At 31.4% G+C, this 51,229-nt stretch overlaps 6 protein-coding genes across 12 annotated transcripts; 4 read left to right on the top strand and 2 right to left on the bottom strand.

Moving 5' to 3' along the window:
- The first annotated feature begins 5,209 nt into the window (after nucleotides 1-5,209).
- LOC110272679 (uncharacterized) lies at nucleotides 5,210-9,997 on the top strand. Its single transcript, XM_052262674.1, has 3 exons — nucleotides 5,210-5,309; nucleotides 9,116-9,393; nucleotides 9,455-9,997. The coding sequence occupies exons 1-3, from the start codon at nucleotides 5,210-5,212 to the stop codon at nucleotides 9,995-9,997; spliced, it is 921 nt and encodes a 306-aa protein (XP_052118634.1).
- Nucleotides 9,998-13,064: 3,067 nt separating this feature from the next.
- Nucleotides 13,065-22,114, top strand: LOC107491648 (uncharacterized). Of its 6 annotated transcripts, none has more exons than XM_021126091.2 (19): nucleotides 13,065-13,210; nucleotides 13,476-14,370; nucleotides 15,064-15,252; nucleotides 15,786-15,869; nucleotides 16,335-16,394; nucleotides 16,808-16,852; nucleotides 16,945-17,141; nucleotides 17,228-17,767; nucleotides 17,964-18,057; nucleotides 18,229-18,405; nucleotides 18,484-18,573; nucleotides 18,987-19,049; nucleotides 19,144-19,218; nucleotides 19,308-19,358; nucleotides 20,096-20,173; nucleotides 20,446-20,580; nucleotides 20,834-20,941; nucleotides 21,142-21,207; nucleotides 21,652-22,114. In XM_021126091.2, the coding sequence occupies exons 2-19, from the start codon at nucleotides 13,912-13,914 to the stop codon at nucleotides 21,724-21,726; spliced, it is 2,586 nt and encodes an 861-aa protein (XP_020981750.1). In that variant the 5' UTR covers nucleotides 13,065-13,210; nucleotides 13,476-13,911; the 3' UTR covers nucleotides 21,727-22,114. The 6 variants fall into 6 exon arrangements, 5 of the variants coding, with proteins under 5 accessions (XP_020981750.1, XP_020981749.1, XP_020981751.1 ...); XM_021126090.2 differs by having other exon boundaries at nucleotides 17,961-18,057; XM_021126092.2 differs by having other exon boundaries at nucleotides 17,961-18,057; nucleotides 20,834-20,946.
- A 756-nt stretch (nucleotides 22,115-22,870) lies between these two features.
- Nucleotides 22,871-25,977, bottom strand: LOC107491708 (alcohol dehydrogenase class-3). The gene is made up of 9 exons (XM_016112613.3): nucleotides 25,822-25,977; nucleotides 25,599-25,735; nucleotides 25,434-25,480; nucleotides 24,813-25,138; nucleotides 24,149-24,231; nucleotides 23,982-24,057; nucleotides 23,683-23,840; nucleotides 23,422-23,583; nucleotides 22,871-23,161 (listed from the first exon to the last, which is right to left on the bottom strand). Exons 1-9 carry the CDS (start codon nucleotides 25,853-25,855, stop codon nucleotides 23,045-23,047), a joined length of 1,140 nt encoding a protein of 379 aa, XP_015968099.1. The 5' UTR covers nucleotides 25,856-25,977; the 3' UTR covers nucleotides 22,871-23,044.
- A 4,701-nt stretch (nucleotides 25,978-30,678) lies between these two features.
- On the top strand, nucleotides 30,679-33,635 carry LOC107491706 (protein RTF1 homolog). Its single transcript, XM_016112609.3, has 2 exons — nucleotides 30,679-30,880; nucleotides 31,325-33,635. The coding sequence occupies exon 2, from the start codon at nucleotides 31,359-31,361 to the stop codon at nucleotides 33,294-33,296; it is 1,938 nt and encodes a 645-aa protein (XP_015968095.1). The 5' UTR covers nucleotides 30,679-30,880; nucleotides 31,325-31,358; the 3' UTR covers nucleotides 33,297-33,635.
- A 1,051-nt stretch (nucleotides 33,636-34,686) lies between these two features.
- LOC107491707 (uncharacterized) lies at nucleotides 34,687-35,399 on the top strand. The gene is made up of 2 exons (XM_016112611.3): nucleotides 34,687-34,919; nucleotides 35,001-35,399. The coding sequence occupies exons 1-2, from the start codon at nucleotides 34,816-34,818 to the stop codon at nucleotides 35,230-35,232; spliced, it is 336 nt and encodes a 111-aa protein (XP_015968097.1). The 5' UTR covers nucleotides 34,687-34,815; the 3' UTR covers nucleotides 35,233-35,399.
- A 4,067-nt stretch (nucleotides 35,400-39,466) lies between these two features.
- On the bottom strand, nucleotides 39,467-42,989 carry LOC107491705 (peptidyl-prolyl cis-trans isomerase FKBP42). 2 transcript variants are annotated; one of them, XM_016112608.3, is made up of 8 exons: nucleotides 42,856-42,989; nucleotides 42,693-42,740; nucleotides 42,446-42,577; nucleotides 41,965-42,054; nucleotides 41,356-41,540; nucleotides 41,164-41,286; nucleotides 40,877-41,029; nucleotides 39,467-40,222 (listed from the first exon to the last, which is right to left on the bottom strand). In XM_016112608.3, the coding sequence occupies exons 2-8, from the start codon at nucleotides 42,727-42,729 to the stop codon at nucleotides 39,878-39,880; spliced, it is 1,065 nt and encodes a 354-aa protein (XP_015968094.1). In that variant the 5' UTR covers nucleotides 42,730-42,740; nucleotides 42,856-42,989; the 3' UTR covers nucleotides 39,467-39,877. The 2 variants fall into 2 exon arrangements, with proteins under 2 accessions (XP_015968094.1, XP_015968093.1); XM_016112607.3 differs by lacking the exon at nucleotides 42,693-42,740 and having other exon boundaries at nucleotides 42,446-42,660; nucleotides 42,802-42,973.
- Nucleotides 42,990-51,229: the final 8,240 nt, after the last annotated feature.

Genomic DNA, 51,229 nt, shown 5'->3' with positions numbered 1-51,229 from the left:
ACCGAAACCCTGAAGGCACTATTTATATTTTAGTATGACACACATTAAACCTTAAAGTCCAAATAAAAATAGTATCTAAAGTCTAAAAGATAATATATCTAAAATTCAAAAGATAATTATCTAGAGCACAAAAGATAATATCTTATTTTATTCTCATTTAATTCAAAATCAAAAGTAATTGATTTATTTAATTTAGCATTTATAACAATAAGTGAGATCACCACTATATAAATCATTTAATTTGAAATAGCATAATTTGTGATTATGAAAATGATTAATCTCTACATACAAGTGTCTGCGCTTACAAGCTTTACAAGTCTGAAGAAAACAAAACTCACTAAACGCGTTGCTTATGTTGCGTGCCTCTTTAACAGACTTTTTAATCAATTCAAATCAATTAATGCGCAAATATATAACTTCCATTTTTCAAAAGATTTCGTTTCTTTTTTCAAATTTTTTGCCAAATTTGTTGGATCTGCTTCGTTTTTTTTTTTCGATTTTCATTGTTTCTGAAATCAAGCTTTGAAATTATTTTGAAGATAATAGAATTTCAGAAATACACCCAAACGATTACAAAAAAAATTACAGAAATACACCCAAATGGTTACAGAAATACACCCAAAGGATTTAAGAAATACACCCAAAACATGGGAGAGACAGTATATTTCTTCTTGAAATCTTTTAATGTTTTGCTGGTTAAGGATGAGGCATATGACAGAGACAATCTAGAAAAAAACTTAAAAGAACAGTAAAACAGTACCTTGAATAATGTTTCTTCGTTTTTTCTGGTCATTTTTTATGGAGATTTGTATCTTTTCTTCTTAATTTTTTCTACTCTTCGCGAGGAGTTGGAACGTGTCTTTTGTTTCGAATGTTGCTTGAATCTTGACGGTTTGTGTTTTGATTGAGGAAGAATAGGAAGAGTGCGAATCTTGACGATTTGCGTTTTGATTGAGGAAGAAGAGGAAGAGTGCAGCATAATTGGACGCTCGATTTTAAAGGAGTGGTGCGCGTGTTTTTTTTTTTTTTTACTTAGACCAACTTGTATAGCTTGTAAGCTAAAAAGGCTTGTATGTGTAACAGGCCTCTTATGATTAATATATGTATTACCCACAAATAAACTAGAAAATTAAATAATTTCCTAACACTTGTTTCAAATTCATGAATACATTCTTCTTCTTTCGAATTCACGCACAGTGGCGGAGCTTAGTTCAAACAAGGGGTGGCCATAACTCCCCCAAACTTTTATTAAAAAAATTAGTAATACTATTTTAAAAATAAAAAATAATTCAGTTGGCTCAAATATTTTATTATGACTTAAAATACCAAAGTTTAATATTCATCTCTTGTTTTTATTGCATAATAATTTTTAGTTTTAAACATTCAAAACATATTGGATTTGGATTGAATTGAGTGTATTCGCAGCTCTCTATTCAATAAGCAACACTCCCTTTACTTTTGAGTTCAAATATAAAAAATTAGGTATTTTTTATTTATGTAATTTAATATTATTTTATATTTTACTGTTTATTTAATTTAATTTTTTATATGATAAAAAATATTAGAATATTCAATAAGTATTGATATTATTGTATGTGTATAAATTGATAAAAAAATTTAATAAATATTATAAATTTTAATATTTGTCCTTCTAATTTTCTTTTACATATTTTACTGGATATATATTCAAATTTTTATATAAAATAGTCATAAAAAATCAAAGAGTTGATGATGTATTTTTTAAGAGAAAGGCTAATATTTAAGAAGGAAAACATATAACTTTTACAATATCAACACCTATAGATAGTTCTTCTACTTTAATGAATCACGAAAAAAGTAAAATACAACCTTTAAAAGTTTAAAGAGTTACATCTGATGAGTTTGACCTTAATTCTTTAGAACGATACCCTAAAAAATGGCTTTAAATTTGACAATATTATCCAAATCAGAAATATGAGGTTAGACAAGTTTATCTTAAATGAGATTCATATCAAAAACATCTTGACAATTATCTTCTATCTGGCCCCCCAAAATTTCGTTTCAAACTCCGCCACTGTTCACGCATACGTTCTTCTTTTTCTTCTCCTCTTATTTCGTTGTCGACCAACAACACTAACATTTTGCAAACATCTTTATTGGTTTTGATTTTCTCTAATGTCATCATTAAATAATTTTAGTTCATTTTTTAGTTTATTTTAGTTCATTTGTGAATTAATTTTAGTTCATTTGTGTGTTCATTTCAGTTCACTTGTGAATAAAAAAGTGAACCGAAATTAACACACACATGAATCAAAATAAATTAAGAAACGAACCGAATTTATTTAGTGATGAAAATCAGAACTAATAAAGACGTTTCCAAAATATTGGTGTTAATAGTGATGACGATAAACAAAAAGAAGGAGGAGAAGGAGAAGTAAGAAGAGGAGAAGAATAAGGAAAGAAAAAAAAATTTACGTGTGCAAATTTGGAAGAAGAAGAAGAAGAAGAAGGATGAGAAGAAGAAGGGAAGAAGAAAAACCTGCACAAATTTAAAAGAAGAAGAAGAAATGCGAGAAAAAGAAGAAGGAGAAGGAAAAGAAGAAAGAAAAGAAGCACATAATTTAAAAAGTTGTTATAACAATTTAGATAAGTATTTTACTTAGATATAAAGATTTATTCTAATCGAAATTACAATAATTTCAATTAAATTTGGTTAAAAATTAAATTTCATATTGATACAATATAAATCACAATTTTTTGAATAAAATTGTATTAGATAAAAAAATAAAAAACAAATTAATAACATCTAACGAATTATATCGATTTTTTTTTAATTGATCCAAATCGTAATGCTATCGACATATTTAATAAAATAAAAAATATAAATTTCTAATACATGACTATGTTGAGCCACGATGAGTGAAGAGGTGTAGACCCCTTTAATTATTAATGGCAATATCGAAAATGACAAGGAGTTATTTTTTATGAGTTGTTGCGTTTCTTTATTTTGACTTTTGTTTCTGTTTGACTGCTCCACTATATTGTGTTGAGCCTTTTATTTAAAAAAAAAAACTAATAACATAAAATATGTTTTTCTTATTATCACCAACTATATATTGTAATAATCATATTGCATGCTTATTAATAGCCAATTTTATTTTTCATATTTATCGTAAACATTTTACAATAATATTCTGTATATAAGTGATTTTACTATCGAAATTCAATTAAATGATTTAGAGTTACACGTTGCATTACTTATAAAAGACTTTTAACATAAATATCTCCTTCTTCCTTCCTCTTTAACATAAACCTTTTCCTTTTCTCTTTGATTTTTCTGTATTTTTGTTTGATTATTGAATCTGACATCTCTAAATCTTTATTGTACACATTGTACAAATATTTCATTAGCTCTCTATACTTTCTCTTTTTCGAAATACAATTTTTTTTGTAATTAAGGCAAATTCGCTGCACCTCCAACGAACTCTAGAATGAGTTTGACACTATATATAAAGCTGATGAGACCATTTTCATTTGTCTCTTTCTTTTCCAATCTCTCCTTTAAATTTACTTTGTTTCTCCTTTCCGTCTTTTTGACGTCTGTGAAGTTCGTTATTGACATTCTCGATTTCAGGTCAGTAAATAATATGTTAGTTAGAGTTACTTTTTTCAGCTTAGTTAGAATTACTATTTACATGTTAGATAAAGTTACTAGTTAGAGGTTGCATGTTAGTTACAGTTATAGATTTATTGTTTACATGTTAATTAGAATTTTTATGTTATCGTTTCCAAGTACAGTTACTGTTTATTATTTATAACATGTTAATTAGTATAAGTTGTGAGTTAATTGTTAGTTAATTTAGTCAGAATAATTAGTTTAAGTTGTGAATTACAAGATAATTAGTAGAATAATTAATTAGATTAAATTATATTAGAAAAAAATATGAGTAGTAACATTTAGGGTTCAGTTAGTTATTAATTAGAGTTGTTTAGGGTGTTAGTTGACGGCGTCATGTAATTTGGTTAAATTTAAATTAGTAAGTTTATAAACTGATTAAGAACTAAGATAGACAATTATAGAGTTAAATATGTTTTTTAATAATTTAGTTAATGTAAAAGGAACTGAATTCAGTATATGTGATTTTATTTTACTAGAGTGTGGTTAGATGGAGCAGCAGTTATTGAGTTACGAGGATACGATGTACAGATTTTATCTTCACCATCCCTTTTTTTTAATTTTTTGTTTTTCTTTGGTAGGCGCCTCTGATCTTGCACCTCAATTGGTCACTCTCTACTATTTTATACTCCACAACCTTCCTGATGCTGTACCACTTAACTGCCAACATAACTTCTTCCTTGTACTTAAATTATTGTCCAACCTCAAACTCGTTGCTTGGATCCTCTTTGGGGCCTCCCTGGGTAAACGACCAATCTGAAGTCATTGCATCGATATTCAACCTCGTGAAATGATCCGGTCGATCATATGGTCGAAAAATGGCAGGCTGTGTCAGAGTGATTTGTGTATCATCGTAGTAGTTCATCTCTTCTTCCTCGTCACCATCATAAGGAATTTCGGGTGGTTCTTCATCAGTATCATCTCCGTCATCGGGGTTAACTTTATACTGATCCATCGTTGGATCCCTGATAGCAGAACCCTCATGACTTTCAACACTGTAATACATCAAGTCAACATTACGAACTTTAACATTAGACCCCTCTTGACTATCTTCAGGTGGCATATTTAGATCCACCATCGTCCTTCTGGTAGTTCGTCTAACAGCTCCACTCAATGGACTATCGTCGATAGTATTTGCAGATGATCCTCGGCACCCAACTCAACGAGAATCATGAATAATTCCAACAGATGAATATTTATCCATCAGTTGTGCCACGACCTTATAAGCTGTACGTCTTCGTCGTGACGTAAACGATACCTAATTCAAAACAATAGAAATATTTCTCACAACCGTGGTCTAATAAATATACTAGCAACGGAGACAAGACAACTGTAATATACCTTTTATAAAACAAACTGCCATCTACTTCAGTCGGATATCTGTAGTAAATTTTTTTCACCTTTTTTGTCTCTTGCTATCCGACAGAATGCAATATCAGATTTTTCAATGCTGTTAGACTGTTGACTCCTTGTGTCATATAGGTAATTATCGGTTGCCTCGATCTAAAAACGATAGAACCTTCTTCATCATACACTATTTCACCATTGTAATGAATGGATGACAATAGATTCCTTGACATTGTAGAAAAAAATGTCAATAATGAGAACGAAAGTAGACAATCAAATTGTGATTCTTTGATCTACTCTCCAACAGGTATATTTTTATTGTGGAAACGTAAGATAGAATTCATCGAAAGTGTAGTAAACTTGTCTTAATTACAAAAAAAAATCGTATTTCAAAAAATAAAGTTTAAAAATCTTATTCAATAATTAATTAATTTTTTTTTATATTAGAAAAAAATCTTTCATATTTGGGTTGTAGAATTTGAACTTACATCAATATGTGAACAATAATTGTTCAAAAGTTATAGCATATAAATTAATATCATTTAAATATTTAAGACATCTAATAATAGGTACATACCGTGATGAAGAGAAAAAAAAAATATTTTTTAGTGGATTCTTGGATAGTTATTAATTGCTGTTATTTAAAATCGAGTTGCTGATTAGTTGAGTTGTGAATTTTTTATTTTTGTTTATTCTACTGTTATTTGTTAATATAATTGGGTTTAGTGATTTACTGAATGTCTGAATAGTGAGTTGCTGAATGATTCTGTCAAATTTATTTGCTGAATTAATTTGTTCATGATTTTTTATTATATGTTAAAGATGGAACAATCACAAAGTAATTAACAACCATAAGACAATGTTGTCAATGCTGTCCAAGAATCCCCAAAGATTAATTAGAACCAGTTATATATAATTAAAAAATGGTTGAATTTATATATTTAAAATTATATATAAATTTTTTAATAATTTTATTTAATATTTAATTAAACCAGTTGAACCCTAGTCAAACCAGTGAATCATTGAACTAATAACTTTATTGGTTTATTGGCCGGTCCGATTCTCGCAACTTTGGAGAACAACATTTATACTCCTAAAGTTATGGCCTACCTGAAATTTTTTACTGCTATCCGTGTTATAATATTCCCTATTGTCAAGGTTGAAAGGATTATCTAATTGCATAGTGTCCAAGTTAAGAGTGTGATAATGACTTGAAAATCTGATACTTGTGAAATTGTCAAAGGCGGAGGAAGAAGAAACCGACTCCTAGCAGCTAGAGTCTTTGACACATACTCCTAAGAGGAATCACTCTTATTAGATTATCCAATTTTAGTACGTAATCCAAATTAGTATCTTGTCTTCTTTGACACGACCACAAGGTTTAGCATAGTGAATCGGTGTCATCGCTACCGGAACTATCTATGGAATTGAAAAGGACGACCCACAACCACCACCTACATCATGAATCGCAACATATCATTCCATCATATGTTACGCATTAGCAGAACATGTATGTCGAATATTAATGTTTATCGGCTTGGATACAAAATGTCCTATTAAGAAATCCTCCACTTAGTGGCGCTGATAGAAATCTACAGACAATTCTTCTCACCTTCTTGGAACCTATTATCCCTATGTTGTTCAAGATGATATTTTTCAATTTAACTAGAGAATCAAGATGACAAGTGTGCAACATCACGAGTGAGATACACTCAAATATTACTCCCCCTCATCGTTTATGATCTCATTGGGATAAATTCCAAAAAAAAACTTAATTACTAGCCATATCTATGAAAAAAAGGAGAAAGAGAATAAAGAGTAGTGATATAAATGAAGTTCGAGTAGTTTTGAAGTTTTGAAACTCCTTATATAATTTTTTTATGTAATTATCTAATATATAGAAACCCTACATAATTATACACGTATATTTTATGTACACTGGTCAAAATTATTTTCTAATCTTATTTCGAGTACTCAGCACTTTAGATATGTACAACTACGTAATTATATCATATCTCGAGTGCAATCAATTTTTTTTTTAATATTGTAACATATCTCAAATATCCGAACTGAATATTTTGAAATGTGTAATATGTATGTAAAATTGTATTTTACTGTACATCACATATTTTAGTAAATATTATATTTTAATAATTTAAATAAAAAATCCTTCTCCAACCTAAAAAAGTGCATTTTGATAAATAAAAGTAGTTTACTTTAGTTTAGAAAATAATTAATTAATTTATTTCATTTCAAAAAAATTTCGGACAAAATAGTCAAGTCCTCCGTCCATGTGACTGAAATGAAAGGAAGTTTACACTTTACAGTTTTCAGGTGCCTTTGACTTTGACTTTGGGGTTGCATGAACATGAGCGACATTACCCACATGGTTTTATCCGTCTAGTACTCTAATCTGTAATCGTTATCGCTTCTCAATGCAAAAGTAAATTGAACGGTTCAGATTTCAGAATATTTCATGTTGCGTGGTATAACGCACGTTAAAATGCCATTGTTGTTTCTTCATTGATTGTGTGCGATTGTGCAATATTTTTATTTTATTTAAAGTTTTTAGTGTTCTAAGTTCTAAATTCAAAGAGTTTAAATCTGTTAAAAAAAAAAAACCTTCAGACAGATTAAAACAGTCTAAGGGCCTAACGCCCAGAATTTAAAAAAAATAGTAAATAGTAATAATTAATAATATTAAATTTATTTTTATATATAATATTGAAAAAAATATAAGTTACAAAATTTTATAAATTAAAATAATTAAAAACTGCACTATGTATTAGATATTTGAATTATTGTTGCTCTTGTTAACAAATAGCCCATTCTAATAATTAATAAAAATGGTTCTATTATACTAGCCCAAACCCATACTATTAATTAAAGTAACCCTAGTACATTTTTCAAATATTTGTTTCAAACTATCATAGGCATAGCGCCACTTTTCTCTCTCTTTTAGTGATTCCCAAACTTTTGGTCTTCTACTCTTCTCATTCTAATTTTCTTTCCATACCAAAACAAGACATATGAAGAAAAACCATTGAAGAGAAGTGAACAACAAAATATTAACCATTGAATGCACAACAAAGATTCAAAGAGGTATATTTCAATTTTTTTTAAGTTAATGACAATGTCAAGTATTATTTACATTATTTATTTAAAATAATTAATTTATTTTTTTTATAATGGACAGTGTTCAAAGATTGAAGTGAGGACAAAACTCAATAGAATTATTTTTTTGTGAGACTTGGAACAAAAAATAATCAGGTAAATCAATAACTTTATTTTTGGTTATTATATATTTGTGTTTCTAAAATTATTTGTTATTGCTCAATAGGTTTAATATTTTTTTAAAGAAAATAATATATATGCAATTTTTTTATTTTTTTATTTTTTTGTTAGATAGTTCAAGTTAAGTTAAAAATGTCAAAGATGAAAACAATTCACTCATTTTTCAAGAGAAAAGAGAGAATATATGATGAACAAAATTCAACTTCAGATTCTTTGAGTAATGTTCAAAATATTATTGAGCAACCTGTGACACAACTTGTTGAGCAAGATATTCAACCCCCTGCTTCCAAAATAACAAGGACTGAAATAGATCAAGTTAATATTGATACATTGATGCGTGATCTCGGAAAGCGTCCGCAAATTTGGAATTATCCTATCAATCAACAAGATAAAATCTGTAGAGCATACATAAAGTTTGGACCATATCAATTTATTATGAATGAGTACCCTCTTTCTGGTCTAGAAAGTCATCCTCGTCGTTTCAAAGCTCATTGGTTTAAGAGTTTTTCTTGGCTAGAATATTCGCTAGAAGTGAATGCTGCATTTTGTCTTCCATGCTATTTATTTTTTAGAAAATCAAGTCCATTCACATCAGGAGGATTTCGCAATTGGAAAAAAGTGAATAATGGAAAGGATTGTGCATTTTTATCTCATGTGGGTAAATCTCTTAATTCTCCTCGTAATATTGATGGAAAAAAGTGAATAATGGAAAGGATTGTGCATTTTTATCTCATGTGGGTAAATCTCTTAATTCTCCTCGTAATATTGATGTTAAGTCTTGTAAAGATTTGCTTAATCATTTATGTCACATTGACAAAGTATTGGCTAAGCAAAGCTCACAACAAGTTTTAAGCAATAGATTGCGTCTTAAAGCCTCTATTGATACTGTCAGATGGTTAATGTTTCAAGCTTGTTCTTTTAGGGGACATGACGAGAGTCATGAGTCTCAGAATCGAGGAAATTTTCTTGAAATGTTAAAATTATTAGCTTCTTACAATAAAAAAGTGGATGCAGTTGTTTTGGATAATACTCCTCAAAATGCAATATACACATCACCTTCTATTCAAAAGGAAATTCTACATGTTTTTGCTAGAAAGGTGCAAAATAAAATTCACAATGAGATTGGTAATGCAAATTTTTGTTTGATTGTTGATGAAGCTAGAGATGAATCTAGAAGAGAACAAATGGCACTTGTTGTCAGATTTATCTAGAAGAGAACAAATGGCACTTGTTGTTAGATTTGTTGATAAGCATGGATTTGTCAAAGAAAGGCTAATAGATGTTGTTCATGTCAAAGATACTACTTCTGCTACTCTAAAACAAGAGATTTGTTCTGCATTATCTCATCACAATCTCAACATTCAAAATGTTCGAGGTCAAGGGTATGACGGAGCTAGTAATATGCGTGGAGAGTGGAAAGGGTTACAAGCTTTAATTATTCAAGAATGTCCTTATGCATATTATGTTCATCTCTTTGCTCATCAATTACAACTAGCTTTTGTTGCTGCGGCTAGAGAAGTTGTTGATGTTCATACTTTTTTCCAAAGTTTGAGTAATATTATCAATGTTGTGTGCTCTTCTTGCAAATGCAATGATGAATTACGATCTGCTTATGCAACTGAAATTTTCCATTTAGTTGCAACTAATCAAATTGAAATAGGAAGGGGAGCAAATCAAATTGGCACATTAAAAAGATCATGAGATACTAGGTGGAGCTCTCACTTCAACTCAATTTGTAGCCTTTTACGTATGTTTGGAGCAACAACTTCAGTTCTGGAAGATTTGGCTACTAATGGATCTACATATTCTCAACGTGGTGATGCTACTTATGCTCTTAAATCTTTATTATCATTTGATTTTGTTTTCATTTTGCATATGATGAAAGAAATCATGGGAATCACTGATAAATTTTGTCAAGTATTGCAACAAAAATCTCAAGACATTTTGAATGTTATGCATCTGGTTTCTAGTACAAAGTCATTGATTCAACAGTTAAGAGATAGTAGTTGGGGAGCACTTTTGAAGAAATTTAGTTCTTTCTGCAATGATCATGCTATTCAGATACCTTATATGGGTGCTTCTTTTAGTGACATAATTCGGTCTCGTCGTAAAAATGATGTTGTCACTGTTAAACACCACTATTGTGTTGACATTTTTACTAGCGTGATAGATTTTCAATTGAAAGAGCTAAATAGTAGATTTAGTGAGTAAGCAACTGAGCTCCTCATATTGAGTACATCTTTAGATCCTAAAGATGCTTTCAAGTTATTCAGTGTTTGCAACATATGCAATATTGCAAAGAATTTCTATTCTTTAGATTTTTCTGAGCAAGAAAATATTCAATTGGATTATGAGTTGCAACATTATGAACTTGATGTGGTTAAAGCTCCAGATTTTCAGAATTTGTCTACTCTTGCTAAATTGTGTCAAAAATTGACAGAGACAGGAAAATTAAATATATATCCTTTAATTGATAGATTAATTCGTCTTGTTTTGACTCTTCCTGTGACAACAGCAACAACTGAACGAGCCTTTTTAACTATGAAGATTATTAAAACAAGGCTTCGAAACAAGATGGAAGATGAATTTTTAGCAAATTGTATGATTGTATATATTGAAAAGGAAATTGCTTCAAAATTCACTTCAGAGATGATAATTGATGAATTTAGTTCCGTGAAGCATCGTCGAGCAAGTTTAAAAATATTAAAATCTTAAAGTATGTAGTTGAACATTGACTTTTATATAATATAATTACTTTTTTGATATATGCTACAAATCATATTTTGTTAATTTTTTGTTATATTTTATATTTAATTGGCCCTCCTCTTATAAAATTTTTGGTTTTGCCACTGGATTAAAACTTAAAAAATGTCATAAATATCTATTACTTTTGTGTGGAATTTGTTCTTTTACATTTATTATTTATAAATTAAAGTAATTGATAAAAAGTACAAAATTTAAAATATTGTTTTTTTAACTATTAAAAGATATACTTAAAAATAGTAAAATTATTACTTCTCTAAATTAATATACTTTTAGATAAAATTTTACATATTTTAAGTTTTGATATATTTACATGATTAACAAAAATATTTTTATATCAAATTTTAAATTTTAATAATAAAAAAAATATTAATCTAAAATAATAAATAATATTGATAAAAGTACTAATCCAAATATTTTTTATAGTGAATAGTTTAACGAAAATTTCTTCACATAAAAATTGTATTATAAATTATTAAATAACTTAATATAATTGAATAAATCATTTAATAATTTATAATGTTATTTTTATGTAAAGATATTTTTATTGAAGTATTTATTATTATTATTATTATTATTATTATTATACTACAGATGTTTGAATGGACAAACGATGAGATTCATTCATGTACTATATTTTATTTATTTATTATTGGACCATCGAAGAGATTCATTTAGTGGGTCCCACTATGCGTATCAGTTTATGTATTTTGGAATGAAATTGAATGCATGGCGAGTTGGCGACATACATCAATGTCAAAATATTGTCTCATCCATTGAGCCTCAATAGCGGTTTCATAATTGCAATTATTCCCGCAAAGTTTCCAATATTGCATGTGCCTACTAATATGCTTTCTTCAATTTACAATATTGATAATGCTTTTTTGTTAATCTTCGTTGCTTCAATTTGATATCTATTATCAATTGAGATTAATCTTAATACATTAATAACGTAAAACATTTTATACTATCATACAATTATATTTATTTTTTAAATAATTATTTATATAATCAATATAAAATATAATTATTTTTATTAATATAACATTATATAATTAAATGTATATATAAAATTATTTTATACAGACAAAACATTAAAATTAAATTCTTATCAATTATCAATTTTAAATATATATATTTAAGTTGAAACAACAATATTTTATTAAGAGAATAAATTTTATATATATTTATATTTAAGTTGAAACAACAATATTTTATTAAGAGAATAAATTTAACATCTTAACCAATGTTATATTTATAGTAGAAACTCAGGTGCAGTCGGCTTCACGTGAAGTTGATATATGAAAACCGTTAAATGACTGATTTGACTAAATTTTCATCTAATGGCACTAATTATCAACTTCACGTGAAGTCGACTGTATTTGAGTTTTCACCTATATTTATTAATCTTAAATAAGAGAAATATTTTGGTATGTTTGGCTAAAAACATTTGTCAAGATGTTTAATATAAAAAAATAATGATTTAAGATTTTAAATTTTTTTAATAAATACAAAACAAATATATCAAAAATTTAAATTTTTGTGTTTTCAATAAAAAAATTTTCAATTTATAATCTTAATACGTGTTTTTAGAGTACAAAATGGATAAATCCAAAAATTAAAACTTTTAATATTTTGTTAATATATTTAGATTTAGTTAATTTATATTTAAAAATATTTTTTAGTGACAAAACATCTTTTTTGTATGATTAATAAGAATACTTTTTTAATAACTTTTAATAAAAAATTATGATACTTTGAGAATAAACTGTAAACACTCTAAATTCTAAAGAGTAAAAAGTGGGAGATGAATTGAATGTTGCAAGCTTGGGAAGTCTCCGACAGAAAAGGAAAAACGCCCGAAAAAAGATGGAACAGTGTCAGATGAGCAATTAATGAAAGTTGGAGGGGCATGGCATGCAATATCAGAAAAGTAGTACCAAAGTTTGAACATGAGTTGTCTTTTCCCTTCCCCTTCCCATTTGTATTGTTCATCAATTCCTCTCACTTTCTCACTATAATAGTAATAACCATTGCCAATTTATTATCACCTTCCTCCTCTTTCTTCCTTCTTCCATATTTAGCATGCAACTCTCTTCTCTCTCTCTCTCTCTCTGGTCAACCCCCAAATCTTTGGCAACAACAACAAAGGTAGTAACATTCCTTTTTTCTCATTTTGTTTCCTACTACAACGCCCCGCGTGTTCTTTGGGTCCTTCTTCTTCTTCTTTTACGATTTGCCTTTTGAATTCCCTGCATTTACTTAGTTTTTGTTTCCGTTACAAACTTGTTTACGTTGGACGTACATTTGGAGCGTTATTCATTGATTATCACCATTGTTCTGCCATTAATAAGAAAATTTTGGCAAATTTGGGCATCATTGTCATTGTTGTTTATGATTCTCTTCTTCGTTTCAGAATCAGATTGGTATCCATTATTACTAGGGAGGAAAAGTTTGAAAATTTGAAAGAGGAAAAGGTTGCACTCTAAAATCTAACTGCCCCAGAGAATAATCACAAGATTTCTTGATCGTTAGGGACTTATTATTAGAGGATATCATATTTTCCTTGGGATTCGGTGTTGAATGAGGAATGAGGATCATTAATGATCTAAGGATACAAAAGATTGGATTTTTGGTGATAAATTCTATCTGGGAATCGCCTTCTCATTGAAGCCAGTATCTTGGTAGAATCATCAAATTGAAATGAAATGATCCATAGGCGTGCTTATTGTGTTGGCCTTGGAATTTATCTCAGCAATGAATTTAAAGCTGCAATATAATTTATTGGTGAAAAGTGGAACTCTAGAGCATGATCTGTTTTGTAAATATTATTATATATAGAGAAAGGTTAGATGGATACAAAAGAAGAGGCTGAACCTCTTGAAGATAAGGCCTCATCCCCAATTTTGCAGAAGATATCTGAGGGGTCATTCAAAGTTGCAGGTGAAGCATCAAAGAGTATGTACTCTGGTGATGCTGCCGGTGGCAGAGGCGGTGGTGATGGTAATGGTAATGGTAACGGTGGTGGTGGCAGTGGCAGTGGTGGTATTGGTGGGGTCGGTGTTGGATCAAGAGTGCCACAAAAGAGGCCTAGTTTATTACATAGAAGAGCTCAAACTGAACTTTTTACCCAAGGGATTCAACGTGTTGACAGCTTTCAGAAGTTGAAGGCTCATGTTAACAAGGCTTTTCGATGGGGAAACAGATTCCGCGAACCAGATTCCCCATCATCAGACTCCCCGTCGCATTTGAGCCTCGAGGTCATGGCGAACCAGAAACGGCAGTGGTATCAGCTTCATCCCAAATCTATGGTATCCAATTTTTTAGAATCCCTTCATGTACTGCATTTGTGTATAGAACATTGTCAATGCTTGACTGATCTGCAAATAGCATCAGAATGTATTTCATATTTTGAAATGTGTACTTGTATTTCATATGGTACTAACATGTTGACAAAATTAACTCGTGTACTTCTTTATGTTGATCATGTTTCATCTCTAGTAAATTTATATATCAACTGAATTCTTGAGTTTAGTTTTCAAAATATTATCCTCCTGCATGTGGTATTTTAAGGTCAGATATGCACCATTAGCATTTGTCCATTAAGTATTATGGCAACTGAAAGAACTAAGAGCATGAATTTCGAGGAATCTTTCCAAAAATATGTTTATATATATCCAAAGAAACAAAATAATATAAGTGAAGAGGATTTTGATTTCTTAAGTGGTTCTTGTTTGTTTCTATTCTTTACCATGCCATGTTGGTACCTTGGGTAATGAATATATTGTTGATGCTAAAAGTTATTTGGAGGTGCTTCTCATAAACTTGGTTCTTGGAGCTCTTGATTGGTTTTGTTCTGAAATATATTTTTTAATCAAGGAGAAACATTAAGATTGATGCTTTATTCCAGTATCTTTTAGGAAGTAACTTCCTGTTGCTTATACATGTTTGTCACAAATGTAATATTGTCGATTTTGTTTGAGTCACCGGGAACATTTCTGTAGGATTGTGTAAACTATAAGGAGCCAACCACGCTTTTTGAACATTTTGTGATTGTGGGGCTGCATCCTGATACTAACTTGGATGCTGTGGAGCATGCATTTGCTAGAAGGAAACGATGGCAAATAGAGAAAGAAAAATCTGAATATGTAGATTACAAAATGCCAAAGCCCGACACAACTTTGGAACCACAGGTTTGTCATGTGTCAACTTTAATATATATATTTAATAGAAATGGAAATTTTGTTTTAGAGAAAAGGAAGAAAGTACAGTTAAGGGTTAGATGAGATATCCCCCAAAACAGAGAAAGTGATGATAAACAAAGAATAAAGAAATTAACTGGCCTATCTCAGCATATCATAAATACAAAGGATCATTTAAAAGTTGTTTGTAGTTATCTATTGATAAATATTTAATGTTAATTTCAGTAGCTTTGTAAAAGATGGGTTTTATAGGCATGGTTAGTGTCAGGTGTCTGGTTTTCTTAGGAGTTTTATTAATTTCACGAGTTTTGAAAGATATTTGGGATATTAGTAGTATGTCTGCACTTTGATGATGGATGGAATTTTCGAATGTATAATATGCTGCTACGTTTCAAGTGAGGTCACAAGCAACTAATTTGATAGTACAAACTTAAACATGTCCTCCCTCTTTACCATTTCAACTTAGCCTATTCCTATGGATCAATAGGGTTCATTGTTGATAATATCTTTTAATGAAAATGCAGATACTTTTCAAATATCCTCTTGGAAAGAAGCTAACAGTACCACGGAAGGAGTTATGCTCCTTTTGCTTTCCTGAAGGTGTAAAGGTCTGCTTGAAAGCTATTTGTATTTACTTAGATATATCAAATGGTACCTTTTCTCATTGTCTTCTAACAAAAATGCTACCTTTCAAATTGTTTACTATAGTTTTCCATTGTTTGCACTTGGTGCCACTAAATTGATCCTACTATCACCATGTGTTTACTCTTGCTCCTTTGATAAATCTGCTTCACAAAGTTACTCTTTTTTTAATTTTCTATCAATAAATGATTGAATATTTGAATATTTTATTTGTTTTGAATTTTGAAATTATATTATCAGTTTCAATGTTACTTTTCAGCATGCAAACACAATTTGAGTGTTTATCTCATGTCAAGAACAGCAATAGAAGTCTATGGAATATAGCGAATTCTTGAGTTGGCTGTTCTTAATTGTTAATGATAAATTGGCCATCTTTATTTTTCCTGGGGTAGAATCTTATTCTGTTTCATTTATTAAATGTTGATATACAGGCATCAATGTTGGAGAGGACTCCATCTCTAAGTGAATTAAATGAACTTGTCTATGGACAGGTACGCCACATCAATCTCTGATTTTCTTTGGCAAAGTAGATGTTTTTGCTTTTGACAAGCTCAGCAATACAGATAATCAATTCATTCTATATGAGCATAATGTAGTATTTGAGCACATGTAAGAAACTGAGAATCATAGAGGAGCTCTACATTTCATGATCTTTCATTTTTTTGTCTTTGTGCATTATTTTTCTGCACAAAAAGCTCTTATTCAAGAGACATAAGAAATTATTAATGATAGTAACAAAGTATCAGCATATCTCTTAATTTGTTCTTCGTTTTGTAGTTTTAGTTTTTCCAGTTGAAAAGTGGTAATGAATCGGTCAGTGTCTTACTGTGTAATTAACCTTCTATTGAGCACTCATCACCTTCAAGACCAAAGATATAATACTTCTCTTGTTTATTATCTGCAGGAACATTTAGGCAGAGATGATCTATCATTTATCTTTACACTCAAGGTAAAAATTGTGCTGACATCATAATTTTGTATAGAAATTTGAAGATGAGTGATTACTGAAACTCATCTTGTAAACTTCAATTCCTTGATTAGGCAGCAGACAGTGCAACACTTTATGGAGTTTGTTTACATGTGCCTGAAATTGTTCAGAGGCCCCCTGGTATCCTAGACATGTATTGTCCTCCATCGCCCCGTCCATTCAGCAGCCGGTTTCTGGTTTCTGCACCACGCTGTTACTGTTTGCTGACTAAAGTTCCTTTCTTTGAGTTACACTTTGAAATGTTATACAGGTTAGCACATTGGTTAAAGACATGCCTAATGTCCTTTGGGTTCGCTAGATGCAAAATGAAATTCATTATGTCTTACTTGGCTGCAGTCTCATTGCACAGGAGCGTCTGAACCGGATAACTCAGTTTGTAAATGAGTTGAATCTTACTGGAGGCATTCCCACGTCGAAGCCAGATGATCAAGTGAGCTTACATGTTGAGTGCCCAGAGACAGAATCATTTAGTGACTGGATGTCTTTTGCAATACCTGTTGAAGGAGCAGCAGTAATTACTGCTGCTGCTGCTGGGATTTTATCAGATGACGAAGTGATACAATTATCACCAAAAATATGGGAATCTCCGAAAATATGGGAATCTCCGAAAAGATGGGATTCTTGCTCTCAATCTCCTGCAAGTATGACTGCAAGTGATGCTTCAGAGTTTTTCCTGGCTAGAGATATCGAAAAGGATGGCAGGAAGAATATCCAAGGTCATGATAATTGTGCTGTTGAGACAACAGAAATTCATGATTCTACAGAAAGAACACAGGGGAATGGTGAAAGTGATCAACTTTCTCCCAAGTTTGGAACACCTTTTAGTGCTAGGAGTTGTGAATTAGAGCGGCTTGAAAGTTTGGACTCACTAGCCAGGTGGTAGATTTACAAATACAGCATTCTAGGTTTCAGTTCTCTTTTCAATAGACTATCTTGCTGATTCAACCCCCGTCCCTTCTTTTTTTTTTCCCTCGAATTTATTGTGCTGAGCTGTGTTTATGGTAATAATTTGTCTTCTATAATCGAATCCTATGGTTGCTACTTACTGCTTCTGTATTGTTTCCATCAGCAGTACAGCTAAAAGTGTGGTTTGGGAAGATGATGATGATCTTTTTGCAAACAATGAAAGAGACTATGGGGATGGCTTCTTAATCGAATTTCCTACGGTAAGTGACTGAAGTGAAGCCGACCCCACCTAGTGGGACAAGGCTTTGTTGTTGTTGTTGTTGTTGTAAGTGACTAAAGTGTAAACCAGTTTACCATTTGTTTTGCTTTGGTTAGTAAGGTGACTCTTGATTAGCATTAACATGCTGCGTTGTTGCGAATGGTTTTGATAGGAGAAGAAGAATGATTTGCTACAGATAGTGCATCGATATCATTCACATTGTATTCCACCTCGAGGAACCGAATTTATCTTCCATCCACTTGAACATCTACAAGCTATTCAATATATAAGACATTCAGTTGAGGTCCTTGGCTTTAGCAATAGTTTAAATTCCTCTGAACCTGCTCAGGTAATTCTCTAGTGTTTCTTTTTAACACAACGCTTCTCTGCAATTAAGTTCACTCATTAGAGCTGTACTTGTTAAAAGGCCAAGGCAAAGTTGGCTGCTGCCGAGGAAGCCTTTGCATTATCAATTTGGACGACTGCAACTACTTGTCGAGTTCTGTCCCTTGAATCTGTAAGCAGATATTCTACCCGAAGTTCAACAATGTTTATCTGTCAGAATTTATTTGCAGAAACAGTTCCTGGAAACCATTCCACACATGCAGAAATTCTTATCAAACTATTGTTATTTTTAATAAATTCAATGTAGAAAGCTATTTTCATGTTGATTTTGTTCCTCGCTGATGCTTTATTTTTTGGTTGATGTTTTTTGAAGTATATTTAATGCTAGTTCTGATACTAAAAGGGAAATCTTATAAAGTCATGATAATTTTCCACCAGAATATCAATATAAAAGTGTGGCATTAATGGAAGATTGTGAGCCATGCATAAAATGAAATTACTAAATAATTATATGTGCTGCAAATATCTTGTCAGTTTCTTGATGAAATTGATATTTTAATCCTTTTTTTAACATGTTACTAGCAGATGCTGTCATTATTTACTGGAGTGTTATTGGAAAAACAGGTGGTAGTAGTGTGCCCCAATCTGGTAAGAATTTGAAACAATAATCGTAGTAGTTATTGTTAGCCTGACAATATTTTGTGCTAAATAATTCATTTTGGTCATTCTTGACACAATGCAGGGTGTTCTATCTGCCATAGTGCTATGTCTTATTCCAATGATTCGTCCATTTCAATGGCAGAGTTTATTTCTACCTGTGAGTTCAGTGGCTTCCAACATGTTCAATTATATTTTCCATGTGAATTTTACCTACATATCTAATAATATGTTAGCCTTGCTTTTCAGGTTTTACCTGGATCAATGCTTGATTTTCTTGATGCACCTGTTCCATATATTGTGAGTTTCTTTTTACTTTATTTTCAAATTGGCATGTCATGTTTGTTTTGTTGACTATTGTTATGGTATCTGTTATTGCTCGTGCTATTGGTTTTGCTAATGATTACATGAGAATTCATAATTCTTTCAATTATAGTCTCCTTTATATATGTTTTTTTTATCTAGTTATGGAATGAAATTTAAGATTTAGCATTTTCTATTTGTGTTTGTGAAATTTCAAATTTGACCAGCAGCATTTTTTTTAAAAAAGAAAAAAGAAAAAGAAAAAATTCTATCCTACATCTACAAGATAAAACTAGATCCTTTTACTTTCACTGCTCATAAGATAAAATTATTCTGTCCTGTTTCTTTTCAAGATATTCATGTATTTCCGATTTCATCTTGAATTGGTTATGCTTTGGCTCTTCTTTATGATCCATTGTTCTTTTCTTTTCCTTTTCCGCTTATATATGCCTTGCATTGAGAATTATCGTGTTCATGTTCATGTTAATAATGGTGTTTTTCTTTCATTGGGTGAACTTTTTCAGCCACGAACTGGTTGTGTGAGAGTAAAGTTTACTTGTTAGATTAGAAAAATGTCTCTGTAAAAGTAAATCTTCTATGTCAAAAATGTTCATGCATGCATTATGACTTGAACTGAATTACCCCTGATTTCCGTGTGATGTTCGTATTTAGAACCTTTTTGTGGACACCGCATTGTCTAAATTATTTGATCCAACTTTCTAATGATTCTGCAGGTTGGCATACAGCGTATGCCGGATGATTCGCATATGAAAACTAATAACCTTGTTCTTGTTAATGCAACGAAGAATCAGGTTTGTAATGATATTTTAAAGAGAACTAATTGCATGGTATTCAATCAGCTTGTTTAGCAATATATTTAGGATGTTGTAACATTATTTATATACCTATCTATCTTTACATTCCAAAGTATTGGCTAATATGCATCTTTTAGACCCCATTGTTGAACATCTATTCTGATAAGACAAATGGCAGATGCTATAATATCATTTGATTTTGCTCTCTTAATTTTCTCTTCTGTTTTCTTTTTTTATTTCCTGCTAAATATTGTTTTCTAATTTTGTAGGTTAAAATGTGTCAATTGCCAAAACTTCCACAGTATAGAGAACTTTACTCGCAGTTGAGTCCAATTCATGCCAAACTTAAAAACGAAAGTTCGCATGCTAAAAGACATCCTATACATAGGTGCAATGAAGCTCAGGTTTTTTCTCACTTCTCTCCATCAACTAAGAACACTTCGGGTCTTGTTACAATAAAAACAATCAAATCATAGTTTCTATTTTCGTTTCGTATTTTTACTTTTTATTTACAAAATCTTGAAACAAGAACATTAAAGATGAAAACATAAACCAGAGAGGCCTTGAATTTTGATGTTTTACTATATATGCAAGATTTTCAAGTTGTAGTCATGCTTTTTCCACCTGTGGCAACTACTGATTGTACTTTGTTCACAGGCTAAAGCTGCAACTCAGTTTTTGAATGTAGTTTGGCACTATTTGGAGTCACTGTGTTCAGATCTAAAATCTCATACAATAACTAGTGTACAATCGAATAACGACCGGGTAAGGTAGCCAACTTACTTTAATGTAAATTTGATAGAAGGAAAGAAATACATATAAGAATTCTCTGTGTTCTATAATATCACATTTTATATTCCTAAATTTTATGTTTTTTTAAAAGGAATAGTAATAAATAATGAAGAATAAGTAACTTGCCAACTTGTTTTTTTTTTTCATGCCTCACCCTTGATTAAATTTTTCAGGTTTCTTTACTTCTTAAGGAGACATTCATTGATTCATTTCCTAATAGGGACCAGCTATTCATGAAGGTAACAACCTTTTTCTTATTATATTTTTAAAGAAAAATTGTAGGACATTTTGATCATGCACAGTTTTGTCATCCTTTGTCTTGTTTAGAATAAAAATTAATTGTCCTCTTAATATGTGGAGAAATGTTCAGCATTTTTAACATTATGGAGTGTTACATCAGATATTCAGGACCACAGGGGTGAAAAGTTAGGACCCCCCTTCAATGGTTCAAATGTGTAACTATTTTGAATGAAGATTAAAGATTGTAACTAATTTTTTAAGAACAGTGTGCACTGCACATATTGTCTTTATTATTTTTTTTTTCTATTATAAAAAGAATGATCATTTTTTATTGGAAAACACTCTTTACCATAGCATAATCCTAGAATTTACAGCCATGTTATTATTATTATTATTATTTTGGTTTTTAGGGTATTGATTATGAGTCGTTGTTGGGCTTGCAGCTATTTGTAGATACACAACTGTTCAGTGTTTTATCAGATTCTCGTATATCAAGTTTTGAGAGAGGTCAGTTATAGCCACATTAATTTATATAGGAACACAAAGGTGGAGTGGAACATATGCTTCTTAACCCTTACTGGTGAAGGTGAACTAACTTAAGTGCACATGAAATTTTGCTAATCAAAGAATCCAATGTATTTTTTTTTCTTTGGGAATGACAAAACATTGATATGGGGTGTTCATGGTTAATGAGATTTGTATTATGCTCGATACAAAAGGGATGCAATGAAGCCCTGTATGCCTACACCGCTGATTATGCTGACCCTAGAGGAGAGAATCAGAATCAAGGTCCCTATTTTTTTTTTTTTTGTTGAGGGATATATGGATATTGTTAAATCAAGGTTCTCCAGTGCATGTGTACAGTACTACAGTATAAGATATCATGCATATAAATATTATTTTTATAACGTCACATGCTTTCAATAAAAAGATATTTTACTAATGTATCTTATCCATGAATATTATTTCATATTTTTTATCATCACTTTTACAATGATCAATATTTAGATGAAATGAGGATTAAATCTTCACCGACTCAATTTAGAAGTAAAAACAGAAACAAGTGCAAGTTGGTTATTTTTCTCAAAGCAAAAAATAACTCTGATTAAAGGTTCCGAATAGAGATGGCAATGAGAGAGTAGAATAGAGTTTGGATTCTACCTTAATTTCGAGTTGAAAACTTTTTTAAAATTTTATCCTACCTGCCTGCAAGTTGAAAATTTCTCAATTTTAACCCTACCCGTATTTTAAAATTCCAAACCCTATCTTACCTGCAGAAAAATAAAAAATTTTTAGACAAATATAAAATTCAACCGTTCTAAATTTCATTCATATTAATAAAATAAAAAATTAAGTTTCAAATAAAAATTAAAAACAATAAAATTTTACAAAATCCAACATAAAATTATAAATAATATGATCATCAACTAAGTAACTTAGTGATTATTTCAAATTTTTATAAGAGAAAGATTGTGAATTCAACACTTACTTTTTTCACTAAATACATAATTTTCACATATATATTATATAATATATTAGGGGTGCAGGCAGGCAAACTCACACCGCACCCTACCCTATCCATGGGTCGGTCTGGGTTGAGTACCCACAGATAAGGTATATATTTTATTAATTGGATGCATGGCAAACGGAAAAACACTTGGGTGGTAAAATGGAAGAGTTAATAGACCCATGGCATTACATGTTTTGCAAAAGAAAGGTAACCATTCATATTATAAGCCATCGTTACAAATTAAGATACTAAAAAAGAAGATTCATTTAACCGGACAACCACCACATGAAGGAAGAACAACTGGGCACCTAGAATCTTGGATCATCTCATGCATCTGTTGAAAGAACACAACGGAGACATCCTCCTTCATGCATAAGATCGAAAGCCTTGTTGATCTCGCCGAGCGTCAGATTGTGGGTAATGTACTCATCAACCTTGATTTCCTGCAAAAACCAGCAAAATATAAAGTCAAGCCTCCTCAAAAATAAAATTATAAAAAAAAAGAAACACTTCCCAACAATACTGGAGTTTGATACACTTGAGAAAAACTGTAGGAAGCATCAAATTGAACTTGGTGCATCGTAAGCAAAGGTAATCCAATGGTTAGAATTGAATTGTGAGAGTGGCATCCATTATGATTCAACCTTAGTGCATGATGCACCGGATTCAACCCAATGCATAATAGCATTCTCCAAACATTTACCTTCTTCAAGTACTTCTCCACAAGCCAAGGCACTTGTGACCTGCTCTTGAAGCCACCAAAAGCTGTTCCTTTCCAGACACGCCCCGTCACCAATTGGAAAGGGCGGGTAGATATCTCTTGGCCCGATGCTGCAACACCCACGATAACTGATGTTCCCCAGCCCTGGAATTTTTCAGCAAAACATATATTTTCATGGTTATGTCCATCTAGAGTAATATTTGAACAATTGAGTCAACGTGGCACTGCTGCGGCAGTGTTCACCTTGTGGCAGCATTCCAGAGCAGCTCTCATGACGGAGACATTCCCAATGCACTCAAAGCTATAATCAACTCCGCCATCTGTAAGATCAACTATGACCTGCTGAATTGGTTTATCGTGTTCTTTAGGATTAATAAACTCGGTGACTCCAAAATTCTTCGCTGCAAGGTAAAATAGCAAGAGAAGTAAACAGAAGAACATGTATTTAAAGTTGCACAGTAAGACAACACTCTTGCTTAGAAATAAGAAACCTTGGAGCATATCACTTCACAACATCAAGGGCATATGTTTCAGACATTTACCTGTATCAAATTTCTTGCTATCGATATCAATGCCAATAATACGAGATGCACCGGCACTTTTTGCACCCTCTGCAACCTGTAAGTATAAAATAATCAATTGCAGTGGTAGTTTGATACCAAGCAAAAAATACATCTACTACTACACTAACTACAGGAAAGAAACTTACAGCAAGACCAACAGTTCCAAGGCCAAAAACAGCAACAATTGACCCTGGTTCAACTTTTGCAGTGTTCCATACAGCTCCAAGCCCTAAAAAATAAAAAATAACAGTTTTCTTAAATGCATAACAATAAAAGAACAAGGCACAGGAAGGCGTGACTCAACTGTAGTCTTTTAAATATAGCACTAAAACCAGAACAAAGGGAAGAAAAAAAGGAAAATAAAATGAACATCCAACAACAAACATTACTCTTTAGGGGGATTAATTATATTAATTGATAAACTATCATGTTAAGAAGCTTAAGAGTGCTATTAGGCTACTTTCTTATCGAATTTAAACAATGACAGGTGATAATGATGAATCCATGAGAGATCAACAAAAACTAAGCCTTGTCCTATTATAGGCTACATGAACCAGAAGATGCAAAAGTCAATTAGACATCATTACATCAAACTCAAACTCTGAATTATTCAAGCTGACGACTTATATTGTATGAAATCCATCTCGATGGGCAAACCTAACATCAATGTCCAAGCACATTTCAACAATCCATTGAGCATGGAGCATTTAATAATCAAATAACCAACACGTGGGCTTGCTCACCAAGTGGCCTTGGCAACATAATTTCAATACACTTTTTAATTGCGAAAAGGAGAAAGACAACACTTACCGGTTGGAACACCGCAACCAAGAAGACAAACTTTATCCAAAGGAGCAGCTGGATCAATCTTAGCCACACTTACATCATGAACAACAGTGTACTGGCTGAAGGTGGAAGTTCCCATGAAATGATAAATGGTCTTCCCATTGATAGAGAAACGACTTTTGCGGTCGCTAAGCATCACTCCAACTCCAGTGGCAGAACGAACCTTCCCACAGAGGTTCGTTTTTCCAGATTTGCAGAACTTGCACTCACCACATTCAGCCTGGTAACATGGAATAACATGATCTCCAGGCTGCACATTAGTAACACCTTCTCCAACACTCTCCACAATTCTGCACCCATAAATAAATAAACTAAATAAACAAAATCCCCTCAATCAACAATCACACAACCCAATGTTACAATGTTATGATGCAGTGAGAAGGAAAAAAAAAAATAAAAATAAAGTTGGTGCACCCTAGATCAAGATAATCTAATGATATAGATTTTATCATCACTTTATAACAATAACTTCTACAAAACCTATACCATCAGATTTTAGCGCAGCAAAAACCAAGTTCAACCTGGACCATTCAAATCATACCATGTAACAAAACATGCTCTTCATTTAAAAAAAAAATTACTCACCCAGCAGCTTCATGGCCAAGGATACAAGGGAAGAGACCTTCAGGATCCTGCAAAGCATGATTTGGATAAATGAGCATTTAATATTTAACAGGAAAAAAAAAACTTAAAATTTGGAAAACGAGAATGGGAAATAGAAAAGGGATGGGGTAGGGTAAAAGAAAACACCTTTCCGCTCCAGGTGTAAGCATCGGTGTGACAGAGAGCAGTGTAGAGGATCTTGACTCGAACCTCGCCGGCTTGCGGTGGAGCCACCTGAACGTCTTCGATGGACAAAGGCTTGTTGGGTTCCCAGGCCACCGCAGCTTCATCATCAAAACGACAAAAGTCAAATCGCCGTTTAATGAAGAAGAATAAGATGAAAATAGAGAGAGAGAGTGAATTGTAGTACCTTTGCAAGTAATGACTTGACCTTGAGTTGCCATGGAGACTGAGACTGCACAGTCAGAGAGAACGTTGATGATGATGATGAAAATGAAGGGGAAAATGAGTGGAAATAAAATGGGTTACTACTGTTTTTTGTTTTGGTATAAAGGGTTACTACTGTTACTATACAAGGTAGCTACCAACTAACGTCTAACTACTCAATTGGGTTTAATCAATTTGTTTTCCACTCTTTTTGGGTCTAGATCATTGGGCTATGGTGAATGGTCAACCAATCGTTTTTTTTTTGGAGTAATTACCAAAAAGTCTTTAACGATTTTTGAAGCGGATATTTTAGTTTTTAAAAAAAATTAATATACAGGTCAATTTTAAAATTTTACTCCAATCGATAAATTAATCTCTAGTTTATAATTATCCAAATCAGTCCTCAAGAATTTTAAAAAAGGATATTTTAGTTCTCAAAAAAAATTTACATAGATCAATCTTTAACATTTTTTTCTGTCAGATATAACAGTACTATATGTCAACCTTTATTATTATTAACTTAGCTTTGTGTATATTTGGATCGATTTTGAGTCAAAACGCATCCAATTCGAACACTAATTTACTTGCGGTGCGGTTTGGATTGGATGGTGTTTTAAAAAAAATCTGATCTGATTCGATCCAATTTCAAGCGGTTTGGATTGGATTGGATTTGCGGTTTTGTAAATTAAAAAAATAATACATATAACAAGTCTCAACATCAAATTTTAAATAATTAACAATAATGTAACAAGTCTCAACAATATCTTAAAAATTCAACGATAACAGAACAATAGAAATAAAATTATAGGTTAGTTAAAATAAACAAATAAATAATATTTTGAACATAAAATATTTATTAAATAATAATAATACATGAATAATATAAAAATATATAACAAATTGAACATGTTATAAGCATAATTGTAAATATAATAACAAAATAATAATATTATAGCACATTGTGCGGTTTGGATTGGATTGGATCGGTTGTGAAAAGTAAATCCGAAATCCGATCCGATCCAGCGGATTGCAAAAAATAAAATCCAATCAAATTCGAATTATTGCGGTTTTAATCGGTTTCGGTTTGGATTGGATTGGATGAGTGGTTTAATTTGGATCGGTTTGGATTTAAACACCCCTATTTGTGTATGTGGACGATGACAATAGCATATTAATATACTCTTTTCATTACAAACAAGTAAGGTGAATAATGATGTTTTAAAATTTAAATTAAAATATTTTCTTTTAATACACCATATTTTTTTAAAATAGGACATCTTTTGATTATATTAAATACAAAAATATCAAATAATTTCAACTTTAAATTTTTTGTAGAATAATCTCTAATAATTTTATTGAATATTACTATTATTCTTGTTGTTGTTCTTCTTCTTCTATATATATATAAGACTCTAATAAATAAATTTATTATTTTTTTTGTCTAAAAAATATAAAAAATTATGGTACAGCATTATTGTGTAATTAATAATAATAATAATAATAATAATAATAATAATTTTATTTTACTCTTTTTTTATAGAAAATTGTTATGTCTAATGAAGAAAAATATTGGAGGATTGATCTGTGTATTAATTTTTTTTTTTGAGACTAAAATGTCTGCTTTTAAAATTTTTGGGAACTGATCTAGGTAATTATTCTGCCGAAAAATGAACTGGAGACTGATTTGTCTGTCGGAATAAAATCTTCAAAATATTTGTGTGTATTAAACTATTAATTTTTTTTAGAACTAAATATCCGCTTTTAGATCCTTGGGGACTGATTTAGGTAATTATTCTCATTTTTCTTTTTGTCTAAACACAATAAAAAAACAAAGCAAACTAATTAAACTGAGTCAGAGTAAATAATTTGCTCAATGTCTTCACTAGGAGAATTTCAAATGACATGACTTTAATTAACCAAAGCTCCATAAACGTACTAATCAATCTATAGCTTTGTTCACTTCACAATCAACCGATTTAAAATAGACAACCCATGGTCTGGTCAAGAACTCTTTAATCTTGGCAACTAGATTAGAAATATCAAACATGCCACCATGAATACTATAATACAGAAGATGCAAGATATGTAAACAGTCAGTTTCACAGACAATATATTTGATACCACACTCCCAGATTAGAATAAGTAATCTCCAAACAACGAATAACTCACATCTAAAAATAGACCAAAAGAAAATGCTATCCGAACAACCCATCACACAACAGCCATTAGAATCTCTAATTATACATCCAAAATCAGCCACTTACAAATCAGAAGCCAGGACTAGCATCATAATTAATTTTAAAAAAGCTACCTGACGAAGGTTTCCAAAACATCCGATGATTTAAACATCGAAATAGAGAAGACTTCTCAGCATGCAATCGTATAGAGTTAGCCATGATCTTAGCATTCACTACCACCTTGTAATTTGACTAAAAACTCTAAGCATTAAAAATGTCATTGCACCTATTTCTCCACACCCACCATAGTTCCGCCCCAAGAATTACTTTGTGACTAGGCATAACCTTATGCAGCCAAGACACAAGAGACCTTCCACCAATTAAATCAACTAAAGAATGATCCAATATCTGCCAAATTGAAATAGATTTCTTGTAGTCTCGCAACAATGCTCCATAGTTTCTAAAGCCTCATTATATCTTTAACAAATATCCGAATTAGACAGTTGCCGATTGTAACGAAGAACTTCAATGGAAAGAGCATTGTGTAACCCAAATCAAATGGTGAACTTTATTTTATCAGAAATATTAAGATTCCATAACTATTGCCAACTGGTACAAACATCCCAATTGAACTTTTTTCTTGTAAGCCATCTATAACTTTCTCTAGCACTATATATTTTAGTTGTTGCTAGCCACCATCTCCACCCGGCATCCTCTCCAAACTGAAAATGAAAGTTAAGGTTGCTAACAATATGCTTGATATCTGCAAAAAGCAGAGTAGTCAGCTTAGGCCAATCCCAATACCCTTCTCTCCACAAATCCTCAACTGTAAAGCCAGCTTAGGCCAATCCTAATATTCTTCTTGAGCCTAATGTTCAATTTACTCCTATGGATGACACTGTTTTAAATAATCCTACTCTTTATTGACAGCTAGTTGGAGGACTCGTCTACTTAACTATCACCCGACCAGACATCGCCTATCCGGTTCATGTTTTTAGCCAGTTTTTGTCAGCTCATCGTACTACTCACTATGCGGCAGTTCTTCGCTACATCAAAGGCACTGTATTCCATGGCCTTTATTTTCCTGCCTATTCATCTTTATCGCTCCAGGCATACTCGGATGCTGATTGGGATGGTGATCTCACTGATCATCGTTTCACTACTAGTTATTGTTTGTTTCTTGGCGAATCTCTCATTTCCTAGCGAGCTAAGAAGCAAACATTCACTTCTCGATTAAGCACAGAAGCTAAATATCGTACTCTTGCTGACACCACTGCTAAAGTTATCTCGATTCGTTCGCTTCTTGATGACTTTGGTGCTCCTCAATCATCCCCAACTGATATTTTATGTGACAACCATAGTGCTAGTCATATTGCCCATAATGACGTGTTTCATGAACGCACCAAACACATTGAGATTGATTGTCACTTTGTTCAGCAATGTATCCTTATTGATGTTGTTCGTCTTATCGCTGTTGGAACACCAGATCAGATTGTTGATATCTTCACGAAGGCTCATCATCTGACTCATTTTCGGACTTTGTTATCCAAATTCAATATGGTATCCTTGGCTTCCACTTGAGTTTGAGGAGGGTGTTAAGAGAATAATTAGAATCAAATTAGATCAATTAGTATCATTTGTATTTATATAACATATCTGTATATTAATGATAAGATCTATGTTTTTATTACTTTGATTCTTCTAGTAGCTATATATACTCCTTGTACATAGTACTTTTTTTCAAACTGAATAATACACAAAACACTTTCTTTAGATTGCGCTCTTATTTCTAACAAACAGTTTAATTAAGTTCCTTTTGAAAAAATAGTTTAAACAATAAATATTTATATTAAAAATAGTTTATAAATAAGTTATTTTGTATTTGATATTTTAGTTCTAAAAGTGCTTATTTTAAAAAAATGTGATAAAAAATTTTTATCATGAGAGAAGTCATTTTTTTAATTTCTCCATAAACATTAAAATAGCTTAGAAAACTACAATTTGATTTTAAAAATTATAGCATACATTAATACTACTACTTTTAATAAGTTAAAAACTAAAAAAATTAACTTTTAAAATTTTCAAAACGGATTTTAAATCATTAAATTCTCAACACATATGCTAACTTTCACAAAAAAAATTTTGACATCATAAATAATAAAAATAATTTAAAAATTAATATGATTAGTTTAAAATTTTAAAAAAATAAATTTAATTTAAAAAAATTAATTTAAAGAACGAATATGAATTTAATTATTTATCTTCAATTAGTAATAATCTAACTTATATAAGATCTTATGAGTGTTGAATTTTTATTTAAATTAATTAATATTTTATTTATTAAATATGCAACGTGTAAAATTGTTACATATTTATGTTATCATTACACATCTCAAATATAATAAAAAAATAATGAAATTTCAGGGTATGAATAGGAAAAAATAGGATTTGGATTTTCTAAAGTTTAAATTTCACTTTAAAAAGTAAAGTGTGATTTCTCATCATTGATTTCATAGGTGGGATCAAGAATAAATATAAAAAAAAATTATTTAAAAGTAGAAGATCACACTTTACTTTTTAAATTTTAAAGTAAAATTCAAACTCTAGAAAATACAAATCCAAAAAAATATAGTTATCATTTTTTTTAACAAACATGTAATCCACGGATACGTATGTGTCATTTGTGAACGTCCTTTGGCAAGGTGTACCGACTATGTTTACTCTCAAGTCCAAAATTGTTCCCTCCACCCTCTTTTAGGGTTTAGCGGTTTTACCACTGAGTTCACCTGATACCCCCAGATTCTGCACTTTTCCGGTCGATTTTTGACTCTGATTTCTCGCGTCTTTCGTTTTCTGCAACCCACTGTAAGTAGGACCTCTCTACTCCCAATTTCAATTTCACCGCTAAAAAATAGTATCTCACACTCACATTATGGTTTAATTTTTTACTCTTATCAATATTGTCGCTGTATTCTTGTTTTCTTCTCCTTCCTTCTCTCTTTACCGCGAAGAGTGGGTTTTGTTCTGCTCTGCATGTTATTGCTCGAGAATATTAGGGTTTATATGTGGTTCAGAACGAGCTTCGTTATGTTGCTTTTTTGTTTGATATTCGTTCGGATATAAGATACATTGCTGAAGATAGACTTAACAACGTGATTTTTCCTGGTCGATTTTTTTATTTCAATTTATTTTGAGCATCATAATTTCGAATTTTCATCGTAATTATTTGAATTGCTGAGAGAGATATATCATTTATGCATCAGTTAAATTGGTTAGACCTTGAAGTTGTGTGATGTATGTGATGTGCAGGGTACATTGATTTTACGCTGAAGCCGACGAAATTATGGCGGATTTAGAGAATTTGCTTTTGGAGGCTGCAGGGAGGACCGGGAGAAACCGAAATTCTATTCCGCCTTCTAGAAGAGGACGTGATGATGGGTATTCGGATGGTGGGACTGACTCTAGGGAGGATGATTCTGATGGTGAGATTGGTTATGCTGGCAGAAAGCCCTCTGGATCTCAAGTTCCTCTCAAAAAGAGATTAGATCCAGCGGAGAGGGATGATAATGAGGGAAGTCAGGAAGGGGGTGATGATGTTGATGGCCGTTCTGATCATGAGGATGATAGTAGTAGCGAATCGAATATTGGCGATGATCTTTATAAGAATGAAGATGATAGACGGAAGCTTTCTGAGATGACTGAACTTGAAAGAGAGATGATATTGTCGGATAGGGCTTCTAAAAAGGATGATAAAAATCTGCTGGGGAAGATAGTGTCAAAGCGGGAAAAAGGAAAGGCAAGTGTACCTAGAAAACAGACTCCTCCTCTCCCATCATCCCGTGTGCGTTCATCAGCCAGATCTGCTGACAGATCAACTGCCAAGGATGATGCGTTAAATGAACTGCGTGCAAAGCGTTTGAAACAGCAGGATTCAGAGGCAAACCGCAAGATGACAGAGGCATCTGGAGGTTCAGGGACTGGATTTTTAGCCAAGCACAGACCTTTCACTTCAACGGGCTTTAGTAGCTCAAGTCAAAGTGAGAGTGAAAGTGGATCTCATAGTGACGATGAAAGAATTGTTGACAGTGATGATGACAGGGCATTATCTGGATTTGAGGGTCCTTCATTTGAGGATATAAAAGAAATCACCATTCCCCGGTCAAAACTTGCAAAATGGTTTATGGAGCCTTTCTTTGAGGAGTTAATTGTTGGTTGTTTTGTGAGAGTTGGCATTGGTAGATCAAAATCTGGGGCTATTTACAGGCTATGCATGGTGAAAAATGTTGATGCGACAGATCCTGATCGACAGTACAAATTAGAGAATAGAAGCACACACAAGTACTTGAATCTTGTCTGGGGAAATGAAACTTCTGCTGCAAGGTGGCAAATGGCTATGGTTAGTGACTCTCCTCCACGAGAGGAGGAGTTTAAACAGTGGCTTAAGGAACTGGAGCGAACTGGTGGTCGGATGCCAATCAAACGAGATGTGTTAGATAAAAAACAAGCTATAAAAAAGATCAACACGTTTGTTTACTCAGCAGCTACTGTAAAGCAGATGCTACAAGAGAAAAAATCTGCCTCATCAAGGCCGCTAAATGTTGCGGCTGAAAAGGATCGCCTGAGGAATGAGTTGGAAAAGGCAATACTTATGCATAATGAAGCTGAAGTGGAGAGGATCCGGGCAAGGCTGCAGGAATTGGAGGCATCCAGGGAAGCTAGGGAGAAGAATGCTAAGGCATTGAGGCTTGCTGAGATGAACAGAAAGAACAGGTTTGAAAACTTAAAAAATGCTTCCGACTTGAAGCGGAAAGCTTTGAAAGCAGGGGATGCAGGTTATGATCCATTTTCCAGGAGATGGACTAGATCAAGGAACTATTATGCTGCAAAACCTGGTGAAGAGGCTGCTGACAGAAACAACAGTGCTGGCAGCAAAGTGGCCATTGCAGGAAGCACTATCCCGAATGTAGCTGTGAACGCAGAGGCTGGCATGGTGGCTACAGCTGTGGCCTTGGAAGCTGCTGCTGATGCTGGGAAGTTAGTTGACACAAGTGCACCCGTCGATCAAGGGACAGAGTCAAACATGCTTCACAATTTTGAGCTGCCGATTTCATTATCATCGCTTCAAAGGTTTGGGGGATCCCAAGGAGTTGAGGCAGGGTTTATGGCTAAAAAGCAGAAAGTAGAAGCAACAGTTGGATTTAGAGTCCCAGAAAATGATGGAAGAAGGCACGCGTTGACATTAACAGTTAGTGATTACAAGAGAAGAAGAGGGCTCCTTTGAAATTGCTCCTACTGTCATACTTGTTGAGGTTAACACTTCCCTTCAGATAGGTATTTTTATCATTTGGGAACACTCTTCTAGGTATTAATATTTGTTCCGATTCTAGGTATTAATATGCACATAAAGTCAAGTTTCATGCTTAATGCCAATGTATTATTATTTAGAGATAATAACAATGTTCTTGTGTGTGTTTAGATTATAATGTGAAATTAGGATGAGTTATGCCATATCTTACAAACAAATATGTTTAATAAGCCCTAAATCTTTAACCAGGAAAGTTAGGATTTTTAATCTTTGTCCAACTTATTAATTATAGAGTTCTAGAGTCCAAATTTCATCTTAGGATGCTGGTCATATTGTTAAGTTATAGGATGGATATAACTAACGTTGTTTATAATGTATTATTTATTAGAATTATAATTCAGTTTGCATACATAATCAAACCCATATGAATTAGTTATAGAAGAAACCAAAATAAAACTTTGTTGAAGTGTTGCAATATTGACTCTCGTTTGGGGCACTCCACTACCCGCCGTAATACAATTAGACAAGATCTGGGATTTGGTCTTCAAAATCTCTGCAATTCAACGCCAATGGTTATATCTCAATACGATGAGTTATTTGTCGTCATCATCTTTAATTTGAATTTTACTCCCATCATATAAGCAACAATCCGTTCAAATTCAAAGTGAACGAAGTATATAAATAAATCACTGAGAGTTACAATAAATGATATATAAATGCATTTTTTGAAACTTTAAATAAACTGTTCTAACTAAGTGTAAACTGACAAAGACTGAAAGACCAAATAATGGATAAGAATTCTTGAAAATATTGAACGTGTGAGTTTGTGATGTAATATTTAATATTGAAATTTATCTAATTTATTTGAACGAAAAAAGTATTTAATAAGATAATTCTTTATAGAGAAACTATGAATTTAAATTATTAATGTATTATAATATATTTATTAGAGAAAATTAAAATTTCCAGTAACAGTAATTTCAGACTAAAATGCTATCTTAATAATTATGCACATTTGTAAACCAACTTATATTTATATCGGGGGACAGAGGGAGTATCATATTATTCAATCACAACATTAAAAGAGTTTGACTGTAATGAAGATGTTTGACTATGATTAAATCTAAACGCATCTCAAAGTTTCTTATGGCATTTAGCGGACAGAAAAGGAGAAAAACCACAGAAAGGAATATCTCTCCCCACGAGCTGAAAGATGCAATAAATGATTTCGTTGAAAAAGCATTCTAACTTACGTGGCATGATGTGATAGGTCAGGATTAAATTCATTAGGTATTATTATCATATTTCCTTCAGTGTCTCTTATTATAAAGTCTTATCCTCTTCCAAAAACACTGCACAAAGATTCCTTCTTTTTTTTTTCTTTTTTTTTTCTTTCTCTCCTTAAAATCCCACCCTGCATGTTGCCAAAACTCAAGATCCTGTTCATATAAAATACATAATACACTCTCTATCTCTCCATTCATAGTTCAATTCCATGGCTGAAGATAATTCATCAAACTCCAACAACCTTAGAATCACCATTGAAAGAAACCCTTCACAGTCACGCCTCTCTGAACTCAACATCAAGTGTTGGCCCAAGTATGTTATGTTATGTGCCTTCTTTTTTTTATAGGTATAGTATTTAATGTGAAATAATAATTATATAATTGATAATCTCAGATGGGGTTGTTCTCCTGGGAAGTACCAGTTGAAATTTGATGCAGAAGAGACATGCTATTTGCTGAAAGGGAAAGTGAAGGCATACCCAAAAGGTTCATCAGATTTTGTTGAGTTTGGTGCTGGTGACCTTGTTACAATTCCAAAGGGACTTAGTTGCACTTGGGATGTTTCTGTTGCAGTTGATAAGTACTACAAGTTTGAATCTGAATCATCTTCTTCTTCTTCTTCATGATCATGATAATATTCAACACCATCATCATGATCTTGTTAATTAATTAATGTATTAGTAGTATATATTGTTACTATTATTCAAGTTATTAATATTAACACTGATTTAATTAGTAAATCAATATAAGTTTTTATTGAAATTAAATTTATGTTTGTTAGTTTTATGGCCCCTACTACTACTCTTTGTCCATTTATGAGTGTTTGGTTGTGGTGATGAGAACTGAATTTAGATGCCTGACATATGAGAGAGATGATAGTAAATGGTATTATTTGGTCAAAGACAAAAGAGGAGAAAACAAATCAGTCAATGCATGTCCTATTCAAACCAATCTCCTTTACGTGTTCATAAGACTTAAAATGCAACTTTTATTGTTCCTTTGACTGGTCAAATTCATTTTGGATATTTCTCTTTTATTTATTCATTCTCTCTTTTAATAATTCCTGATTTTTATGTCGGACCCTACCAATGTGGAATGGATCTGTATGATGGATATTTGGAGTTTTGGACTCATAGCATGTTTAATGCATGTTTAACGTGATAGCCTTTTTTATTTTTACAATTTTTAGAAATTATACTAAGTTTTTTTTACCAATAACTTTTTTATTTGACCTCTCAAAATAGGTGTCTTTATTTAGAAACTTATTACTACTAAAAATCTCAATCAAATTACAGATTTACAGCCAGTGAGTCACATTCCTTTTCTTTAATTATGTATGATATTAAATTTAAATCTAAAACGTCTGACGAGATGATAAAGTGTCAGTCAATTTTTTTTTTCTCACTTCGAGGATATAAGTGTAGTTTTTTACTATACATTTTATAAATGAAACAAAAAAATGATAAAAAAATATTTAAAAAAAATTACATTTTATACTTTTAATTGCAATAGAAATTGAAAGAATTTATTTCTAATGTCAAACATGTTATTCACCAAATGTATGAAATATGAATATTTTATTGAGTTATCGTGTTTATATACTTGATATATTTTGTATATTTATTCGATACTCATTTGACATACGTATTTTTTGTGCCTAATTATATTTTAATAAAAAATAAAAAATATATATGTTTGACTTTAATTTTATTCTATAATTTTGAAATGGTTTAGATATATTGTATTTATTAGGGTTAAGTATAATTTTGGTCACTAAGGTATAAGTCGAAAATTTTTTGTTCCCAACTTTTTCTTTGTATATAAAATCGTTCCTAGAATTTAACTTCATTTTAAAAATTGTCCTTAACTTAGGGATCAAAATCGTACAAAGGTGGCGGCGAGAGTAGAGGCAGAGGTAGATTGTGAATAGCTTCTTCTTTTTCTTCCCTTTCCATTTCTTCTTCTTCCTTCCCTCTTTGCAGGAGCAAAAACACTTTCTTTCTCTTATTTTTTTGTTTTTTTGTTTTATTTTAAAATGTTTTTGTTATGGGTAATTTGGTTTAAAATTTTAATATTTAAGTAAAAAAGATGATTTTAAAACTTGGGTTTAAACTTTAGGGACAATTTTATATGCAAAATAAGGTTAGAAACAAAAAAAATTTTCAACCTATATCTTAAAGACTAAAATTATATTTAACATGTGTTATAAAAAATTCGAATTGAATTAAACTCCATATTGGTCTCTAAAATTGTTGAGTTATACTTATTTGTTCTTTAATTTTTTAATTGCTATAATTTGATTTTTAAACTTACAAAACTGCACCAATGTAATTACTTATATCCGTCAGTGGAGTTTAATGGCATTAGTAACATGACTCAAGTTGGACAACGGTGTTAATGACGTGACTCAAACTATATATATTAAAAAAACAATGTAACTCAAGTTGGATAACGACGATGTTAGTGACGTGACTCAAACTAGATATATTAAAGTAGCTGAGGTGATTTATTTTAGTTTTGTAAATAAAAAATGCTATGCCTACGTAAAAAAATAAATTACCAATTAAGTCATGATATATTTGTGTATAAACGTGTATTGTTTAAGTTATTTTAATGTATATCCTATTTCAACATTTATTTTATATTAGTAGTTGATTATGATTATTTTTGGATTGTGTCACACTATCATAGTCAACACTCAACTCAAGACATTGTCAATGTCTATCGTTGCAAAACAGCATCAAGAGAAAGTGCAAGGTATGACAGATCCTTCTGAAATAAGTCTATATTCAAATTATGTAAATGTGTAAAATAACTTGTAGATTTGTTCTTATCTTCTTAGACATATTGAAACTACATACTATATAATTAATTCAAACTGAAGAGCACCTCCTTGTGTCTTAACCAGATATATATTTGATTTTGAAATGGCTATTAACATCGTTGGTGTGATCATGGGAGTTATGAGCTGCCTCTGTACACATAACTGTCTTCAAGAATCACTTGGTCATCATATTAGACACCTTAGAAGACTCAAAAGGAATTTGAACATGCTCAAGTCATTGTTGAAGGAGCTAGATGCCCAAAAAGTTGATATGTGGGCCAAGCTAAATCAAAGGTGGCTTCAAAAAGGGATGAATTCAAAGAAAGAAGTGGAATTGTGGCTGAAACAAGTTGATGAGATTGCAAATGAAGTAAATAAGATCATAAGGGAAGTTGAACAAGAAAATGGAAGCACAAATGTTTTCTCTCCATTTTATTATAGTTCAAGAATAAAGAGGGGAGAACTTATTGAGAAAAAAATGGAGGTGAGAGAGCATCTAGAGAAAGGTCGATTTGCAAATGATTCATCGGCTGAAACTTCGGCTCGAAAAGGGCAAACCCTTCCAACAACAAAGCTAATGGAACACGAAACAACAATGAAGGAAGAAGTTTGCCTTGATTCAGGATGATGTATGGGAGCCATTCTCTCTTGAAAGAGTTGGAATACCAATACCAACTGTGGAGATGCCGAGGCATGGAAACAGATAGAGATATCAAAGTAAAGGGTCGCATGGGATCTCTCCGGACATCAAACTGATTGCAAAAGATGATTGCCTCTTGGTATTGTTACCGTGGGGCATGCCTTGAGAAATGCAACTGATATATTTCAGAATCTGTTTTTTCTCGTTTGAAATTCAGCTTCACAAAATTGAAGGATGACACAAGTAGGTCTTGTTTTCTATGTTGATGCAAATGAATTGATTGAGTATTGGGTGTGGATAGCATTTCAACAAGCAAACAGAATATTGAATAAACTAAAATATGCATGCTTGCTGGGATAATATCTTTCTTGGCAATCCTCCATCATGTCCAGCTGTTACTTCCCTGTTATTGCAATACAACTCTTTCTCTCAAAATATACCTTATGGCTTCTTTGATTTCATGCAAAGCCTAAAAGTTCTTGATCTCTCTTACACTGGGATCAAATAATCTAAAAACTTTTACTCTTTATTCAACTTATCCCCTCGAATGAAGAATCTCCTTCATTTTTAATTGAAATTAAATGAATATCTCTAAATTCATAAGAGATTTGCTTTTAGGGTGCTGGCGGGTTCGGTTTCTAACTTAGAGAATCTATGTGCCTTTTTATTGAGCAATTGCTGGAATTTGAAATTGATCCCTTCTGTGGCAAAACTCACTTAGTTGATGGTTCTTGACATTTCAGGTTGCCGAAACATAAAACAACTTCCACATTGGATAGAACAGCTATGCAACCTGAGAAGGCTATATATTTCCAATACCATGATTAACATCTTGCCATCTGATTTTTTCTCGGCTTTCAAAAATCATTGATACTGAGCGTTTCTGAAATCATATCCTCCTCGAGATTATCATCTCTTGAAGTGGATTTCTGGCACTGTGTTCTCTATAATCTGTATGCTTGCTTTGCTCACTGTGCTCAGCTAGAGAAGTTCAAGTTCAATGTTAGACTAGGAGAAATCCAAGAAGTTTCGGAGAAACCAAGTGTGGCATTCTTGGCATATCCATTGCCAAAGGAAATTTCAATCCCAGCAAATACTACCGAGTTGAGATTTATTGACTGCTTGCCTTTTGCATGTAGACAAGCTCAAGATGAATTAGTAGGCATTGTCACCGCATGCTTTGGAAAAGTGATTAGTCTAATCACCTTTAAATTAAGGTAGTAAAATTCATGCATAATAAAAATTATAAATTTAAAAGTGCTTAGTCCTTTTTTATTATTTTACAAATCTTCTCACTTATAAGATCTTTTTTGAAATACATTATAGTAGCAAGAGACTACAACTGCAAACTTGGTATATGCTGGTGAATAAAAAAAGGTTTTCTTAAACATGACCATGAATCCATAACCATCATCATATTATAGAGTATTGAATGAATAACATGTTGGCACAATCTATGATGATAGCTATATTCCACTCTGGGATTAACGACACAAGCCTATAAATCCAAAGGGACACACGCAACACAAGTATCTGATTTCAGTCACACAAGTGAATTTCATTTTCCCTTACTATTCCCAATATTAAATAAACCAACAAAACAAAAAAGTAACATTAACACATGTTGGTAGTGTTGTAAAACATGACTCCTCTATAGAGAAGAGTGAAAGCACCACAATTTTTTTACACATGATACTATCACCAACAGAGAACAACCACCAGAGGAAAAAAAAAGACTAGTCCCTCAAAGGCATAAGGCATGGCCCTTACTTAGAAATGGTTAAGTCATCAAAACATCTCAATTCAATTAGTCAGATTTGGGGCTTTTACGCTTGAAGAGATTAACAAGGCCATAAAATAGTGAAAGCAACCACTGCCAAATGAGAATCAGCAAGTTACCACTTCGCATATTACTAGATCTTGGTTCTGGTCTTGGTCCAAAGATTCCTTTGTATAGTTCTTTCTGCTTTTGGTAAACAACTTTGTCGTGTTCAGCAAGCAACCTTAATTCTCTTGCAATGGCTTTGTCTTCAGGAGCATACTTGCGTGCCTTTTGAAAATCTTCCTTGGCAGCATCTGTTTGCCCAAGTGCTGCCCTAGACTTGCCTCTCCTAAATAGAGCTTTGACATTGTTTTCATCCTCAGTCAGTACCTTCAAGTTCCATCATCCAGTCAAACATCAAGGGAGCAATGAATCTCATGTACCTATTATTGTAAAATTTTAAACTAATTTCTGTTTTAATTAAAAAAACCAAGGTTCTTCATAACTTAATTTGCTTTTTGGAGAAAATAAAACATCATTTGGCAGAACATATGAACCAGAAGTAAAACAACTCTCTACTTGGAGAGGAAGAGACAGAATTATTGAAAACTATGTAGGTTTACTTAAATAACAAAATATGACAAAACAAGCTAGTGGCGATGAAATCCACAAGTTCTGTATATGAATGACTGAACCGTGTGATTATGCAATAATGGAAACTGAGTTTGAAGTTTCCCTCCGCTAAGATTAAACAAACCCTTACGATATGATACTGTAACTCTCGTGTCAGAGAGAACACAACTGGTTCCATTTTTCGCTATGACATTATAGACAGCAATATTTTCAGAATCATTCTACTTCCGTAGTTATATTCCATTAACAACCAAAAACTAAGTTAAAGGAACTTGAGAAGTTGTAATTATCAATTTTTATATCCAGAGTTATAATAGTGATTATGAGAATATCACAATACAAAATAAGGTTAAACAAATCTCACAAAGAAAAATCAAGCTCTGCTGAATTGATTGGGTAAAATCTACTTACAATTGTACATTGTCCTATAGCTTCTTCGTAACGGTTCAGCTTAATCAGACAAGCTGCCATGTTAAGATGGCATGGGTTCTTTACAGCCAAAGCCATATCCCTATATTTCCCAAACAGCTGAAACATGAAGTCATCTCCCATATATGCTATGGCCTAAGAAGAACCAAGATAGTAAAACTTTGTGAAACCCAAAACCGAAATGAAGAGAAAAATAAAGTTTTAGTGAGCTAAAAGCAATAAATACTAGTTAGCAATGTAGAAGAGCATTAGCAACATGAGTGTGTAACCATTTCATACTGTTGCATAGCCTCCTCTAGTTTTTCTTGCTGAAACAAAACATTTCCATCCATCTTTCTACGATCTGCTGCACCAATCCTTTCCTCCACAGTCATATCGCTGCGAGCTTTTCCCTATGGAATCAGATTCTATAAGTATCTTACCAAATCCATTGCCATATAAAGTAAGTAATAGCAACTTACTTCTTTTGTTTCATCAAAGCCAATAAGCTCGACTTCATAAACTAAATCTGCCCTGGGAGGAACATTGGGGAAAGAAAAACTTCCTTCCTCGCCATATCCTAATTCCCAACCCACACGTAGCAATGCACGCTCACCATCTTTCATGTTTGCCACACCAATGGCCAAGCCAGTCATTTCTTTCTTTTCTGTTGCAGAACAAATACATCGGAATCCGATAACAAGTCCAATAGAACGATGGCCACAACATTTTTACTTTCTTGACTTTGTTTTGCATTCATGTTTACTAAGATTTTGGACAACTTGTGCTTGGATATCAAAGTTCTAGAAAGATAACGATGCATAAACAAGGAATTAATGATACGGGAGTGGGAGGCTTAAATATGAGACAAAATTTGTCATTTTTATAATTTATTCAATCATTTGATAAAATTCATGAATAGGTGTCTAAGCCTAATACAACTATAGAAAAGAACATCACCAGACAATACTTGGACACAACATTCAATTAGAAAATTCAAAGATGTTTTAGAATAATTATGACAGGAATCCATAGATTGTACCAACCAAAAGACAAAATAAATCAAATACTTCAAACATCCATCTAGGTACCTTTTCCTAATACCATCTCAATTGGTCGCTGTTCTTGCCACGTGTCTTCAAACTTGTGCTGGGTGCTTTCAGACCAACCCCTGTAATGAACTACAACAGTATTTTCTTTAAAATCGTCATTTTGACCTTACAAGAATAGCAAAAGGATATGCAAGAAAAATGCTCATAAGGCTCAAAGCATTCCCGTGTTCTATTAACTTAAATCACATGTGAAGATCAGATATTGCATAATCTCAACACATGCTCTATTTCAAGCTCCTATCTTAGCCCGTGGCCACGTTAATTTTTTATGATAGCTTGAACTTGAACTTGAAATCAAAGGCAAAGTAGCACAAGTATAAGTTCAGATAATTTTACACATTCACAATTACATATCAACATTCTACAACTGTAAGCGCACTCTAATTATAAGGTAACGTGTATAGAACACAGGAATTCAATCCTAATTGCAATGTAACCATGATTAGGACATTATACTTACTAAAGCAAGTTGAATATTTGGAAGGTTTCTGGCCATGGCCTTCCTTAATTACTTGCTTAGTGACCTTCTCGTGAAGGACTTCAACTTCAGAATCAACTTTCGGCGGGACGCTATATTCTGCTGGAAGTTCCCCTTTAACAAAAGCAGAGCTTTCAGCAATCACACCATTTTCATCTTCTTGATTTGCAAATGCATCCATTAAATTATTTTTTTCCCTAAAACAAAAACAGAGCAAAAACAGAATTACCGAGTGATTGAGGTTGAGCTGCTTGAACTTCTTCCATGCTGCGAAATCCTTTGTTGCATAAAAAAATTGGAGAAATGGAAAGGAAACAGATCAGACTGTGAAAATTTACCAAACAACAGAAGAGAGAAAATTTCAGGAACTGGAAAGGATTTGATCCACCTACGTTGATTGGATCGGGTTTCGTTGATGATTTAGTGGGAGTAGCACGAGTAGTAGATACTTGCGAAGTTACCAAGAAGGGTACACTGCCAGAGACGAAGGAGATTCTAAACTTCAATTTTTTTTACACTTATGTTTGCTTCAAAGGAAGATAAGAGGAAAGAAAAAAAATGGTAAAAAAATAAATGAAAAATGTTATTTTTTTTTTAATGTTAAAGAAAATAGAAAGAAAAAAAAATTTATGAGTTTCACCAAAATTTTTTTTTATCTATAACAAGCAAAAAAATAAAGAAAGAAAGATTATTTTTGTGTATTTATAATATTACTTATAGTTATATTATTTATACTTTATTTTATTATAAGAGTATTAATATAATTTTATACCATAATTATTTTTTTTTCACTTTTCTTTTCATTCAAACAAAAAAATATTTTTTTTTATTTTCTTTTCATCCATTTTCTCTTCTTTAAAACAACACATAAATAACTTTACTTTTCTTTCTATTTTCTTTTCTGTTATTTTCTTTCTTTTCATTTTCTTTTCTCTATCCAAACGAAGTCTTAGGGTTTTGCTATTCTATGCCAAGAGCATAGGTTAAGCATACCATAAAAAGAAATGATTTAATGTTATATAGTGTTTCTATGCATTAAAACGTAAATTTGAGAAGGTTTTAAAGAGGTTTAGCATGAATAATTCTAAACCTATTAGTACTCCACTTCCTAGTCATTTTAAGCTGAGTTCGCGGTAATGTTCTACAAGTGAGAAAAAAAAGTAGAAATGAAGAAGATTCCGTATGCATCTGCAATTGACAGTTTGATGTATGCTATGGTTTGCACCAGGCCGGATATTACTCATGCTGTTGGAGTTGTTAGTCGATTTTTCTCTAATCCTGACAAGGAATACTGGCAAGCAGTAAAGTGAATTCTCAGATACCTTAATGGCACTTCCAAAGTTTATTTATGCTTTGGAAGTGGCCAACCTGTATTGGATAGTTACACATATGCAGATATGGCTAAAGATCTTGATTCAAAAAAGTCTACTTCTGGTTATATGATGACTTTTGCAGGGGGAGCTGTGTCGTGGCAATCTCGATTTCAGAAATGTGTTGCTTTGTCTACTACAGAGGCAGAATACATTCTTGTTGTTAAAACTTCTAAGAAACTTTTATGGATGAAGAAATTTCTACAAGAGTTAGGCATCAATCAAGAGCAGTTTGTGTTATTTCGAGACAATCAGAGTGCTATCCATCTCAGCAAGAATCCGACGTTTCATTTCAGATCGAAGCACATAAAGGTGAAGTATCATTGGATACGTCAAGCGCTTGAAATGAAGTCAGATGCAATTGAGAAGATATATACTGATGACAATAGTTCAGATATGATGACTAAGAGTTTATTTGTAGTAAAGTTTGATTCCAGCAAAGAGAATGCGAGTTTGGTGAAGCAGCCTATTCTCACTTGAATTGGTGAGGGAGAGATTTGTTGGTGAATTTCCAATCTCAAGTAAGTCCCACACAACTGTAAAAACGAAAACAAAAAATAAATAAAAGAAAGAGTGGCTTAAAGCCAGAGAGAGTGAGAAGAGAGAATCTCATTTGAAATAATAAAAAAAAAAAGAAACAAAGCAAGACTTCGGCGCCGAAGAGAAGAAGAAAATTGAGGAAAAAAAGCATGCATTTTTTATTTGATTAAATTGGTAAACTCGCTCTATTTTTTATAAAATTTTAGTATTTATTTTTTGTGTAGACATGAACATTAGGATATAACTTGTTAGTGTTATTGTCCTCTTTTTTGGCTAATTTGAGATACCCACTTTTGTGGAGGGTTTATGTTGATTCTATCGGTTTTGATGATATATTTTGTTGATTGTTGAGATGTCCTAATGTCACTAGACAGACTGATTGTGTACCCATTATTTTGATAGTGAAAAATTTTTTGGGATTAAGTCCCATAAATTTTTTGTCACTTTTTTAAAAATTTTCTCACATTAAAATTCTAGTGTCTAATTATTTAATTTTTAATATTATATTTACTGTTTGGAATATCTTTGATATTACCTATTTAATCGCATAAATTATAAAAAAATTATCTTTAGTGTTTTTGCTATTAGAGAGGTTCTTATTTGAACCTTTGTTGAGTTTCAACACAACTTTAATTCCAATTTGTAAAAATAAATATCACAGCTGCACACTTTCACACCATCAGCTATTGTATATTTGTAGTAAGTCCTTTTTTTTTTAACTATTCATACATTACAGTCTAAAATCTATTTATACTTCCAATCACTTTCATCTACACAAATATCATAAACCTACAAAATAAAATCAACAATAATTATTCTACATTATTTTTGTTTATATATATGTTGTGCAGAAATTATTTTAAACCATAATTAATATATATAACTAACCAAATTCAGAATATAATTTAGATTAAAAAAATATTAAAACATATTCAAAATAAGAATTACTTGATCATAAATTCAAACTTTCAATCAAGTTTGCATGTTTCAAAAACTACTTTATTTCTATTTTTTTAAATATTTCAAATTATCATTCAACTAAAATGAACATACATATATAGAGTTCTTAAAATTAATCAATTAATTTTTTTTTACTATTCCAATATTTTAGAGGTGTTTAACCTTTTTCATAAAGGTTTCTAACTTGCTTTATTACCGCAATCTTTCATCCAAAATATGGGAAATAGGAATATAACAAATTGAAAAAGAATCAAATTATAGTGAAAACTAATTATTATAAAAAATTCTCATTATCTTTGACAGCAAAAGATCTATTTTTTTATATAATAATAGAATGTGTAAACCTCAATTATTTATCTTTCTATTATTTATATGCTCACACACCAAGTGTAATATCAAAAATAAAAATTATTTGTCTTCTTGAATATTATTCTCTTAATCATTAAATTAAAAAAATAATATTTTCTTTAAGTTTCAAACTATGCTATTACTTTTTATTAAAAAATATATATTAAGAATTGTCCTTGTCATATCAACTTTAATTTAAAAACATTATAAGAAAAATCAATTTCTTAACTCTAAGATTAGTCACTCGCATTACTACTCAAGGTTTCTTTGTCCTTAATACAATTTAGTAAAAAAAAATTCTAGAGTTACTTTTTATGTTTTCTTTCAAGAATTATATTTAAATTTATAGAAAATATGAACTAAGATTTACAATCTAAATTTAAAATTTATATAAAAAACAATAACTCTAAACTAAGAGATATATCTTAAAAGCACAACCATGTCCTTTAAGCTTTCTGTATTTTCTCAAGAGTACTCTGGGGAGTTTTGATCTGATTCATTTTCAATTATATCTATTAGTTACAAGAGGAACCTGCACCATGATTCTAGTCAAAAAATAATAATACCTTAGATAGCGTTTGGTGGAGAGATAGAGATGGAAAGACGGAGACTGGGAGATAGAGACTAAGAGACAGAGATTGAAATAAATATTAGTATTCTGTTTAGTGCAAAGTGGGAGACAAAAATTGAAACAAGAATGAAATTCTAATTTAATTTGTACAAATGATAAAATTTGAATTAATTAATTGAAATGAAAGTATTTTAGGTATAAAATATTATTAAAGTTTTAGTCTCTATCTCTAAAAATTTTAGTCCCCTGTCTCTCTATTTTTTGGAAGTATTGAAATACTGAAATTTTAGAAACATCAAAATTTTAGTACCAGTTTTTGAACCAACAAACATAATACTGAGTCTCAGTCTTTTAATCTCTATCTTAGTATCATTCAAAATATAAACAAATGAGAGTCAAGACATAAACACAATTGAACAACACAAAAAAAGTACAATATTTACAAATTCAAAGTTATGAACATTACATCTTCGTAACTTGGCAAAAAATAATCCTTAGGCAAGTCAACTTGAGAAGTAGACTAAAAAAACAATATTTATAAGAAGAGACGGACATGTTTATCGCTTAAAACAATGTCATCAATATTACATGAATACATGTTGAAATTCAAAGTGAGGCAACATATAAGTGGCAATGGTGCTAATGGCAACTAAACCATTAACCATATATGGTTCCTAAGTTAAAATTGGAAGCATGTGCAGTTTGAAGCACACATTTATTCATGATGATGAATTGAATATTCTATGTATTAAAATATCATTCATTTACTTTTCCTCTTCTGCTTTCAGCTTTAATATATGATTTGTACTTAAATATCTTTAATATAAAGTGTGTTCAAAGATCCTAAAAGCATTGACCCGGATGATTTATTTACCACTGTACAATCTCCCAAAAAAATCATTTGTATATATTAAAAGAATTCATCCAGTAAATAACAAGTTTTAGTAAACAAATTTTAGTCCATAAATCTATTCTTTGACTCATGATATGATCATCTATCTATAAAATCATAAAAATTGAATACACAAAACTTTAAATTAGAGGGAGAGGAACAATACAAAAAACAAGAGAGAACAATTGAAAACTTTCAGTAATAACACAAAATTAGGATGAATACATTTCTTATTATTACTGCCTTCTTCTATGTACTTTTAAACCGCAATCTAACAACTACATCAAAGTTCATCATATCAAGAGCACACAAAAAAGATGCGATTGAACTCCAGTACACAGGCTAATGGAATTGCTGTAAAATTCAAATTCGTGATTTTTTCTCTAATATAATGATAATAATCGATTAGTTAATTAAAAAATGTTTGTTTTACACGTAGTGACTTGCTTTTCAATTAGTTAACTAAAAAAATATTTGTTTTATAAAATAGGGAAAAGAAAATCTATATAATTTTCAAGTTGTTATAGTCATAGAAAATAATTAAGGGCATGATTCGATGATTTAAAAACTACCAAAAAATCATAACATAGAACTGATAGAGTTAATAAAAATTGCAATGCAAAATAAGAGAAAAATGTTATTCATCCTCTAAAATATTATTCTTTAAATCGCCTTTAAATCTAATAATTTAATTATAATAATTTTTTAATTATTAATTTTTCGATTTTTTAAAAAATCGTATCTAGTGAGATTTAGTTTAATTTTTATATCCCTTAATTTTCTCTCATTTTAAAACTTTATAATTCTTGTTAGTTATTTTATCTTGGAAAGTTAAAAACACTTTTTTTTAGAAAAAATATCCCAAACCAATTAAACACAAATCTATATCTTCTTATATGCACTTGCCTTTATAAAATTCTCTTTTTATTTTTTTTATTAAGTATTGTTTGGTACGCATCTAAAATAATAAATAATCAATAAATCAATAAAATATTTTTAAAACACATCTAAAAATACAATTTTTTTTATAAAATTAAGTAAACATATCACATCTAAAATAACAAATAACAAACTAAATTTTATAAACACGTCCAAAATTATTAAAAATCATAAAAAGATAGATACTATCAAGTATAAAGATAATAGTTACTATATTTATTTAGCTATAATAGTTTTAAAAATCATTCTTACAAGAATAAAGTTTTTTTCCTCAAATACAAACAAAAATATATATTAAAAAAATATAAATTTTTATTAAAAGAGGCGAAAAAGATGAAGACTGTGTTATACATCTAAATTCCGACAGAGAATTGAAACGCGACCAAGATGGAAGGAACACGAGACAAGAAAAGAGCGCGACATGACGGAAAAGCACGGTTCGAGGAAGGAGTGCAACGAAGGAGGAGTGCAATGAGGGAAGAGCGCAGGGCGGTAAGGAGCGCAGGGATGGAAGGAGTTTAGCATAAGGGAGGAGCGCGGCGGAGGAGTGTGAGGTACTGCAGATCTAGCTTTTACAAGCGGATAAAATGTTTAATAGAGTGAAATATGTGTTTTGAGATATTTGAGGAGGGATGTTTTGAAATGTGTTAGGGCTTAAAAGATTTAAAATTAAACTGTTGAATTTTAGTTTTTTCTCAAATTATTTTTTGAATTTGTATTTTAAATTAAAAAATATTAAATCTATTTAAATGTGTTTGTTTTAATCTTTTAAATTAGAGTAATAAAAAGCTGTTTAAAGAATAAATTTAAAGGAAATCTAGTCGGCGCCATTAACGATTGAGCTCTGGTGAAAAAAAAATACATAAAAATTATATTAGTGTAATTTTTTAAATTTAAAAGATTAAATTATAATCATTAAAAAAGAGTTAAATTTTAAAGTAATCATAAACTTGCATTTGACTATCAAAATAATATCCGAAATTAATAATTAATTAAATTTATCTCCGAAATTATACTCCAAAATTCACATTAGTCCCTAAAATAATTTGTCGTTTCCTTTCTTTCTTTACCACTCACACCATCATTCATCACAGCACCACCACACACCACCTTCACCTTTTTCCAAGAGCCACCACTTCCGACATCATCATCACCATATCTAAGAAACCACACTTCACCCTACCATCGACTCTCTCATTTCTCCTCCTCTAGTCCTCTTCTTTCTCTAACATTTTTTCTCTCTTTCTCTCTCTCTTTTTTGTCTCTGCAACTTCTAATCTATTGATCTACCTTTCTCTGTCACTACTATCTCTCGTTCCGCCATTACGCCTCGCCTTTGTCTTAAATAGCAAACATCATCAACTTAAATAGTAACAATCACAAGAGAGAAAGAGAATCGGGCTAGAGAAGAGAAGAGGGAGGCACAAAAAAACAAAGAGGAGACAAGAGAAGAGCGTAGACAATGAACAGATCGAGTGACGCTATAGACAAAATCGGGCAAAAAAGCTCCTTGGGATAGCATCATCTCTCTTCAGTAGAAATTGTGGAAGTCACAAAAAAAATGTGGCAGAGCTTCAGGCGGAGATCGATGTAGTAGAGGGAAGGAGGGTAATGCAAAAAAAACATGACGAGACCTAGGTAACGGTGAAATTGTGAGGTTAGAGTGGAGGAGGAGATAGCAGCGGCGGCCAGCGGAGCTTTAAACGTCATCGCAATGCCTCACCATCAACCAAGGAGCAGCGCCTAAGTTCATCTGAAGCGGGGGGTGTGATACGGGTTGTAACTAAAGTTCCATCTGGTTGGGTGTGTTTTCGAGATGGAGGCCGGTAAGAAAGGTGACCACAGAGAGGGTTGAGGAAAGCTTGTCTCTGCTGTTGTGAGTGAGAGAGTAGTGTTGAGTGTTGAGTGCGATAGAGTAGGGTTAGACTTTTTTTTTTTTTTAAATACAAAACGGTGTCATTTTAGTCTTTTTCAATGATAAGAATGGACGGAAATTATTTTAGAAACTGCTACGAGTGGTATCATAAGATGGTATCAGAGTTTTAGATTTCAAAAGGTCAAGAGTTCGACATGAGATGTTTATTATTCTTAGTATCCAGATGGTTATTCTGGATATTATGAGAGATGTTTATTTTGTAACTCATATAATTTATTGTATATATTGTACAAATATTCTATTAGCTTCTTAGTAAAATTCATTATTAAATTTAAAAATCACTTTAAATAAATTTGAATACAAATTCACAGACTATTATAAAATTTAATCTTAAAAAAGTTAAAAAGTAATCCAGCTCAATTCGCTAATTTCAAAAACCAAAATTTTATAGTGCATTCCTGTTAATAAAATTAATTAACAGATGGCAAATCTATGATGCACTCACTATTCGATAATAAATAATTAAATTGATTAGGGTTTCTTAAACATGATATACAATTTTGTTCATAATAATGATGAGGATTTGAAATTTTGAATAGTAGAATCTAGAATGGAAGGGGAATAATGAATGATGAGGACACCATGTGTGTGTCACTCTCTGACTCTCTGTCCTCTTCCATCATCTGATGACCACGACCCATTCCACTCTCTCCCTTTATTTTTTTATATATATATTTTTTACTTCTTTTTCTTTATTTTTCCCAACTATCCCGCTATCAAGGCGTTCATTATGCCCACACTAAAAATTGTTGCACATGTTTTTTTTCTATTTTTTACATATATTTATTTTATAATATAAAAGTAAATTTTCACTTTTATTTTTTATTATTTATTTTTAACACAAAAGATATAACAAATATGATGCATGTAATACTCCTCTGAATATTATTCTGATTATTTATAAATTATAATCAACAATGCAATTAGATCATCAATATTAGTTTTTTATGTTTTAAATTTTTACTTGACGCTGTTTTGTAAAAAGACAAAAATATTATAATTTTAAAAAGTAAATTTCTATAAATAAACTATAACTCAAATGATATCATTTCTTTACTTATCTAAAAAATTGCGAATTTAAATCTTACTCTTAACTTAAAAAAAGATATTTTTGCAAAAATAAAAACATAACAATTTAATTATTTTTTAATTAATAAAATTTACATATACTATAAATTATAAAATTAACAATGATTAAATTCTCTTTTTA

This window comes from Arachis duranensis, chromosome 6 (genome assembly GCF_000817695.3).
Source record: "Arachis duranensis cultivar V14167 chromosome 6, aradu.V14167.gnm2.J7QH, whole genome shotgun sequence".
NCBI classification, from domain to species: Eukaryota; Viridiplantae; Streptophyta; class Magnoliopsida; order Fabales; family Fabaceae; genus Arachis; species Arachis duranensis.
Note: the sequence above shows the minus strand (reverse complement) of the source record. Positions and strands in the feature narration are given on the sequence as shown.

Coding starts and splice junctions, on each gene's coding strand:
- LOC107491707 (XM_016112611.3), top strand. CDS start 34,816: ATGGCTGAAGATAATTCATCAAACTCCAACAACCTTAGAATCACCATT. Junction 34,920..35,000: donor AACATCAAGTGTTGGCCCAA/GTATGTTATGTT, acceptor TGATAATCTCAG/ATGGGGTTGTTCTCCTGGGA.
- LOC107491705 (XM_016112607.3), bottom strand. CDS start 42,644: ATGGATGCATTTGCAAATCAAGAAGATGAAAATGGTGTGATTGCTGAA. Junction 41,541..41,964: donor TGAGATGGTATTAGGAAAAG/GTACCTAGATGG, acceptor GTTCTGCAACAG/AAAAGAAAGAAATGACTGGC. Junction 40,223..40,876: donor CTATAGGACAATGTACAATT/GTAAGTAGATTT, acceptor TGGAACTTGAAG/GTACTGACTGAGGATGAAAA.
- LOC110272679 (XM_052262674.1), top strand. CDS start 5,210: ATGGATGACAATAGATTCCTTGACATTGTAGAAAAAAATGTCAATAAT. Junction 5,310..9,115: donor TTTGATCTACTCTCCAACAG/GTATATTTTTAT, acceptor ACATTGACAAAG/TATTGGCTAAGCAAAGCTCA. Junction 9,394..9,454: donor TACATGTTTTTGCTAGAAAG/GTGCAAAATAAA, acceptor TTGTTGATGAAG/CTAGAGATGAATCTAGAAGA.
- LOC107491708 (XM_016112613.3), bottom strand. CDS start 25,855: ATGGCAACTCAAGGTCAAGTCATTACTTGCAAAG. Junction 25,736..25,821: donor TCAAGTCATTACTTGCAAAG/GTACTACAATTC, acceptor TTGATGATGAAG/CTGCGGTGGCCTGGGAACCC. Junction 23,162..23,421: donor TGGAGAAGTACTTGAAGAAG/GTAAATGTTTGG, acceptor TGGTTTTTGCAG/GAAATCAAGGTTGATGAGTA.
- LOC107491706 (XM_016112609.3), top strand. CDS start 31,359: ATGGCGGATTTAGAGAATTTGCTTTTGGAGGCTGCAGGGAGGACCGGG.
- LOC107491648 (XM_021126090.2), top strand. CDS start 13,912: ATGGATACAAAAGAAGAGGCTGAACCTCTTGAAGATAAGGCCTCATCC. Junction 18,058..18,228: donor TCTTAATCGAATTTCCTACG/GTAAGTGACTGA, acceptor TGGTTTTGATAG/GAGAAGAAGAATGATTTGCT. Junction 20,942..21,141: donor TACAATCGAATAACGACCGG/GTAAGGTAGCCA, acceptor TAAATTTTTCAG/GTTTCTTTACTTCTTAAGGA.